The following is a 72,089-nucleotide window of genomic DNA, read 5'->3' on the forward strand; positions in this document are numbered from 1 at the left end:
GAACAATATAGATGCAGTGTCAGTAACGAGAATGTTCTTGCACCAGAGAGACCAAGAGCTTTCTAACTTGGGATCAAATATCATCTGCACTCTCCCGCTCAGGACCCAGCACCATCATGCAAAAACCAAGCCCTGGATGAGACCACAGGCAGGTGCTGAGGGCAGCACGCCAGCCCGTGAGGGAGGGCGCCATCTTGGACATGGATCTTCCTGCCTCATAGAGGAGGGCTGACCCCAAACTCTAACCCACAGAATATGTGAGCATAAAAAAATGGTTGGTTTTATGCCACTAAGTTCAGGGTGTTTTCTTACACAACAGTAGTAACCATGAAGGAAAACTGACATGTTGATAATATGTCACCAAATACATGAACTTTGTAGGTCTTTGCACTTACTTAAGTCTCCTGTATGTCATTTCTTAAAAATTATGTAATTTTCCTCATAAAGGGTATTCATAAAATATGTAACGCATCTTTTGTTATATTTATTGCCAAATACTCTAGTTTTTTGCCATTGTCTCTATTATAAATAGCATCTCTATTGATTACATTTTCTAACCATTTGTTGCTTCCAGCAAAATGGGTTAATTTCCTATTTATTTTTAGTTAATTCTTAATTGAGTGTTACTTTTTATTCTTTATTTGTTTGAGTTTTCTAAGTAAATTTTTTTTGTTTTCTAAATGTCCCATCATATGATCTGAAAAATGATGACAGTTTTCTTTCTTTCTTCCAATTCTTATAACTTTTATTTCTTTTTCTTGTATTACTGCATTGGCTCAGATCTCCATCCAGTACAGTGTGGATTTCTTTCTGCTGTATCATTTGGTTTTTATTTGTCTCGCTTTTTATTTGTCTCCTTTCTTCTTCCTGTCTATTTTCTATTGGATTTATCAAGTTTTCTTGAGTTCCTCTTTTTTTTCCTCTCCTGGTTGGGAAGTTAGTTCCTATTTCTAGCTTATTTTAACATGCATTCTTAAAAAGCATATTTTTTTTTAAAAAAAGCTCTAAATGTTAACTTCTGTTTTATATCCCCTCTGGGTAGGCTCAACACTCCAGAATATTCTGTCTGGATTGCTCTGAATCAAACTGCTCTGAACGATAAGTCTTCAAGAGTAGCTTCAGCCTTTTCCAGTCCAGGAGATTCTGGTTTCTGGGATTTTCCAAGCAGTAATGCTGGAGAAGACAAATAAGACACCAGGGAGATATTGTGTGTGATTTATTCTCTAATGCTGATTCTACCCAGATCATTGATCAGCAGTATCTGGCAGCTGCCTCTTCTTCCTACTTAATGGTCACAATATCTTCAGAAACGTGGTTAGCAGGGATTACCCTCTGCTGGGTTGCCACTGAACTCCCAGTTTCAAATGGCCTCTAGCAAAAAGTCCACAATACACTCCCCAATCTTCTACTAAAGCCCTGGGGAGTGTGAGAAAGAATGTTGCCATTCTCCTTTGCTACACTCAACAAACACAACTCACACTCACCGAGAGTTGCATCCAGGTGAATATTTATTTATTTGAATATTTATTGCCAAAACAGAAACTGGAATTCTAATTTTAAAAACAGGGTGCAGCTTGGCTCTTCTCTCCACGAAGTCTGGTTGACTTGAGTTTCCTAATTTTACACCTTTAAATTTTGTAGCTAAGCTAAATGCCTTTCTCTCCTTTTGCACAGGTTTCCCCATCAAATCTTCCTGCAATTCATTCTTCCCACTCAAAATTAAATTTGGTTAAAATTTCTATTATTTCCTGGAACAAAATCATTCCCTTAGAATGCCTTCATTCCCAATTCCTTCCCATATTCTACATTATTTTGTGTCTATTATTTTAGTTCCACCTTGTTTGTAAGTTTCTCCAAATTCGTCATTTTTAAACAAATTGAGTTTGCATCACCCATTGTTCTTCAGGGGTTCCATTCTCTTCTCAGTGGATATACCCTTTAGTAATTCTGTCAGAGAGCCCTTGGCCTGAAAACATATTAGACTGAAAATGTTATTATTTCACTCTCATTCTTGAATAATAAGGTAGCTGAGTATAGAATTCTAGACTGACAATTATTTTCCCTTCATGTTATTTACTGGCATTTATTATTACTGATGGGAAATCTGTTTTCAGTCAAATTGTCATTCCTTTGTAAGGGATGTGTTATTTTTCTCTAAGGTTTGTTTTTCTTTATCTTTGATATTCCATAGTTTCATGATGATGAGTCTAAATGTGGAGTTGTTTTTATTTTTCCTGTTCAGGACATTGTGTGCTTCTTCAACTTAGAGACTTATGTCTTTCTTAAATTCTAAAAATTCTCAGCTTTTATTTCTTCAAATAGTTCACCTTCCTCTGCATTCTTTCCTTTTGAAGAAAGCTTTGTGGCATCAATCATTTCTGAGCCAGCTGAATATCCTGCAGACATATGTTGAAAGTTTTCATTCTGTCTTCCATGCTGCTTAATATCTCCTTCATGTTTTCCTTCTCTTTAGCTCTCTGTGCTAAGGTGACTTCTTCAGATTTATCCTCCAATTCATTAATGCTCTCTTCAGTGACATCTAGCTTGTTGTGTGCCCATCCATTGAGTTTTTGTTATAATAACCATATTTCATATTCCTAGAATTTCTACTCATTCCTCTCTAAGTCTTCCTGCCCTTGTTTCATTGCCTCCCCTCTCTTTTGAGATTTCGAGCATATGTATGTTGACACCTCTTCCAGGTTGCTCTGACATTGGTGTTTCCTGGGAGGTCCTTTATCCCAGTTGCTGCATCTCATTACCCTCATGTGGTAATTTGTTTCTTCAAATGATGCAGACTATTTGGCTGTGAAATCAACTTCAGTCTGAGCTGCTTGTACCTGCAGTCCTGCATCTACACTCGGATGTGGGGACATCCTTCAGGGCTCCCTGGGTTTTGCCATTTCTGGACCAAGTTCACATGTGAATTTCTCAGCTCAAGGTTTCTGTACCTCAAAGGGGTGTGATTCAGACCCTACGTGTGCAAGTGGCCCAGAACTCTGCTGCCTCTTTTTCCACCCATGACCTGGAGCGAGGAGCATGCTTCTGAGCCATTTCCCCAGTCGGATGTGCAGAATTTTCTTACCCCTGCTCACGGATGGGGCAGCCTTCCTTGGCTCCCTGATGAATGTCAAATCCCAGCTCTGTGCTGAGTGTGGGGATGCGGCAGGGGAGGGGAGTCACCTGTGATCTCATCTCCTTCCTTCTTGCAGGTGGAGGCAGAGTTCTGAGAGCCCCACAGGCCACTAAATTTCCATCCTGGTTCTCAGCTATGGCTTTGAGTTCCCTTTTTCTGGCACTGACAAATTATCAGCCTGCCTCTGAATTTCCAACTGTTTTGTTATTTTATTGAGCATTTTTATGTGTTTGGAGCAGGGCCATCACGTGAGGGGCAAGTCTCCCCTATCAGCTCCATCCACCATGTCATGTTGACCAGAAGTCTGAGATCATGGGGCAGAATTGGCATTTTCTATTAATAAAATAATCAAGTCCAGCTTGATACAAAAACTCAAGGATGCTGTCCTAGTGCCAGCAGTTCACTCTGCTAGCCTGAGAGTGCTGCTATGCTCCCTGGACTGTGAGGAATGGGCAGTCTCTGCATCTCCTTTGAGTCCCAGTGTCCAGCACCCGCTGGGCCCAGCCTAAGCGCTCAAACATTTGGCAGCTGTTGTTTGCTTCTGCTCACAGGCACCTCCTCTAATTCTCATAACTTCCTGAAGGAGGTTTGCTTTTAACTCCTGTGTAAAAATGCCGAGACTGAGACCCAGTGAGATTAAGTCACTTGCCCAAGGTCACTCAGCTAGAAAACCACAAAGCTGGAAATACTACCTGAGATCTGTCTGAGTCCAGAGTCCATGTTTTTGACCACTGTTGCACTCTGGAGCCTTCTAAACGTTTTCTGAATGAATGAGCGTAGAAGAGGAAAGTGAGACTCTGCATGGCCTCAGTGGTAAAATGAGATTGATGGGTAGAAGATAACTGGAAACTGATTTTGACTTATATGAGGAATTTTTATACCAATTAAAACATCTAAATAGGGCTCCTGAACAGTGATGAGTCCCCAGGCAGTAGGAGAGTTCAGATATTGACTGGATGACCTGGCAGGGCTGTTTCCAGAGGGAATTTCAGCAATTAGCCCAGCTGAGCCATTACACTGGACGGCTGTAGGTCCTTTCCGACCCCTGGATTCTGAGACTCTGGGACGCCAGCAAAAGCTGTTTTCACATGTATTCAGAGCCTGCCATTCACTGGACTATAATGTCTCGTTTGATCTAATTGATGACCCAAATAGCTTTAAGTAGCTCTCAGAGGGTGGCCCAGCCATTGTGCTGGGTATCCAGTTCCTGAGCTGTGTACACTGGTGTGTTTTCTCTACAGTGGGCACTGCCTGGCGGGGTAGTCAGGATAAAGGAGACCTTTGGCAGGAGGGCCCCAGTCTGTCCCCACGTGACAGTCTCACGACCTTGCCAGGGAGCAGGGGGGAGAAGAATTGAGAAGGAGAGGAAGAAATAGAAGAAAGGAGAGAAGGGGTGGGTGGGGTGGGGGCCAGGAAGGAAAGAGAGAGCCTTTTGAAAGTGTTTCCAGCCATTGATTTTGGTTCCCTTCCGCCATCACCACTGCAGAGAGGAGCTCATTATGCACGTGCTGACTCAGGGGCTCGGCCGACAGGATTGATGCCCAATTACCCCCAGTCCAAGGAGAGCGATTAGCTCCCTGCTCTGTGGACCACAAGGCAGGACGTGCCAGTCACCCAGGGCAAGTGGGGCAAAGCCTGGAGCCTGAATGTCCCCCGGGCTCATTGATGAGCAGGGTTGCTAGTTCCGGCTCTGGCAGTTTCTTTCAGCCACAGTTGACCAGGCCTCCCCGCGCCCCATCCTGTGCTGGCTCGGTCTCATCGCGGCTCTCCATGCGGTACCTTCACTCCAACAGCCCTGCCTTCCCAAGGGCCCCGGCTTCTACCCCTCCCCCACCACCCCAAGGGGCCCCGACACCGGGAATGCTCTCCTCCTGCCCTCTCAGGACCCCATCTCTGTGGCCCCTGCACTCTGGACGCCCTGACCCCCCAAGTGGGCGATGCATAAAGAACAAGCAAAAAGCAATAACAACAACTGACAGGTAACAGCACCAAAATGCTTTGCCAGTTCCTTCCAGGCCTCTTTTGCTGATACCCATAAAGGACTTTGAAGGAGAAAGAACTAGAATTATTAACAAATATGTGTTGCTGCTGTTGATTTTACTGTAATCCTCCTCTCCTCTGAACAGTTCGAAAGCACCTGCTTTGACCCTGGAACCCTCCAAGATCCTGCCCTTGGGAGGCCCGTGGAGACCCAGGAACACCTGCTCCGTGCCCGTCCTCTTGGCACAGATGTGCTCTCACACAGGAAGGTGGACCTGCCGCGAGAGGGAGGCGAGCGGTGATGCCACGGTTTTCTTAGGAAGGCTCTCCTTCCTGAAACCAGCACAAGGACTGAGGCTTCCAGGATTAACATTTCAAGGAGGATATTGCTGCTGATAAATAAATGGCAAGCAATAGGATATATTGGAGCATATGAGGAAGCCATCTGGTATAAAACTAATTCGACCTGACCTTGTTTTTCCAAAAGGGGCCTGTGGCCTCTGAACATTCATTGATATCTGCTTTAAGCAATTAATATGTCCCAAAGACAAGAACAAATGCCCTTAAGATATGGACGTAACTTCCCCCACATTGACATTTCCTTAAGGATAAGCATTTCTCCCTAGGCTAGGATTTGATTGCTGCACTCACCCTGTGACCACCCAACTTGAGACAACAGACCTGCTACTTGCCATGCCCATGGAGACAGCAGACCTGCTACCTGCTGTGTCCATCAGTCACTGTGCCAACAGGGCAATCTGACAGGGCAATCTCATGACTACTGTAAAAGGGACATTGCAATCATATGTGATACATGCTCTTTGATGGTATATAACCACTCTGTACACCCCACTTCTTTGGTGCCCTTCCTTCCTTGGGGAAGGAAGGCCCTGGGCTATATGGTCCTCAAATTTGGCTCATAATAAACTCACCCCAAATTTGATTTATAGATTGATTATGGATTATTTGCATCAACACTACCATCTGAATGTCTGTGTCCCCCGAAAGTTCATAAATTAAAACGTAACTCCCAAGGTGATGATGTTTGGAGGTGGGGCCTCTGGGAGATGATTTGTCATGAATGTGGAGCCCCCATGAACGGGATTGGTCCCTTATAAAAGAGACTCCACAGACTCCCTCGTCCATCCACCGTGTGAGAACACAGTGAGAAGATGGCCGTCTACGAACCAGGAAGTGGGTCCTCCTCAGACACCGAATCTGCCTGGATCTTGTGCTTCCAGCCACCAGAACTGTGAGAAATACATGTCTGCTGTTGACAGGTCCCCAGTGTGTGGTTTTGTTACAGCAGCCCGAGTGGATGAAGACAGATATGGAGCGCTGACAGAATTTTCATGCGATCACCGCTCACCTTCAGGTCCGGGGCATCCTCCAGAGGCTGTCCACAGCTACTTCAGTATTACTGATGCAAAATGACCAATGACCACTCTACAGATAGCAGAAATAAGGGGAGTTTACTTGAGCCAGAGTGAGGATTATAACCCAGGAAGTTCTGGAGAAGCCTGGTTTTCAGTACAGTCATATCTTTTTAGAACAAAGAACATACATTAAGCACACCCAGGATGCATTTTTATCAAAATTTCAAAGAGGTATTCAATTGCAAATTAGCAGGTCAACGTGACCGTGATGTCAAGAAAGGGATTACTCCAGGCGTTTCCAACAGGGCGTTGGGTGTTACCAACAGAGCGTTACCAATAGGGCACAGGAGGGCAAGTATGCATTCTTATCTTAAGACAGTGTAGTCTTTAATGGTTAAGCAGATGTACAATGTATGTTCGATAGGCCATAAGTCAGGGTTTTTAGTTCAAGCCAAATCAGTTTTGAACCCAAATAGTTAGCCCATATACCTCAATATGTGAGAATCTCTTGTCAGTATTGAACATTTCCTTCTCCTCATGGAGCCTGAGATCTCAGCACTGAAACCAGCTTCTCTGTGTCATGCTGACCCAAAGGCCAGCACAGAGTAGAAAGAAGGAATTCGGGCGTGAAGCGGATGCACAGGATTCCAAAGATGGAGCACTCTCATCATCCTTTTATCTTATACCAAAGCGGTACATCTGATCTGAGGGCAAGGGGAGAACCGAAGTCTTGACAGAAATCATTTCTGGGCCTCAGGTTTTCCTGAAGAAAGAGGCCCGGGTTGCCCAAGGTACATCAGGAGGCCCCTGGGTCAGGGTCAGTGTCCCCTTGGCCTTTCCCAGGGCTGGCTCGGCTCCTGGGATGTGGCAGGCACTCACAGAGCCGTGGCCTGCTGGTCCGTGGAGCAGCCAGAGCCATGAGGCCACACGGCGTGTTGTTTGGCTCACTTCCTCGTTAGAAGAGCTGGGTCGATGTTGAAATTACTGGAAGTTGAACCCTCCGAGCCTTGGCAGGCCGTCTGGGGAGGAGCCCTGTAGGTGCTTGTTTTCCATGTTGTGTGTGCCCATTGACAAGAGATTTTCACATATTGAGGTATATGGGGTAACTATTTGGGATCAAAACTCATTTGGCTTGAACTAAAAAGCCCGACTTATGGCCTAACATACATTGTACATCTGCTTAACCACTAAAGTAAAGAATACACTCTCTTAAGACAAGAGTGCATATTTCTCCTCCTGCACCCTATTGGTAACGCCTGGATTAGCCCCTTTCCTGACATCATAGTCACACTGACCTGTTAATTTGCAATTGAATACCTCTTTGAAACTTTGATGAAAATGTATCCTGGGTGTGTTTAATGTATATTCTTTGTTCTAAAAAGATATAAGACTGGACTGTAAACCATGCTTCTCAGGAACACTTTCTAAGGCCTTCCCGGGTTATAATCCTCACTCTGGCTCAAGTAAACTCATCTTATTTCTCTTATCTATAGAATGGTTATTGGTTATTTTGCGTCGACACCATCAAGAGCGTTTCCACGGATTCTTTCCCTTGCAAAATACATTTTTATTTCTCCCAGGAAGACACGATATTGTGAACTACTCACAAAGCGTTACTGGGCAGAGCTCTGTGTCTTCCTAGGTGGGGCTCATTTCTAATTCTCCACAGGCCTCACCCAAGCTCTCCAGGCAGAGGCTAAGCAGCTGGTATTGACGGAAACTGCTTGTTACGGTTGCAAATGGGCTCCCCTGAGCCCGCCACTGTTTTCTCAGTGGCTCTGAAGGCCCAGCAGCATTTTTACTCTTCGGCCCTGCGGCCTGGCCTCAACTTTCCCTGATTTCTGCTGTTTGACTTGGAGGAGGGCCAGGCATAACCTCGGAGCCTCTCTCCGATGTTGTCGTTGGTGTCCAGCCACAGAGCCACTTTCTAGATAAAAACTCTGGAGCACAGAGCCAGGACGTGGAAGAAAGGCCCAGGTCAGGTCACTTCGCACGTAAGCAAGGATCTCTGGGCTCTCCCAGCCTTCAACCCCGGCAGGCCTTCCCCGGGCCAACGCCCCCTTCCAGCCACTGTGTAGGCTAGACCCCAACCAGAACAACACGCGGGGGGGGCAACTAGAGGAAGGAGCCCTGGGTGCCCAGTTCCTCAGTTTCAGAGTTGGCATCAGTTGGGGGTTATCCTCGATGACCACTGCTTGGTTTGGGTTCAAATAACAGTTCTCAAGTTATCGTGTTGTGTAAAGACAATAACCATCAGTGTAGCCATGGAGCAAGTTAGAGCGGCTGTTCCTAAATAGGAAAGTCGAGTCCTGGGAGTGTCAGCAGCTACCCAAAGCGCAGTCTTCACTCCCTCCCCGCCTCTCTACGCATAGACTGCTCGGATTTTGAAAATGCTGTCACACAGTCACTCAGTTAACATCCATTTGAGCACCACCTCCATGCCAGGCTCTGGGTAGTGCTGGGATGCAGACAGACACAAGCACTGGGGGCCCTGGCTCTGTGCCAAATGCCCCTCAGGGGTGACAGCATCTGATCCCAGATGGGGAAACTGAGGCACACATGCATGAGTGGTGACATGATTTGAATCCATCTGCACACTTCAGCACTATGCTTTACTGCCTTCAGACCCCTGTGAGGTTTGGGGCCACTGGATTCTACCCTATAAAGCAAAAACAGCTGAGAAAGTGTCAGTGTTTCGTTCACGCCCACGATAGTCTGAGTGTCTTCAGTGTTCTAGGCTGCACCCCGGCCTCTCACACCACTGCCCAGACCCCAAGCCGCATGCTCATTAACCTAAGGCATGGAACATTAGGAGAGTCTTCTCTATTCCAGCAGGATTGTGCCAGCGAGGGGAGGAGACTGTCTTCCCGGGGAGGAGATCCAGTTCCAAGTGTCATCACTCCGTCATTTTCCTTTCTGGCACAAACATAAGAGGGTTCCCTGAGACTCTGCCCTGCTCTCCAGGGACCCTGATGGCGATAATCTCCCTTGGGGTCTCCTCTTGGCTTCAGGCCGGTCCCACAGCTCATTTTCCCTTTGGAAAGCTCGCAAGAGAAAGAACACATTCCCACACAGTCAGACTAGGGTGCACAGACACTTGTTTTTAAGTCGGTTCCAAGTATTAGCAGCTCAAAGGAGTTTTTCATCTTAAATGACTTTATTTGGTGTCAAAGACAAAAACATTATTATTCACTTATTGCTTTAAGGAAAAGAATGTCTCTTTTTAAAATACAGTTCAGTGACGTTTTATTCATAATCTTGAGGTACTTTTTAAAAATATTCCCTTCCTTTCATCCTCAACAAAAAGACCTTGTCAAAAGGCTCTTGGTGATTTGTAACCTGCTAGTCTCCACTTTAATATTTGCAGCTGTTAGCTTAGAAACATTCTCCAGTTGTTCACGTTGGTGAAATCTTGCTTCCCAGAAGGATGGAGCTTCTCAGAACAGCGTGGCTTCGGGTTGAAAGGACAAAATAAACAAAGTAGAGATCGAGTATTTCCTTTTAGGAACTTGAGAGCTCTGTGTAGAACCGACCTTCGTGGACAGGTCAGAGCAGCGATGGTCGTAACTGCCATGTGGCTAAATGTGCCCCCCCCCCCCACTCAGCTTTCTCAGACCCAGGAGCCGCTCAGCTGGCTGAACTTCGCAGACTCAGCTCTTGCCTGACAGCCCAGTCCTCAGCTCTGCAGTTCTCTTTCTCATCAGACAAAACGCTCATCCCTCCAGGCAGCTGACTTGAGTTAAATTTGGGTGGTCGGTGAACTTGCTGAATGCCTACATTTGGGCATTCATTCAGACCAGGGTTGTGGTAGGCTGACTCGTGACCCTTCCCCTGTCCACATCCCCATCCCTGGAGCCTGTGAACGCTTCCTCGTAGACAAAAGGGACTTTGCAGGTGTGATCAAATCAAGGACTTTGAGATGGAGAGATTATCCTGGATTATCCGGTGGCCCTAAATGGCACCACAGGGGTCCTTGTAAGAGGGAGGCAGAAGGAGACTAGACTGCAGAAGAGGAGGTGATGGGACCACGCAGACAGAGACAGGAGTGATGCGGCCACAAGCCAGGGAAGGCGGCAGCCACCAGAAGCTGGAGGAGGCAGGAGGGGAGCCTCAGTCAGAAGCCGCCCTACAAACACTGGACCTCAGCCCAGCGAGGCTCATCTGGGCTTCTGGCCTCCAGGACTGTAAGGGAATAAAGCTGTGTTGTTCTAAGCCACCGAGCCTGTGGTAATCTGTTACAGCAGCCACAGGAAACTAATACAGGTGAATTCTGCGATGGTTGAATCTCCCTGAAATGCAGCGCTTGCTTCTGCAGAGGGGAGTCCTTGGAACGGGAAATTAATCTGCAGACTGTGGAGTGTTCGGCAGAAGGAAGGGCACATGTGTGAGGGAGCGTCTCTCACCCATGTCCAGCAGATGCTGCCTCAGCTTCCTGGTGGGAAGTTGGCCCCCGGCCCCCACAAAGAATTACACCAAAATCACTTTAAACAGATCAGCACTAGCCAGTTTTTAAAGGCGTCCTACTTGATTATTTTTGTATACCAACATTTGGCAAACCAATCCAGCTGATCCTCCGAATCACATGGGGAAGCTCTAAAAAAAAAGCGGATTCCAGAGGCGCTCCATCCCTCCACCCCCACCACCGAGGTTCTGATTTAGAAGGTTTGGACGGAGCCTGTGCATTCTCTGTCTTGGAAAGTGTCAGTTCAGCCAGCCCAGTGGGAGACAGTGCTGCGCCTGCTCCAGTGTTTGTCCACTTCTGAGAGCGTCGCCTCACTCTGTTTCCATAGCTAACCGTACATCTGCTGCTTTCCCGGGTCAGATAATATTTAAGAAACTGTTTATTCACTTCTGAACACCCCACATTTCCAGCACTCAGGAAATGTGTGCTGAACTGGGCCCACCTCCAGAGACCTGAGTTCCTCCAGAGTCAGGTGTTGCAATCTGTTCCAGAGGCTGATAATGGAGGCAGGGAGATCCTTCCTCAGGTTCAACTTAAAGTCCTAATTCTCTAGGTTACTTCTGGCTCATCATCCAACAGGTGTTTACTGAGCACCAATTATGTGCCAGGCACCAGGAATGTAAAAGTGACAACAGATAAAACCCCTGCCCATGGAATCCAAATGTGATCATCCATCCTGTCACCCACCAGTCTCAAAGGCCCCCTAAAGGAGAAGACTGTTGTGTCTCAGACTTCTTCTCTCAAGGATGAGGAAACCTAACCCACCCCTTTCCTCTTTGGTAATCCTCCAGTCCATCCCTAACCCCAGTCCACTTATCAGCCCAGTCCTCTGGCTCCTCTCCAAGTTCCCCTCCTTCCTCCAAGTTTCCCTCACTTCCTCCATTAGAGCAGTGAAATGACGCCATATGATACTATAATAACAGACACATGTGGATACACATTTGTCAAAACCCATGGAGTGAACCCTGTGTAAACCGTGGACCTTGATGATAATGATGTGTGAATGCTGGTTCATCAATTACGACCAATGCACCACTCTGATGGGGATGGCGATAATGGTGGAGGCTGCGCATTTGTGGGGGCAGGGAGTATATGGGAACTCTCTGCTCAGTTTTGCTGAGAACCTAAAACTGCTGTAAAAAATAAAGTCTATTTTTATTTTAATGGCATGGCTTGGTGAAGAGTTAAGATGACTCAGTTCAACACAGACTAGCCCTAAAAGCTCACACTGACCCATGATACCCTAGTCGGCATTAGACTTTTTCTAAAGGCAACGGGAATTTTAAGGCAGAAAAGTGGTGAGATCATCCGTGGGTTTTAGGAAGTTGGTTGAATGGGGATTCATTGAGCTGGCATGGAATCAGGAGCCCCATCAGGACTGTGTGGACACAGCCCCCTCCTGCCTCATGGCTCCCAAATCACCTATCTTAGCAACATGCGGGACCAGCAGAATTCCTTCACAGACCTGAGGAAAGCTCCAGTCTACCTTCTCTTCTCACTGAAGTTTGCCATAACACATTCTAGACATCTTCCTTTTCCAAGCGGAGGAAGCAGCTTACCAGAGCTGGGTTATTACCATGGATGAGTTCCACCCATGAGTTAGTGAGCTCTAGCGAGAGGTCTTCAGGTCAGAGCTGGCATGCATGACAATAGCACCCATTTATGACTGTTAGATACTTGTCATCCCCTTATGAATGAGTGGTAGACCCCAAGCACATTTCATTAGGCATCCCAAATGGCCTCCTACCACTGTTGGTCTTTCTCCTGGCACACTCTGGCCCACTCAAAGCTCTGTCTCCACCATTTTTCATTTACTCTTTAAGTTTTTCCTTCCCAACCAATTTATTTGTTTAGGCCCCGATGAATCTTCTTCTATTGATTCTCATTTATTTCTTCCAAGGAATCAGAAGGCTTAATGTCAATTTCAATTTCCAAAGCTGGTAGCAGTTGAGAAAAGTGCTTTCTTCAGATCAATACTTCCTCTTGACTTGACATTGAGCTATTAATAATTACTTGGTGTATGATTTTACTGGAAAAAAAAATAGGAGCCAATAGAACTACTATACGTGGATACAAAAGCAGCTGGCTTTCTCTGAGAGGTTTTATGGAGAGGCCACAAATGCTCGAAAGAAGCAGAAAGATACTCTAGTTCACTGCATCCCCATTATCCACTAAGCTTATTTAGGTCCCTTTGGCAAGAATCCCCTCACTGATTTGTTCTGCCAACTGTGGAGAACACCTCATTTTCCTCTCCGTGATTCAAATGGATGACTTTGCTGGGCACTTCAGCAATTTACTCAGGACTATAGGTTATTTACAGTTGCTAATTGACTTGGAGTCCCTTCTTATTAGGCCAAAAAGGTTTTCGAGTGATTCCACTCTAAATGTGAAATTCAGCTATCCCACCAGCAGCTGCCCCAGGTCCCTCTACAGTTGCTCCTCCGTTGGAGCCCCTCCCTCCTCAGATTTGTCCCCAGAACTCCCTTCCTAGCCTTGGGGACACCACACGTTCCTCTCCAGGCAGAGCAGAGGGTGACAGTGGCCTGCTCCCCTGCCTCCCACCCTAGCCCTCCATTGTCCACACCACCACCACATGAAGTTGGAGAAGATTCTCCCTAAGGGTTTAGAACAACAACTAAAGGGGATTACAAGGCAGAAGAGGGAGATTTTTCAACAGAGCAAGATGGCACTGCCTCCACAGTTCCCAGGGGAAGAGCGCCCAAAAAAGGCCAAGATCTCTGCAGGCTTCAACCTGTCCCTCAAGTGCAATGCTGTCCTGGCAGCATCGGGTTCTCGCCCCAGCAACACCTGTCTCTCTGCTAGTCTGCCTTCAGAATACGTCCTGAGGGTGACCGAAGAACAGGCTAGGCTGTGTGGGCTCCCTTCAGCGGCCCCCTCAAGGTCTCCTTATCTTTTTCTTCCAAACATCGAGCTGGTACCAACTGGTGCAATACACATGCACATACACACACACACACACACACACACATGCACACATGCACACACGCACACATGCATACACACTCCCAAATTCAACCTCAATGAGGAGCAACTGAGTCAAATCTAAATGGAGGAATGCAGTCATTTTCCTAAGGACCCCACAATTTACAAGGTCATGATGCGTACGAAGGGGTGCGTGTACTACTGCATCTTGGCCTTAGTGTGTTTGCTCACCCCCACCACCCCAGACCTTTGCAGATTATGCTTCCTTGGCTGCTGAGATTGAGCAATGAGCCCATCTCTGAGACATCTCTCCCTTAAGGACTGCCTTGACCTCACAAAGACCAGGTACGGCTTTAGAACACCCACTTACAAAGGCCTAGGGGGCTGGGCCATCCTCTTCAGCTAGGGGTGTGGGGAGGAAAGTGGGAAACTGGGGGGAATGTGCTTCGTTCTTTCACTTATACGGGACGGCCTGCATTTTAAAAGGAAACTTCGGCGATGGGGAGAGGGGTCAGGGAGAACTTCACTCCTATTCCCCCGACTCTTCACTGTCTCTCCTCCCAAGAACACTGAGTGCTCTGCAAGCCTTTTGGCTGATCAGCTCCACCAGTGCGTTTATGAAGACTTGGCACCCAAACTATGGAAGTTTTCCAGTTCCTGTACTAATCTATGTCATTTATAGTTTTAGCGTCTCCATGGATGTTATTTCCCCCAAATAGTACCCTCTCACTTAACATTTTCTTTTCAACTTCTGTGCAAGCTGTTTCTCTTTTTAAGGAAATACTATCATAAGATAAATTGAAAGATGATAGATAGATAGACAGATAGAGGAATAGATAGATATAAATAGATGACAAATGGATGGATGGATCGTTGGATGGATGGATCTATGGATCAATGGATAGCTAAGATAACAGCTTCTCTGTCCAGATCTAACACATTCCAGCTATTTCCTTATAGCAGGCGCCTAAATCTTCTGGCTGTTTATTAGCTGAAAATGGGCCTCCTGTTTTAATCTTCAGACTCAGCTGTTCAGTCAAGCTGGAGAGGAGATGCTGCATTGACAACTTCATCAGGGATCTCAGGTCTGCACGTTCCAAGGAAAACCCATGTTAGAAGTTATTATGAGCCCACATGGACCCTGGGAAGCAGCAGCAGGAACAGCTGTCTTCTGAGGCCCTGGCTGATGGACCTGAAAATTAGTTGCACCATTGACCTCAAGTAGAAGGCTCTTCACCCACCCTGCCATGAACGTTCCAAGTCACCACATGGCGCTTCCTGTCCTCCCGTGAGCCTCTCCTGTTATGGTCCCCCTGTGGGGAGGTTACAAGCCCAGGAAGCTTTGGAGAACAGAGTGCAAAGATGGATCCAGGGACAGAGGTATGGCCAAGACGCAGCTGTGCTCGTGCTCGTTTCCAACAGACTCCTGCTCACCAGCTAATGTCAGACCTGCACAGCTGTGCTCAGTCATCCCTCTCCTCGGTCCAAAAAGGATTTCAGAGAGATCACTATGGTATAGCCTTTGCTCGTGGTTGGAAGTAAATATATTTTCTCAAGAATCCTCCAGCAGGAAAATCAAAAACCAAAGCAAAGCAAAATAAAGTATCAAAGACCCCAAAGATACTTGTGATGAACTAGCGTCACAAGTTTTACAAACCTGCTATCTTTGTCTGCGATGTCTGTTTTGTCTACCTGTATTTTGAAAGTCTTAAGAAAAGGCTTCACGACTCCAATGCCCTTGATCAATTACGCTGTATCAGCAACCAGAAACTTGCCCCATCTTTTGGAGAGAGAAAGAGATTTTAAGGACACGCCATTTTTCTCTATTTAGGGACATAGCCTACTTATCATAAAAAATAAAATAGGAGATAAATTACTTCGGAAAACTGCAAAACATTAAAAAAGGCAATATCAGAAGTAAAGTCAAATTCCATCCAGTCAACATATTTGAGTAAATAGTGCCTTGAATTTTAAAGCATTTCAAGAATGAGCAGTAGATTCAAATAATGCAGTTTTCTCTCAGAATGAGCATAGCCTATCATAGAAGCTGTGTTTACGCAGGGTCATATTCACAAATATAAATTCCAAGTTTCAGAAAACATGAAATCAAGCCCTTAAATGAAAACAAATGTCCGTGTACGTCCCATGTTATTCAAAGATAGGTAGACATATTTTGAGTGTGAGAGCGGATTTGCTTTGCTTCCCAACTCACAGAACAATTCTGCACTAAGGATTTGAGCAAAAATAACCTTGATTTTTATAGACTTGTATTTTTTTCCAAGGCCTTGGCCCATAATCTTATTAAATGTAACAGTTCAAAATAAGTTTCCCTGGGAAACTTTGAAAAGTGACTCTTAGAAAACCTTGAAAGCTGTGACATTTAAAATATGTATTGTTACTAATTTTCAGTTACCAAAAACGATTATTAACAAAAAATCAGAAATACACAATGCAGAAGAATATAATTTATGAAGTAAATATCCATCCTTCCCACCCTCTTAGAGATAGTCACAATGTTTTGTGTGTATACTTTCAGAGTTTTAAATACATATAGTCGTGTGTGCTTGTGTATATATACATACATACATATATATATACTGATCTGGTTTTTTCTTTAAAAAAATTTGAATTGTACGCTAAGAGACTAGATCTTAATTGTTCCCACCACAGGAAAGAAATGATAGTTATGTAACGTGATAGAGGTGTTAGCTAACACTAAGGTGGTGATCATATTGCAAGATATAAATGTATCACATCAACATGTTGTATACCTTAAACTTACACAATGTTATATGCCAATTTTATTTCAATTTTAAAAAATGAAAAAAAAATTTAATGGTAATATACCATGTATTCAGCAGCTTGCTGTTTTCCTTAAGGATTTATCCAGGCCATCTGTCTCAGGTGGTGGAGTGCAGACGACAATGCTGGGGCAGAGTTGGACTCCGACCCCAAAGGGAACAGAGCAGGTGGGAGACCAGAGGCCTTTGCTGCAGGCGCTGGCCTGAGGATGCGCTTAACAGAGATGCTTCTGGCGGTGATTATGCCCCCGCCCAGCCCAGGCCCTGTTGTCCCCACAGGCGATCACGAAGAGGGTGAAAACCTCCCCCGGTGGGAGCCCAGGAGAGCAGGCCTGCTCCTGGATACCAGTAGAATCAAGCAACTGGGTGCACACTCTTGCCCTCAGCAATCTGGATTGTAAACACCCACAATCGTGGAGATTACTCAACTTTTAAAGTTATGCATTGTTATGCCATTAAAGAAGAGAAGTTGGCCATTTTCCATCCAAGAGGTTGCATAAATTACTTTATTATGGAAAGCAGAAAATTGTAATTTGTTTTCCAGGCTACAAATTGTTCTTAGAAAAGATGTTGCATTTATAACATGCTCCTGTCTGCTGGGGTTTCTGAGCCACCATCGTGGATTAACAAAGGGTCCGCGGCTCTTCGGACTCAGGTAAACCCTGCTTCAGGTTTTCATCAATAGCTTTGCCTCTTTGCCCTTTCATGGCCATCTGTGGGAGCTAACACCTCCTGCTCTAAATGATTGTGATGCCCCTCACTAATGAGGTGGAGGGTATCGATTTTTCTCGCAAAGAAGGCATCTCCTCCAGGATTAGAGAGAACTTCACCTGTGCACGGCAGCCCCTCCCCCGTTTCTCTCAGGCTCTTCCAAACAGAGCCTGGGGAGTGGTGGGCCCACCGACACAGGAGGGAGGCCTACATCGTGTACCCCGAGTTCTCCCATACAAGTACCCCCGGCCATGCTCCTGTTCCTGCCACACGTCTTTCTACATCTTTCAAAACCCAATTGGAGTGACGAGCCTTTTCCATCCCAGCAGGACAAACCGGCACCCCACCCCGATGCCACCACCACCTTTTCGCGCTCTCGATGTGCGAGGGCAGATCTGATCTCAGCCCGGGAACATTTGCGCTGCAGCTCCAGGCTGCGTGCTCTGTGCTACACCGGGAGCTCCCGGGACCACAGCCAGGGCTTACTGGTCTGGTACCCGGACCACAGCGCGCAATTGTGTCGTGTCCTCTGTGCCAGATGTCAGGGCCACAGCTGAAGATGCAGGTGGTAAGAGGGGCTGCAGTGGGCAGCTGCAGCGAGAGAACTTGCAGCCTTCAAAGGGCCTGGGGAGGCACCTAGAACCCCGATTTCTGTGGATGGGACCCAGAAGCAAAAGCTCTGATACAATCGCAACAGTTATCCACACCGCCGTTTTCTTCCTGCCAGCTCAGACTGGGGAGCATGGCACAAGCTAGAGTTCTCGGTCTTTGAGGGAGACTCTGTGATGACTCCCGGCCTCATGGGCAAGTCACAGTCGGGGCCTGTCATTTCTTTGTTTTCTAATGAGAAGTTTGAACCCAGGAACGGCATCTGGCGATTATTGCTACTCAGTCCCTTAAAGTTTTGGAGCCAGACAGGCCAGGGCCCAGCACCAACCCCATTATCTATGAGCTGGGTGAGGTCAGGCAAGTTACTGGCCTTTCTATGCCTTAGACTTCAACTCTGCGTTATGTGCACGTTAGAACCGTGATGATTAAGTTCTGCAATATACATGAGGTGTTTACTTAACCCCTGACCCATAGTTAGTGCTCAACAACATTAGATACTGGTGCTTCTATAACGTTTCTTTCCGTCTAAGAGCCCACCGTGCTGTGAGCAAGACGCGGAGATAAAAAGAGCATGATTTTGCAAGGTCCCGAGTGGTCCTGCTAAGCACGCCCAGGCTGTGAGGGAGCACCGAGGTGTGTCAGCAATCTGCAGACACACGCCTTGGCCACGCATGTCACCTGGGTCATCTGTGCTGGGCTGCTCCGAGGTCATTACTGTTTGCCAGCTCCATCCTCCCAGCACAGCCTGGTGGCTCAGCTCCGAGCTCGCATCCTGGACCTCCTAGGGGTTTGGGTTCATCACAGTGCTCCTAATGCACTGTGAGTCAGGAATACCCTGGGGCCCGCAGAGGGAGATTGCTGTTGGATTCCCCTCCTGTAAGAGGCCCCCTGAGAGAAGTATTTATGAGCAGTCAGCGCAGAGGGCCCTGGAGCTCTCTGAAGTGCTGGAACCGCGGCCACAGCTGGCCCCACACATGACGTGTAGGTGGACTTTGATGAAGCATTTCATCTTCATCCAGTGGAGGTAAAGGTCAAAGCTGGGCCTGAGAATCCAACGGACCAGGGTTTTCCACCTCGGACAGACGATTTGACCTAACATGTTGTTTTCTCATCTCTAACATGGGCTGGTTCCAACCTCCGAGTGTTGTGATGAGAAGTAAGCCAATGTGTGCAAAGCATTCGTACTACGCACGATCCTGCAGTACAGGAAGTAATCAGGAGGTGACGGCTGGGGTACTGTTGTGTGTGGAACACCCACTGCCAGGGTCTGCACTCATCCAGCCCAACAACTCCGAGAGCAGGCACGATCCTCAGTTTGCAGACAAGCAAACTGGGCTCCACAGTTTAATTCATTTATGTATTGCTGGGGACCAGTAGGTGACAAATCTGGACATGGCTCTTCTCTTCATGGCCATGCTGTCAGGGCTCACACCCCTTGTTCTGTGTCATCATTGTCACTTGGCTCCCAGAGTAAAGCAACTTGAGTACTAGAAAGACTTGTGTTTTTTGCTGTTGGTTTCCTCTTTTACTAAGTTACTAATTATATGTGTTTGAAAATCAAATAAACACGTAGGCACGAATTAAGTAGTGTACTATTACCAATTCAACCTTAGTGGCCGTGGGACGGAGTCGCGAGTGTGGTGGAGCAGGAGGCACGGGCCTTTGAAGTAAGTCACCCTGATCTCGTCCCAATTCCGTCTGTTACCAGCTCTGGGCCTTGGAGCAAGTTCCTTCACCTCGTGGCCCTTGAGTGTGCTCACCTATAGAATGGAGAGAACGCAGCACTCGCCTCCCTGACTTCGTAATTCTTGTGAAGTTTGCATGGCATCGATGTCTAGTCCAATTCATCCCAGACAACAACGGTAAATTTCTTTGTTTTTCTTTCTGTTTCTAGTCGCAGGGCAACTTCTCTCCACCGTACATCTGTGTGTGTGTGTGCACGTGTGTGTGCAAAGCAGGTCTTTAGTCTGGCTTCTGCCCACTGTTTTTGGCAGATGCTCGTGGTTTGATGTTAAAAGTCTTTCCGGTACTTTCCGTCACTGTCTGGGGTCACTGACAGGTGTTGCAGCATCTCATGGTGGTGCTAGTTCTCACTCGTTCAAGTTTCCCTCCTGTGGGAGAACTGCCTCACTACCCTCAAGGAAGGCTTTCTCTTCACGCTAATCCTCCATGTTTCCTTTCCTCAATGAGAAATAGAAAGCTCCTGCTGCAGTTCTTTTGCCTTTTGCACAGGGTTTGAATCCACTCTGCCTGGATCCACCCAGCCCTTCAAGGTCAGTGGACCAGAACGTGACGTCATTCCAGCCCCTCCAGCACCACACCAGCTGTTCCTGTTCCTCACGCTCCTTCCCTCATCCATGAGCCGCAGCACCCTCACCCAGTTGTGTGTGAGGGTCCCCAAATACTGCCCCCAGCCCCGACCACATTGGTCACCAAATCCCATCCATTTTCTGCTTCAACATGGCTCAGGTACATGCTTCTTTCTCCACCTGCAAAGCCACCACCCAGGTCCAGGCCCTCAGGGGTCTCCTGTGTCCCTTGTCTCCTCCGGGCCTTCCTCACAGTCGTCAAAGGGTCTTACTCACAGTCAGAGCTGGTGATGCTCCTCGACAGCTTCAGCCCTCAGGCCCCCCGTGACACCTTTAGGCGCCCCCGGCCCAGGGTCGGCTCCTTCTCCAGCCCCTACCCTTCCTCACCATCCCACCAGCCTTGCTGGACTCGTCCAGAGTGCCAGAGAGGAAGATGAAGCATTGTATATCTGTATAAAGTAGGAATTAGAGCTCAAAAAGAGCTTTACCATATGTCATCTCATTTCACCTCGGGGCTGAGGAAGGTGGGGAAAACCAGGACGAATTATTGGGCTTGGGGTTCTGAAGGGGCCCTGGGAAAACCCTGTGTGAAGATTTATGGTGAGTGTACCCTTACTAGAAGGCCCTGCGGCCTGATGCTGGCCTGGGATTGTTATTCTTGGTTGATGGGGTGGGTCGGGGCCTTGTCCCGGCTCACATGCAGTCGGACCATGGTGGACTCAGATTCCAACACAGGTCTTTGATCCCAAGACCATGTGAAGTGAGCTATAACCAGGTTGAAAACCAAAAATCCATAGAGTAGTGGTCTATCCATATAATGGAAAACTATTCTGCCATAAAACAGAAGGAAGTTCTGACATATGCCACAACATGGGTGAACCTGGGGGACATTATGTTAAGTGAAACAAGCCAGATACAAAAGGACAAATACTGTAGGATTCCATTTATAGGAGGTTCCTAGAGTTGTCAGATTCACAGAGACAGAAGGCAGAATGGTGGCTGCCAGAGGCTGGGGAAGGGGGAATGAGGTGTTATTGTTTAATGGGTCCAGAGATTCAGTTTGGGATGATGACAAAGATCTGGAAATGGATACTGGTGATGGTTATACAACATTGTGAATGTGCATAATGCCACTGAATTGTGCACTTAAAAATGGTAAATTTTATGTGTATTTTACCACAAGAAAAAAACAACATGGAGTGCATTGACTTTCCTCTTCAAGTACATTTCTTCCTGCTCTTTGCCTCTTTTGTTCTCAACCATTCTTGGAGAAATTGGCCGCTTTAGAAAACCATGCGGGTGTGGGGCACAGTCCCAGGTGCGCAGAGCTCCGCAAACTGAGTGTTAAAGAAATGCAATAAATCAGAATTGTTTTTCAAAGCTTCATAGTTTGCCTTGCTGGAACTGAAAGCTGCATTAACACACTTGGAACAGGATGCTCCTCGAGGCAGGAGGGACTCTGGAGACCATCAACCCCTCACTGCTGCAGGCAGTTGTGATGGTGTGGGGAACATCTGCGCTGGAGGGGTTCACCCTCCACCAGAGGCAGCACCTGCTCCTGCCCACACAGAGAGGCTCTCCTCACCTTGGCAGCCTCCACTCCCCAGCTCCTTCAAACTCCAGGGCAGACTCGCCCCCTGACCTCCTGGGGAGAGTGCAGCCTGGTCGGTCGGTTGTGCCCGGAGTCCTGGTGGGATTCGGAGAAGGCTCAGCTTACAGGTGCTTCAACCGAATATTTCAGAGAAAATAGCAAAATTAAAAATGTGGCAGGAGAAGAAGTTCAGCAAGAATTTTTACAGTGAGTAGAAGCATTGATTAAAAGCACTAATTTGGAGAATTTCGTAGCTTTCCCAGAATTACGCAACTCCTTATTAGACTGCGCTCTCCAGTTTCATCTGCCTGCCTTTGAAGGCGTGTCGCGAGCCTGGGAAGGATAGAAGGAAAAGTGATTACAGAGAAGGAAAGTGGTAGCAAAGAAGGAAGGTTTGAAGTGCTGAGAGAGTCTGAAGCGAGGAGGGTTTGGGATTCCAGTCAGTGAGCTGGAGCATCTGAAGCACAGCTAGTGAATGGAGCCTGGTGAGCTGTTTCAGGGTCTCTGAAAGTTGAGTGGGGTGCCTTGAAGACGTGGTCTTAAGGAAGGTGAGGTCATGGCCTAGATCCCAGCCAGGTCCACTCCAGACAGGCAAATATTTCTCGAACACCCACAGGTGTGCCCTGCTCAGAAGCAGAAACAGACAAAAGGGCATGAGTGGCTCTGAGTTTCTCATCAGGGCCCCTGGAAAACCAGATCAAACACCAACAGTCTTGAGAAATGTGAGGGGTGAGACGTGGTCATGCTAATAGGAAGGGAAGCGAAAGCACCCACGGGAAACCCCCTATAGCTATTGAAAATGGGCAGGCAGTTTCGTGGAGATGTGTTTTTATATGTGGCAGCTGGTAAGTGTCCTAGAATTCTGCTTGCCCCAGACCAGAGGTTTCTTTCAGGTACATCAAGCTTTGGCAACAAAGGTGAAGCGAGAGACAGCAATGAATTAGAATGATCTTAATAGAGTTGCAGGTAACCTTTCCCCATTAAAAAGCACACACTTGGTGAGTGACAACTTGTTTTCTGTCCCTGCCTTGAACTAAGGGCATTCTCTTTGGACTGTGTGTGGTGGGGGCGAGGGGGTGGCAGGAGCAAGGATGCAGCAGAGGGGGTGCTTCCCAACTGAATGGGGACAAAATGGCATTTTCTCTGCTAAGACAGGCAGCTGAAGGCTCAGGGCAGCCACGATCCCAGACCACCAGTCAGGGATTTGGTAAACGGGCTGGTGACAGTTGACGTTAAGTAATAGAAAGAATAGAAGTTGTAAGAACAGAAGTCATACCACCATGTCTATTACACAAAAGTGACTGGTCAACAAGCCATTATTTTATTTAAAGATGATCTTTTATAGAAAAAGTGACTAAATGCCCTGCAACTCAGGGAAGCATGCTTGAGGAAAGACTAGCTGTAGGTGTCATACCCCAAGACCCTCCTCCCATCACCTGATAACGGCCTCCACAATTATAGACATAGAATGAAGAAGGATTTAGCCAGACCTAGGGAGCAACTGTTCTCAAACTTTTGGGGTTGTGGAAATAAAAGAAACCTTAACTGAACTGGAGTCAGGAAGTCCTATAGGGGGAGCTCTCAAGCCGGATTGTACATTGTCAATTACACCAAAGAGGAAGAGAGGGTGCTTGCATCTTGGACAGGAAGCAGAACTACTTGACTACTGAAGGAAGATTTCTCTCTCTACCCAGCAACAGCCCAGCCAATGAGAAATGCTGCAGCCCAGCCAGTGAGAAGCCATTGCCGTCCTGAACTGTTACTTTCCCCCAATGGATTTTTGTTTAGAACAGCCCCTCTCTACTCCCCCTTTTTCTCTACAAACGCAGCTCCCCTTCTTTGTTTGCTGGATTTGCCTTTGGTTCGCCATAGCATGCACTTCCCAAATTGCAATTCTTTTGGCTATCCCAAATAAACTCATTTTGAGATAAAACAACAGGCAAATTTGCTTTTTAAGTTGACAGGGAGCATTTGAAACCACAGGAGGTCAGCCTCAGCCCCAGACACCCTGATTCCAGACCCAGGAATTTGCATTTTGAAGAAGCCCCCAGATGATTCCGAAGCAGGGGTCTGGGACCACTCATGGAGAAACACTGCTCCATGGTTTTCTGCATCGACCACTCTTGTTCAGGTGGAGCTGCCATGATGGCCGAGTTGCCATGTCAGATCTGCCAGCTCTCGAGTTTGTTACCAAGACCCTGCTTTGGCCAGACTGGATCCAAAGTAGCATTCTTCCCTCTAGGACTGTGTCTGGGCCAATTCTCAATAGGAGTTGTAGTACATGTGGATTTGGTACAAGTTTTAATAATCATCATAAACATAATCGTAAAAAGCTAAACTTTCCACGTGTTTTCCATGGGCCAGACATTGTTCTTGACACAAGAGAAAGGGTTCTTTCAGTTGTAGACTGAAAAGATGAGAGAAAAACTGACTTTGGAGAGTTAAAAAAATAACAAGTAGAGATGCTTTCTATGCCTATCAACGAAAGCCTTTCCCAGCTCTGTTCTAGCCAGCCCCATCAAGGGCCACATCCAGCAGACCCAGTGGGCTCCCACCGCTTTCTGCTCTGTCCTTGCTCTTTAGGGGGCCCCCTTTGGCAGCATAGGCCAGAGGGGGGCTGATTTAAATGTTAACGTGGATTAAAATGCATGTACTTTAGAGGGAAATATTTGCATCTGTGCATTAATCTCCTGCCAAGTTCACAGAAGCTTTCACCTGCTTTATCTCATTCAAGTCCCTGAAGAACATTTATATCATATTTTGCAGGTGAGAAAAGTGACGCTGAAGGTAATTGCCTTGTCTAAAGTTACACAACTAGTTAACCTGAGAACCAGAACCTTAAACCAAAGCTTCTGGCTCCAAGTTCAGGAGCCTTCCACAAGCACATAGCTGAATTTAATTTAAACGCCAGGTCAGTTTGTTTGTCCTGACACCCAGCAATAAAATAAAGCTGGGACTAAGGAGGGCAAATAATTTAAGGTGGAAAAAATTCACACCTCTCATGAAAACCCACCCAGATAACAAGCTGGTTTGGAACAATATAAAAATGAAGACTGGGGTGTTTCTGATGGTGCTTTTCTCCAGAAAGTTCTCGAAATGTGTTTCGTTTCGTTGTTATCCAGCTGTGCGCTGACCAATCAGCCCGCATTTGCCAAGGCAGTAGTAATTTCCAGTAAGTGGATTCCTTTCCACAAAATGACTCTGTAAGTGCTTTAATTGTGTTCTTTGTGTGTTAATAAATTTTAAAAATCAGAACAGGTCATTTATCCTGACTCTTGCTTGATAACTACAGTGCGTAGCATTCTGCTCCTCTCAGATGTCGATTAGGGGAAAATAAAGGCAAAGAAATCCAGGGTGGGGGGCTAGCGAGCCCAAATACCCCGACTGAGGTTCTTAACCACAGCTGAGTGCCAGAGGCATCTCCCTGGTCCCTGCACACAGCCCTGGCTAAAATGGCTTTTTGAAGCTTTAACAAGCTCAGGGCATTGAGAGGAAATGGACGCTCCAGGAGAGCAGCTCCCCAGGGAGCACAGACACTCAGAGCCCGTGCAGGCTCAGGGCCTCCGAACAGGCAGCAGCGTGGACACTAACCAGGAGTCGCATGCTGTCTTCCTGGGGAAACACAGGATGCGGGGCCAAGGAGGTGACAGGGAGAACATTCCTGCAGGCAAACCCTCCCGCTGAGCCCGGATTTCCTGGGAGCAGCTGGCTCTTTTCTTCACGGCGGACGACATTTACAGCAAGCAGGTTGCTGCTGCCTCCGCTCAGGAGGCACCGTGGCTGCTGGGGGTTAAGTGGGAGTCAGTGACGCCGGCAGCTCCGGCTTTGCTCAGCTCACACCCTGGAAGGCTCTTGGCCAGGCACACCTGCACTGGAGCCCACAGCTCTGGGGCAGGGTCGAGGGCAGGGAAGCCGTCTCACTCAGCTCTGGCTGCTACAGCAAAAGACCACAGACGGGTGGCTTATGGACAACAGACGTTTATTTCTCACAGTCAGGAGGCTAAAGGTCCAAGATCAAGGTGCCGGCCGGTTTGGTTCCTGGTGAGAGCTTTCTTCCTGGTTTGCAAGGAGAGACAGGAGAGACAGAGAGAGGGAGAGAGGAGGTGGGGCACTAGCCCTCTCGGGCCTCTTCCTATCAGGGCCCCAATCCCATGATTCACGCTCCACCTTCCCGACCTAATCACCTCCCAAAGGCCCCACCTCCAAATACCATCACATTGAGGTAACAATTCCGACACGAATTCTGAGGGGAAACAAACATGCAGTCCGGAACAGGAGCTCTCGACCAGCTTCCAGACATGTGATGTGCATCAGAATCTCCCTCGGAGGTGGATAAAAAGACACCCCTGGGCCCACCCGCGGTTCTGCTTCCCCTAGACACGAGGCGGGCCCAGGCCCCTCGGCTGAGGAGCCCTGTGTTAGCATTCACCTTGTGACATGGCCTCAGGAGGGCTGGGGACTGTCAGCACAGTGTTAGGTCGTTAGCCAAAAGTGGGAAAGAGCCTAAGCTGAGACGGAGTCTAAGAGACAGTGAGAAGGCAGGGAGAGAAGCAGGAGAGACAATCTTCTACCAAGCCAAAGACGATCTTCTACCAAAGCCAATGTTGGGGCTTAAGACCATTGATCGTCCCCTCAGTTACAGAGCTCTCGGGGTATCCCACACTTCCATGCACTGCCTCATTTAATCCTCACCACAACCCCCTGAGATAAGGAATTACAATCACTAATGCATTTACAGATGGGGAAACTAAGGCACAGAGGGGTTGAGTAACTTGCCCATGTCACAAAACTGATAAATGGTGTTACTGAGATAGAACTTCAGATGTCTATCTCAGATCCATGCCTGGACCCACCAGACCAGGGGAAATACAGCAGATGCTGGCGGCTTTGGGAGAGGAAAGAGACAAGGCTGATCCCAGGGCAGCTCAAGGAAGCAGCCCAGAGGAGGGCGGGCATGTTTCTGAAGCCTGGAGATGGGTGGGAAGGTGGGAAGGTGGGAAGAAAAACCACCTCCTGATCATAGCAGTTGGCGCACCAAGAAGCTCAGAGTGGGCCCAGTACACACGGTTGCTCTGCTCTTGACATGTTTCCCTGGGATTTCTTGTGAAGCTTGGCCTCAGCAACTTGTGCGAGGAATGAAGCACACTCCACTACAAAGACACAAGGAGCAGGATGAAGGCCACGTCAGGTATCAAAGCCTTCAACACAGGTTTCAGAACCCAAAAGGTCAGACAAATCACATATGTCATGAGCATACGGCATTTGTTTACCAACTGTGGGGTGCCAGCACAGTAAATATCACACTTTATATGGTCATTGGTTTCCGAAATTTCCAGCTAAACTGCCCCACCCCCAGCTGCTCAAACGAAGTTTCCAAATCAAGTTTTAAAAATAGCTGCTTTTCCAACAATTTAAGTTAACATCCTGGGCATTCATCCTGGGCGTTCCCAGACGGCTGGGCAGGCTGGTGCCGAGCATGGGCAGGACCCGTGGGAGGCAAGCCTGGAGGACTTCTTGGACGTGGTGCATCTACGAACTGCTTACTACTCACTTCCTGTGAGGAAGTGAGGATTGAGAGGAGAGTTCAGAAATGATTGTAGCCATGTGACATTGCCCGATGTCCAGCTCCTTGTTGACCAGTTCACGTATCACGTGGTCAGTAGCACGTGGACTGAGCCACCTACACTTTCCGTGTAGTTAACGTTTGTCAACTGTAATCCAAAAGGGCAAAAATCTGAAATTGTTTCATCAAAAGATAATTTTAACTACAATTTATGAAGATCAATTGTGAAAATTGACTTCTGATGAAAGATTGGAGATGAATAAAGCACTACTTGCTTCAATTTGGATAAAACTTAAGAAAGAACAGCCTGTGCTGGCTGAGTTTACTTTATAATCTCCTCTTGGATTCCTGTCAACATATCTCTGAGGGTGTTTTGTCTACTATGCGTGTTATTACAACGAAACATAGCATTTAGGGAGACATTTTCCCCTGTGAGGATGGTGGTTGCTCAATCAGATAAGCAGAAACAATCTCACTTGTCACATTAAAAATATTGAATACTGAATCAACAGTGTTCATTTATTGTATTATACAAAAGTATTATTTTGGAAGGATTTGAAAAAAAGAAAAACTGAACTTGACCGCAGATAGTTTAAGAGACCCTGCCGTAAAGGGAATTCTCCTGGCAGGATGGGAAAGGGGCATGTGTGTGTGTGCGCTCATGTGTGAGTGTGTGTGAGACGGGGTGGTCAAACACAAGGGGAGAGGGATAAAACCGCTCCCTTTCAACAATAAAAACACTATTGTGTCAGGTAATTACGTATTGCATAGTCTCCACGAGAAACAGACACATTTGTCTCTGTTCTGGTCGAAACGAAAATGGACCTTTTCCCTTTCCGGAGCCAGCTCTGCTGCTGGCCAGTCAGCTCAGAGCCAGTGCTCGCGAAGGGCTGTAACCCCAGGGCCAATCCGCGTGGGTCCCCTTCGCCCTCACAATGCAAAAGCCAACTGTTTTAAGGGCACAGACGGCAAAGTCCCGGCCAGCTCCCCGCCCCTTGCCCTCTGTTTCACAACCATCTTCAAGGAAACCTGACCGGAGGGTTCCCGAGCTTCCATGAGACCCTCACCACGGCAGAAAACAACGCGCACAGCCCAGCTCTGGCGAAACGGGGGCCTCCGCCAGCGGACAAAAGCCAACTCGCTTTTCTTTTAGAATCTACTAGTCTGAGGCCAGTGCATCAAACTTTAGTTTTAATTTACTTCTGCCACAAGAGTGACTGACATGGGTTTTTTAGCTTCCTGCCAAAGAATACAATTGCAAACTGAGTCGTTCATACATATGATTAGAGGGCACCTTTGTGAAATTGTCATTTGGAAAATGCCAGTGGTGACGGGCGAGGGGATGGGAAGAGCAGGTCTCCGTGGGCCTGCGAACAACAGCGCTCAGGGGACGCAGAATTGAGAGATTATTCCACCCCTCACGCATCCTTCCTCAGAGTGAGCCGAGGTGCAGACCCGGGGCATGGCCTGGAGAAAGGCACCCAAAGGACCCAAAAAAGGCAAATTCCCATTGTCTGGACCAGACAGGTGTTGGGCAAGGAGAAGAGAAATAGCTTGGAATTTGTCAGTTTGTGATTTTTTCAAACTTCAGATTAATTTGCCCTCTCCGATCTATAAACCATCGACATCGTGTCCTCATCCTCTCTCGGCGTCTCTCTCACTTTCCCCTGGAGCGTGAGTCCGCAGAGGCGACCAGTGGTGATCTGTGGAGCACTCACCGTCTCCCGGATGTGCAGCAGAAACGACTTCCCTCCAAGTGGACGCCTGGCTGGCTCCGCAAGGTTTCACCTGCCTTTCCCGGGGCGTGACCAGAAGGCGGCTTCCTTCGTGATTTGTCTCGTGCAGAAAAGCTTCCTCGGGAACTCCACTGAGAAGCAAATCTGCCAAAGTGAGGCACGATGCCTACGACTCGGTCTTCATTCCATGACAGAAAGGCACTGGCTTCCGACCCTGCCTATAGTCACCACCGACCTCGGCACTCACTTAGCTTTAAATCCTGGAGTGGCAAGACGACACAGCGTTAAGCAAACCTACAATTCCCTGCTCTGAAGGAAGACGTACTGCGGTAGGCGGTCATGTGCTCCCTACAGCACAATCCATAAAACCAGTGGATTCCTCAAAATGGAACGTACTATGAGCTCTCCTTACACGTGCTCTCCAATACAAAGTACATTTCCTAAAGATGCAACTTTTGTTTTTTATTGTATTCAATTCCAAAAGAAAAGGAGCTCTTCTTGGCTAGCTAGGCCAGCTGTCCCAGAGGACAGGTTGGAGAATCCACCTTCCCCCACCCCAAAGCACACACACGCCTCACACACTCACCTGCTCACACCCACATGCTCACCTAGGCATGCATGCTCACACACTCATACCACTCCCACAGTCTTACACACACTCGTGTGCACACTCAGTCATGTGCACATACTTTTGTGTGTGTGTGTGTGTGTGTGTGTGTGTGTGAGGAAGACCGGCCCTGAGCTAACATCTGCCAATCCTCCTTTTACTGAGGAAGACTGGCCCTGGGCTAACATCCGTGTCTGTCATCCTCCACTTTATATGGGACACCGCCACAGCATGGCTTGACATGCAGCGCATTGGTGCATGCCTGGGATCCGAACTGGCGAACCCCAGGCCGCCACAGCGGAGTGTGCGCACCCAACCACCTGCGCCACCAGGCCGGCCCCCTGCACACATTTAATCACACATGTGAGCACACACACCCACTCATGCGCACACACTTGCACGTTTTTTAACCTGGTGACGATTTGCAGGGAGAACAACTGGAACCCTCTTGTCTGACAGCCAAGCACACTCGCTTTCTTCAGAGAGAAGTGTATGTTGGAATTTGTGCTGTTTTCTGACTGAGAGCCCCCCAAAAGTAAAACGCTCTGTACCCCTCGTCCTCATGTCATTTTAAAAGGGGTGACAGGTCAGAGGCCAGGATGGTATCTTCAGACAGGAGCAAATCGAGCCGGAAGGGGAGAGAAGGAGGCACATGTCACAGCACCTGCCGTGGACTGGAACAGCATGAAGGACTCCGTGCTCAGAAGGCCATACATCTCAGAGGTCAGGCACCTGCGTAGTGACTGTGTCTCCTCTTTAAAACACCGCAGAGGAAAGTGATCAAAAGTCACCTCTCCCTGTGAGCATTTTAAAGGCCAGGTGTGGCTACTTCTCTGCCTCCTGCAGTTCCCTCAGCGTGGCCCGGAGAAGGCGCTGAAGCTTCCAGAACACCTTGGGGGCTGCTCTCTGGGGGTTCCCAGCCGGGCCCCCTGGGTCTGCGCATTCCTGCACCGCCTCCCGTAACTGCAGCTGAAGCTGGAAGGAAATGGCAGAGCTCTTGAGAGTCGAGGCAAACCAGTGGCGGAATATTTTGTCACAGATGACCTGAGGGAAGGATGGTGAGCGGTTAGTTCAGGGCAGCAAATCACCCTTGAAAGCTTCCCCAGCAACTAGTTCTTCAACAGACGTTGTGTTTCTCCCACATCCCCCAGGTTCTTCAGGGTGGGGACCACAGAGATCCTTTGAGTCTAAAAAGCACCTTTCCTTCTGGAACTTAAACTGCTCGGCACCATGAATAAACTGCCTCAGAGAGGAGAAGGCTACCTCAGTGTGAGGTAGAAAATTCCATTTCTAGCCTCAGAGCAGATGGGGAAAGTGCTGGGTGACACTTCAGAAAGGACTGAATACATCTCTGAAGAGAAAAGGGAGCAGCAAGTCACAGGCAGTAACGGCTGCATAAGGAGTGGGCCCCTTGGTGGATCTGAGGGCAGCCAGCCTCACTCTGCCACCACACTGCTGAGGCTGGGCTTTACCCACCAGTGGTCACAGTAACAGTGATAACCACCTCACAGGGTTGTCCTGAGGGTCAAATGACCTGTTGGGGAGAAACAGTATGCAAATGTAACAGCACTTTGAGGCTCATGAGAAAGATATATTGGAAGAGAAAGGCTGTAGACAGAAGGCTCTTTTAAGGAGCCCTTGAAATGTTTTATTGTAGGAGCAGAGGTAAAAAGTAAGCCACTCTCTCACAGCCTTTAATTCTAGTAAGGTATGAAATTCACTAATGTTGAAAATCTCTTTAAATTCTCAATTTAAACATGTTGTTTGTCTTACATCTTTCATAGTTTCCTCCCTGTTGAGAGAACTGGACTGGGAGCTGCATAATTAAAGAGCTTTACTTTTCTCTATCACACTTTATATTAGACTCACTTAGCAAACGCCTCAATTTTACAGAGCTACTGTTTCACAGAGGACAAATAACTTTAACTTCTGTTTTCCAGTGCCTGCAGGACTTTTTCAGGGCGAGGATTCATTTGAAAAACAAATTCTCTTATTTTTTGAATTGATAATGTATTTCATGTGCAAAAATTTCAAACGTCCTGAAAGATAGATGGTAATCTTAGTCTCCATCCCACTCCTGACAGCCGGACACGCAGCTCCCAGCTCTGAGAGGCAACTGCTTCCTTGAATATCGTTCTGGAGAGTCTACCCATACATGAGCCTACAAGTGCATTTCCTTTTCCTTTTATGTTACACAAATGGCAGTGCATTACACACACTGTTCTATAGCTGCCATCTCACTTAACCAAATATTGGGCAGAGCCTTCCACATCAATTCTTACAAGATATTCCATTTGTTTTAACAGCTGCACCTCCAATGTATGAATGTATCATAAGTCATTTAACTCGTTTCCTATTGATAGAAATTTAGGTTGTTTACTAACTTTTGCTATTATGAACAACACTACAATAAAAATCTTGCACATATATCATTTTCATTTTGCACACGTGACTAAATTTCCAGAAATGGAAGTTCTGGGCCAAGGGGCAGATGGGTTTTTTGTTTTGATAGATATTGCCAAAATGACCCCATAAAAGTGGTACCGAGTTACTCTCCCAGCAACGTACAATAATAGTGCTTGTTTCCCCCATGCCCTCGCCAACACGTGTTGTCTTTCATTTTTGCCAACTGATAGGTGAAAATGGTTTCATTTGCATTTTTTTTCTTATCAGTCAGGTTGAAAGCTATTTGTGCTTCCTTTTCAGTGAATGGTCAAGTTCATATCCTTTGCCCACATTTCTATCAGACTGTCAGCCTTTTTCATATTAATTTGTAGATGCTCTTTACATCTTAAGGATATTAGCCCCTTGCTTAGGTTGGTTTCCTGGGGAGCAGCCTCTAAAATGGAGGTTTGCATGCAAGGATTTATTGAGGGGTGTGCTCGGGGACCACATCTCCATGGGACTGCAGGAGAAGGTAAACTTCTGGTGCTGAGATGGCTTGCAGAGCGGTTCCTTATTGAGGCCAGCAGGCTGGGCTTTGCATATGGCCCTGCCCCCACTGACCCATCACTAGACGCTGCCCCTGGGATGTGGGGTAGCCATGGCAAAGAAGCTCTGGTGGGACAAAAACAATCCTGGGGACCCACTCTGAGCCTCAGCCTCTGAAGGCTAAGAGCCCCTCTATCCTCTACTCTCCTGATCTGTAAGAGCAACTGCAAATATTTTGCCAATCTTCTCATTTAACTTTTAAATTTGCTCATATTTTTTGTAATTTTGTGATTACCATGTGGGTTTTTTAAGATAATTAAATTTGTCAATTGTTCCTCTTATGGCCTCTGAGCTTTATTCCATACTTAGAAAGGACTTTCTTATTCTGGGATACTTTAAATTCTCCCAGGTTTTTTCTGGTACATTTAGGATTTCACTTTTTTATGCATATGTATTTGAGCCATCTGGAATTTAGTTTGACGTAAGGAGTGAGATAGGAGTTAATTTGTTGTGCCTGGCTACCCAGTTTACTAGCACCAGCCACTATATAACCTAGCTTTCCTCCCACTGGCATGCATGCCACCTCTATCACATACTAAATGCCCATACGTCATTAGGTCTATTTCTGAAATTTTAAAAATTCTATTCCTTTGATCTGTCAATCAGTTTATGCAAGGCAGGGAAAATTTTAAGTTAGGAAAGTAATACATAACCACTGTAGAAAACTTATAAAATATAGAAAAGATGAAGAAAACAAAAATTATCTGTAATACTATCACCCATAAATAATTGCTTTTGATGTTTTGGTATCTATCTTTCCAATTACATACTCTTAACAAAAATGGGATGATATGGTAAATACCGATTTGAAACCTGCATTCTTTTCATTAAACAAATGTTTCATATTTTCTCATATCCTTAAAGAAAGTATAATTTCATTCCTAGGAATTTATTCAAAGGCAGTAATCAGATATGTGCACAAATGAAATTGCTCAGCTAAAGAGCATGAATGTAGAAATGCAGAGAAATTTACAATCACGTTAACAATATAGACACATCTATTTCGCTGAAGTCTCACCTGTTAATTAATAGCACTTTAACAACTATTCTTAATAGTCAAAAATGAAAAATTCCCATCGAGTTTTAATTTGGATGTCTTTGAAGAGCAAGATTAAATAACTTTCCAGGTTCTTTGGCCATTTGGATTTATCTCTTGTAAAGACGTAAAGATACATCCCTTGTGTATTTGTTACGTGCTCTTGTCTGGCCAATTTTGTGTGTGTGTGCCCCTTGCCTCTTAATGGATCTGTAAGAGCCCTTTATATATTAAAGATAGTAACCTCAGTCTCTCATTATGCAGCAAAGGGCAGGTGTTAGTGTTTCCACTTTGTGGGATGAGGTCACAAGGTAGTCGATGCTCTAGTGAAAATCATCTTGTTCCCACAGCTGAAGAAGAATGATTTTATTACAGACCCACCGAGGGTGTGAGTCCACATTAAGTTAAAGAGGCTGGGATGGGAGGCCTCCAAAGTCCACATCCCTGCTGGTCTTCCAACCCAGGCTTTTGTCTGGCCTGGTCCAGGACCACCAGACTAACAGCACAACTGTCCAGGTCTCCTGAGATCAGCCCTCCGTTATGGCATGACACAGCCCCAAGCTCTGGCCTGCTCTCATCCAAGTCCATATCACCAGGTCTGCATCAGGTCACAGTGGCCTCTCAGGCTGGAGGGCTGGAGGGAGAAACAGGCTACAGGGAGGTGAGACTAGGGAGTGGGTTGGACAGGAGAATAAAGAAGCCGGAAAGCATGCACGAGGCAAGAGCATAGATTAGCGGTCACACCAACCAGGGGTGGTGGAAGTGAGTCCAGCTTCTCTGCCAGGACCTCTTCCTGGTTGTAATCAACACTTGTGAGCCCAAATCCACACCCACCTGAGAGCCTCATGTGAGGACCGAGAGCAGACAACTTCTGCCCAAAGAAGAGGGATGTTTCCCCACTGATGGAGTATCAGCCCTGCATGTGGGATCTCCCTAACTCTAGATCCTATCTGAAAGCCTGGACCCAGCATCCATTCCTACTTATCGCTGATCTCCTGGACTTGGGCCACATGTTTCTTTCTCCCTCTATTGACCACCGCTGGCCCCAACCCCACGCCTGTCCAGACTGTAGTGTCTGTCTAGCCTCTCTGGTTTGGCCACTTTCTCAGGACTGCTTTGTACTCTTTTCAGTCTTATCCTTGGTGGATAGGCCTCTGGGTGCTCATTCTGAGTGTGTGTGTGTGTGTGTGTGTGTGTAGATGCAGAAACTAGACCCAGAGAGAACGGCTATCCAAGCCCCCATAGCTGGAGGGAGACCAGTAAGGGGCTTTGCTGGGAACTCCATCCATTAGACCCCAGTGCGGTCACTCGGCCAACAACCCCATGGGGTGGACAACACAGAACAAATGATCACCCCATCTCCACCATCCCTGACCTTACCGAACACATGGAGCCTAGGTGCCACAGAGGGGTGACCTTCGGCTACATTAACAGGATGCTACAGCACTGGCAGGCAGAGGCAGCCAGAACGAACACGGCCTCCTCCAGCCTGTGCGGCAGCCATTGCTCACCTGCAAGTTGCTGTTGACTCGCTGCGCTCCACACTTGTTGACTCGCAAATCACACTTTGAAAAACAGTCAAAGAAATTGCAGTCCTCATCTCCCGTGCAATTCTGCTCAAGGATTTCCCTCATTTTAGGTTCAAAAAAGGCCATGTCCACATCGATAGCCACCACCTGTAACCCAAGCAGCACAGGGTTATCCAAAGGACCCCCGGGGGCTTAGCACCGAGGGAGCCTGTGCAGCGCCTCGGGTTCCCATGTGAGGGTGCAGGTGGTGCAGAAAGCAGGGATCCCAGAGCTCTGCCAGCCAGGAGGAGCCCAGGCCGTGCCAGGAGGTGCTTGTTTTATCTACACAAGCAACTGGCATCGGTTATATTGCAAGAGTTTAACTGCTAAAAGGACCTTTGCTGTCACTAGCGAAAGCCTACAATTTGGGACTATAACTAGAAGTGTCACTTTTCATTTTAAATCTTTTTTCAGCTTTAAAAGCAGAATCTCTGAAATGTCTTAAAAATGAATTGACTCTCCCTCCGTTGCTTTACCACTGTGGTCTCTGACCTTCAAGAGTCAGGAATATAAAAGCCGCGAAATACAGAGAATCTGTCCCCATGACTATATGCAACGAAAGTAAACCACACTCAAAGGGCAGGTCTGTGGGCGTGATGGTGAAGAGGAGTGGACGGTTCCTAAGTTGTCTGTGTATGGCGTGTCTCTTACCTGAGTCAACTGGCTTCCAACCGGCTGGTCGGATTGAAACGTGGGGGCAAATGGCAGCGTCAAAGTTCTCGAAGTAGGGTTGATATGTGTGGACCCTGATCCAACAGCATCAAATACTAAATCCCATTGTCAGCATGAGAACGCGCTGACTCCCTGGAATTTCAGATTTATCTTCCTGGCTTCAAACCAAATAAGCTTCAAAACCAGAATAAGAGTAACATCTAAATTATGCAGATATTCCACCACCACCTGAATTAAAAAAAAGATAAGCTCAACCCTGAGAAAACCTGGAGTCTGCCCAAATCAAGCAGTTTATAGCTTCAAGGTATTATAAAGCTACTAGAAGATTTGATGAATTTGATGGAGTCTGTGGCATTTCACAAGCCTTCACAGGTCGGTATCAAAATATCACCCTTCCTTCCCCCTTGGGTAGCATCTCAAAATAGGGTTCATTTGTCCGTGTTCATCTCCTCATCAGTTCTATGCGATGTTGAGAGGCACGTTCCTGGGTTTTGGTTTTGTTTTTCATTCAGGATTGATGCCAGAAGGCAGTCAAGTTTCTTGGGGATTAGTCAGTAAAACAGAGGAGCAAAAAAATTTTATTTCAAAATATGTGGAGAATAATGAAAATAAAGAACAGGGAACTTTTCCCTATTTAGGAGCTTTGCCTAATGACTAACTCAAGCACAGCAAACAGAAATTATCCTTTTAATCAATTTTTCCTAACTCATTATTTAGCCAAAAGTAATAGCTCATTTCATTATTTATACTGATTAAAACACTAAAAATGTATGAGGCTATGCTAAAGAATCTATTGTCTTTAAAATTTATTATTGGGGCAACAAGATCCTTCTCTTCTTTCTATAGCTTCTGGCAATCTCCCCAGCTTCCCCTGGGCCCCTAGATGGAATTTCAGCCCCTTGCAACTTCTCTCTCCCATTTCTAATTGTTCCCTTCTCATTTCCCAGGGAGAGCCAGATTTATTTTTTTAATTTTTCATGTATGGAACAGAATGGCTACAGCTATTGTAAGCATGACTCCATGCACCTAAAATAAGAACAGTAACAACACAACAGAAATCCTGCATGAGTGTTCTTAAATAGTATCAGGAGAATCATAACATTCTTCCTGCGTGAAATTACCTAACTTGTATCATTATCTTCCAACTTCATCCTGGCATCCGACTAGAAAGGATGGATGAGAATTATTTCACTCTCCACTGAAAAGTGCGGCTCTAGAGGAGGAAACAGCACCTATTTGGAAGGAGCACTTCCTGGCAACAGTTTGGGAGCACGAATTAATGATGTTTCCTACATCAATGGTTGTTCGATTGCAACCACTGGATAAATTCTCAAGACCTGCAGGTGGGGACCTGGAAAAAGTGAATGACTGCGCCTCGTCACTTCTTCCATGTCACCTGAAGGACACTGCCTCCTTCCACCAGGGCAACACCTCAATAGGGGCCAAAGGGAGGACCCACCTGCTGGTCCCTTAGCTTGCCAGTGCTCAAACTTGACTGCGCACCAGAATCACCTGGGGGCTTGTTTTTAAAACACAGATCACCAAGTCCCACCCCAGAGTTTCAGTAGGTCTGGGGTGGCGTCGGAGAATTTGTATTTCTAACAAGTCCTCTGGTGATGCTGATACTGCTGGTTTTCACTTAAAAGTTGTAAAATCATAAACTTCTTGAACCTCAGCTTCTCTAAGGAAGGTCAATAACGCCAGGGTTAGCCAAGTGGAATCCTCCCCATTCTCACCCGAGCAAGCACTCAGGCAGAGGTGAGGGCCCATGTGCTCTGGCGCCAGTCCACACAGCACCTTTTGGGGGTAGGTCAGAGTGTGATCATTATCTCATTGAACAAATATTTCGTGCCTATCGTGCGAAAGATGCTGGAAGGCACAACTCAGGTGGACCATGCAAGCCAGGATGTCCACGTTGCCCTCTCCCCGGGGAAGACCCATTGGCCCCACCTCCTTTCTAAAGCTTTTCTTTCCTAGGCCCAGCCCATAACGCCCTCAACTTTTACCACACCTGTTGAGTTTCACTCACTGACACTCCATAATACTGGCTGCATGAATAAATGAGTGATCAAAGGATGAGAAGAACCAGCCCTGTAACTGCCCAAAGCCAGCAGTTGTGTGTGGACCTCCACACCTCCTCTCCCAAAGCCTCAGGGCAGCTGCATCCCCAGGACTTCTCTGAGGAGGAGAACAATGGCTCTTCATGGCCATTACACAATCTTCCCGTTCACGAAGTAGGGAAGCCTGGGCCAGGATCTCAGCTCTAAGAAGTAAGCTGGATTGGGCCGGCCCTGTGGCTTGGTGGTTAAGTGCGCGCGCTGCGATGCTGGTGGCCCGGGTTCGGATCCCGGGTGCGCATCGAGGCACCACTTCTCCGTTCATCCTGAGGCCGAGTCCCGCATACAGCAACTAGAAGGATGTGCAGCTACGACATACAACTATCCACTGGGGCTTTGGGGGGAAAAAATAAAATAAATAAAATCTTTAAAAAAAAAAAAAAAAAGAAGTAAGCTGGATTAATCTAGGGTGTCCCTCCCCTTCACAACTCATCTGGAGGGGTCTCGTGGAGCTCAGGGTATTGCAGACCCTCCTCCAGAGCCCGCTGCCCAGCATGCAGATCCTCCTGGAACTTCCCAGAACCTTCTGGAACCTGCCAGCTCTTTCCCTTCCACACTTCAAGCCACCTCTGGCTTATCAGCCCCTCTGGGGCAGTCAGGGACAGGGTATTGGGACAAAGTTTGCGCAAGGTGCTACAATGCCCTTCACAGTGACAAAGTCTTGACTGGGCAAGGGATTTACACTGTTGGCAAATTTAGTTTTCCAGATTTCAGGCTGTTTTATGAAGGCATTCCTATGCCACCTGCCATGCAAGCCCATGGCTGGCAGTAGTAGTACCTTCTTTTTGTCCCTTTATGTTTTAACAAGGATGAAGAGCATTGTTCTGCCATGAGCCAGCCCCTACAATGACCAGTCCCCTGAGGTGGCGGGAGTTAAGCTGGCCTGGCTGTTCACCTTCAGCACTTGCAGTGTAAGAGTTGATGTGTTGCAGTAGGGGGAGTGACCCCAGACAATGACACAGCCACATCTGTGACACCCCAGGCACCCAGACCACTGGAGCATTAATCTGACACTGGGGTTTAGCCTAGCTGGGGGGAAGCAGGAGGGGATTATCTTACAATAAAACACAGAGGTCCCTCCTGCTGCTTCTCCACCTCGTGTCGTGTAATTCCTCATACGCCCGCACTACCCAGAGAAGGAGATAAAATTCCCCTGCCCTCTACAGAGCAGTGCAGAGGCAGACATTCCCACCTGGGCAGGACTTTACCTTGCGGAAGGCGGCAAAACTCCAGTGGACCCTCGAGAAGTCTTACCCACGGAAGGGAAAGTAACTACAACTTGTCCAGGAAGAAAGTATTAGAAAAAGTTGCACATCATCATAGAGCGTTGGCAGTGTGAAAACAGCGTCCCCCAACTGGGACATTGTACAAATGCCCCCAAACGCCATCCCTCCCCATGGTCCTCTGTGGCTCCTCATCTCCTGAAGACTGTCTCTGCACTCAGCAAGAGCTTCTCCCAAATGAGCTCTAAGGAGCCGCTGAGCTGCTTTAGAGGAACCAGACAGCCCTGAGGAAGGACAGACCTCGCCTCGCTGGCCTTTTGCCTCCTGCCGGAGGGGCCATTCATTACAGTTCCCATTCCTGGGGTGGTGTAACGGGCAGACGCTCTTTAAGCTCCCTCATTAACACCCTGAAAGGAGGTGGTTTGGCAGGTCGGAGTTGTCCAGGCTAGAAACTTGCACAACGTTACAAACAGCGTTGTAAAACAGCGTTTTCCCAGGATTTCAGAAATCCTCTCATTTACGACCACCCGGACCCAAAAGTCCTGTCCTCCACCTGAGAAATGCGCCCTCCCAGAGCCACTCACCGTGAAGTCACTCCTGATGGCAAAGTTTTCCGGCTTGACGTCGCAGAGGTGGAGGCGGTGGGAGAAGTCGTTGTCGAAATGGCTCACCATGTCCAGGAAGCTGAGCGCTATGTCGCTGACGGCCTTGGCCTGGCCCCGGCCACCAGGGGAGGCACCGGCCGCCCCGTCCAGGGGGAAGAGAGCCGTATGGCGGGGGCTGCCGGCCGCCAGGTACTCCACGGCGTAGAAGTGGCCGCAGGAGCCCAGCACGGGCAGGGCGTGGCGGCTCAGGTCCTGCAGCAGGCTGAAGAGGACGAACTCCTCCTGCTGGAGCAGCGCCCACAGGCTGGCCAGCTGGCCGCGCCGGCGCGGGCCGCGCCTCCCCGGCCACAGCGCGCCCAGGCTGCTGGCGGGCAGCTCCAGGCCCAGCGCGCTCCTCACCTCGCCGGCCACCAGCAGCAGGAGTTCGGCCTCCGTGAAGTCCTGGCCGCCCTCCTCGGCCGGGCCCTCCAGCAGGCTGAGCGGCCGGAAGCTGGCGAAGGCCTCCTCCTTGGACTTGAGGACGACGGGCCGGCCGCGCCAGTCGGCCTGCAGCACCTTCTTGCCGCGCTCGTAGTACAGGCAGCGCCGGTAGCGCAGCCGCCCCGCCGCGCACAGGTCCTCGCACAGGTCTCCCACCAGCGCGCCGCCCTCGTAGTCCCGGCACTGGAAGGAAGGGGACAGCCGGTTACAACACGCGAGGGGCAGGCAGAGGGGACAGGGCTGGGCCCTGCGCTCAGGACGCTTCTAATCAGCTGCAGAGAGAAACGTCAAGAACTGGGAACCACACCGGCTCGCAGGGTCAGTGAGTAATGAAGTGAAGACCTAAAAGAGTGTCTCAGATTTATTGTAACTCAGTCGGGCCCAGGACCAGGCCTCCAGGATCAGGACACCCGGAGGCGAGAAGCAGGTCTTGCGCCCGCCAGCTGTGTGATGCCTGGAACGCCCTTTTGCCACGTGCGTTTCAGTGTCTTCACCTGTCAGAGAAAGGGCTGGGCCAGGCCAGGAGTTCTCAACTCTGGCCATGGGTTAGGGTTCCCCCGGGGGGCTTTAACCCCAGCCAAGAACAGCTGAGTCAGATCTCAGGAGGTGGGGCCCCAGGGACCACAGTAATCACCTTTCCACACACACTGCTGCGGCTGTAAGGCCAGCAGGCTCTGGGAGGATTATAGGGTTCAGAGAACCCATCACAGGGAACAGGAGATGGGACAGGCCTCATGGTTGGTAGTGCCAGCATGACAAGAGAGCAGAACGCACCAGGGACGCCTTTCAGAAAAGAGGAACCCCACAGAATAGATTCTGGAAGCATAGGGAGTGTCTGGTTCCTGTAGGTGGTAAGGAAGGCATCCAGGAGTCCTCAGACAGGGCATTTCTCCTAAACTTCTGGGGCTCTTGGGATGGGTGCCACATGAGGGGACCTGGTGACCCCCCACCACACTACAAACGTACCTAAGAAGAGAGTCCAGCCAGGCCGTCTGCAGGACCAGCTAGAGAGGGGAGGGGGTGAGGTTAGTGTGGAACAGAGTAAAAGGGAGAATTATTATTCTTTCTCTTTTATCTCTTTCAGGAAACCCAAACCTCTAGACCCATTTTTATTAGGGGTTCAGCATATTTTGTAACTCCACCCGTTTCCTCCACAAATGAATCTTCCTTCCACATCAGCAAATGCAGGCCTCTCTTCCTTCCTAGAACTTCCACAGCACCTGAGACAAGAGACATAAGATCTAGTTCTCATAAGGTAATAAGACAAATGGAAAACCACAAGTGTTTCTTTCACTCCACCTTGTTTATTACATAGTGCCTTGAATGGCCAGCTGGGGCAATGGTCAGTGCACTGTGGTGCAGAGAATAAAGGGTTGGATCAAGAGCCAGAAAGCTTGGATCTGGCCCTGGCTGTGCTGTGACATCCTGAGCAGACCACCTGACTGCTCTGAGCCACAAATTCCTCCCCTGAATCACAACTAATTGGCCTCCTTTGCACAGTTTTTGGACAGTTTCAGTGAGAAAAGCGTGTGGAAGCCATTGGATTTACTCAAGTGCGAGACATCATGATCTGCCCTTAAATGACTCAGGTGCTGTTCAGAGACTCGGCTTGTTTCATGCTGGTCAGCCTCATAAACCCCAAGTAGATTATGAGCAGCTCCCTAAAGTCGGAAAGTGCACCTCCAATGCCTGGATATATGAATAATTCCAAAATCCAAAAAACTCTGAAAACTACAATTTTTGTTTTTTGCTGAGGAAGATTTTGTATGTGGGTCACCACCACAGCATGGCTGATAAGTGGTGTAGGTCTGTGCCTGGCGTCCGAACCCACAAACCCAGGCCACCGAAGCAGAGCATGCTGAACTTAACCACTATGCCACTGGGCCAGCCCCTGAAAACTACAAGTTTTTCACGACTTACTTGGCCTCATGTGGTATCAAACCCAACTGAAAAGATGTGAGGCTATTTATAGTCTGAATGTATTCAACTTGGTGTGAATTTGCATACATTTTGCTGCAGAATTATTAATTTGTTTGATTACTGGTGCTGCCTCATACACAAAATATAAGGCATATGCTCCATATTATCTAACACCCAAAAAAGTATGAATTCCAAAACATGGCTGGCCCCAAAATGTTAGATAAGGGATTGTGGGCCTTTTAAATACTCTAGGTTAATCGTTCAAAGCGTATTACCAAAGTGCTTATTGAAAAGATATACTCCCAGTTCTTAAAACAAGTATCTGGATTTTCAGGACCATTTCAGGCAGTAACTGGACAATGGCCCAAAAGACCAAAGCCAAGCCATCTGACCTGACCTGACCCCTCTGGCTTCCTGCTGAGGGGTCTCCTACAAGCCACTTCTCCTTTGCAGGCTTTCAGTCTCAGTATATTGTACTGGGTGGCCGGGGTGTCACACTGGCCAAGCACAAAGACACGAGCGATGGAGACCTGTAGATCAAGTCGTGAACCTGAGCCTGGGGCTCGGGAATGCCATCCTGTTTGCTGGGGCTGGCTTTACCTTTGGAAAACAAACAGCCATAATGAAGCTGTATTAAACACCCATGAACTGTTTTAAATACACTTGATGCTGTGTTCATCTTACAATTTAACTTAACAAAATTTTGGTAAAATGCTATCTTTTTACTTTCAATCCTGGTACCTCTTTCCAAGGCTGGGAATCATGAAATGAGCGTCAAAAGGATCAGGACCCTTTGAGGCACTCTCTCTCTTTGCCTAGAACTGCTTCCACACTGCCCCTCATAAGAAAATAGCAGCAGATTCAAGCTCCTCTGACACCTTTCGGGATAATCTTGGAGGTAAGGTGGGGATGAAAGGGTTAAGTGGTTGAGACAACCAGGAGTAAAAAGACGTGAATGATAGAAATCATATGAGGTGTTCATTTTACATGTTGCATTTTTTTCCTACTTCATCTGGTATTTATATAGCTTCATATCTCTATAATAAACCTGATAAGAAAATGCAACAATATTTTTCTTGCCTTATAAAGCCCAAAACTCCTTTAAGTATGATATCCAAACTGGTTTGATTCAATTCTACAAATGTTTTTAGAATGTTGGCACATTTGTAATTTAATTAAAAGTGCCTTTGTATGACGTGAGAACAGAGTTGAAAAAGAAAGAAAAGCAGGTGATAGATCCTGGTCTGGTGGGAGGAGGGGAAAATCCCTCCGTGCTGAGAAAGGGAGCAGCAGCTGGGAGAGGAGGCCCAGGAGGGCAGTGCGGAAGGTAAGTCGGGAGCCGTGGGCCCTGGCCTGTCCGCTGCACTGTGAGCGGGGAGCACGGAGGGCGCAACTATGACTGCCCAGGGCCTTTTCTCTCCTCCTCTGGAACTGCGGCCGAAACGGCCACTGGCCATGCGAGGCACCTGGGGGCCAAGGGGCCCACTCCATGCCACCAGGAGTGGGAATGGCCATGGGCAGGGCCTTGTTGCTTCAGCCACACTTGGCCACCTTCAGATTAACAACGTCATTTTCTGAACTGAACCCAGCTGTAGGTGAGCTGAGCCACGATCCAACTACAGTTACCAGGAGTTCACAGAACAGAGGTGGCTGCCTTCGAAACTCACAAATGACAGCAGGGTGTGACACGTGCCAGATAGGAACACAGCCAGGCTTGGCTTCGGGCCAGACTGGGTTTGCCTCCGGGCTCTGCCCCTCACTAGCTGTGTGCAGCTTGTTTCCAAGTCTGTAACGTGGGATGAGGCTACCGTGTCACGGGAGACCTGTGAAGGTCAACCAAGGCCACAGGTGTGAGGACCTGGGTGTCTCAGTGAACACTAGTTGTTCCCTCCGCCCTCTCCAGCCCTGCTCATTAGGAGGCAGCAGGCGAGGGGAGCTTCTTCCCTCTTCCTGGAGAGATGCGTCTGAGCTACTTTTGAAAGACAAATTGCAAGTCTGCCTAGCAGACAAGGAGGGAGAGGGTAGTTCTGTCGCAGGGAATAACCTCCACAAAGACCCAGAGTTGCAAAGCAGTGCAGTGTGTTCAGAGAACCAGACACAGGCCAGGGGAGTGGAGACCAAAGTCAGGGCTAGCACCTGGCGGTGACGGACTGGGGCGTCCTATCAGAATTGCCATGTCCCATGTCTCTACCTGACAAAAATGTTTCCCACCCTCAAGGGTCCAATCGACCTTCCCCAGAGGCCACCTACCTGCCAGTGGGGATTCTTGTCTCCCTCCTCTGCCCCAGCTCTCACTAAACAATCCACATGAGTCACCTGTGCCACCCCCCACTCCTGGTGGCTCCCACAGCAGTGTTGTCTACAAAATTGCGTCTACAAAATCAAATTGAAATCTATATGAGATTTGCCTCTGCAAATTTGAAAGGCAATTCCAAACAGGAGTTGCAACACATTTTGAACAATGGTATAATCATCGAAGTTGGCATACAGCCTATCGATTTTGGAGGGGAACGTTAATTTGGGGGCTGTTTTTTTCTTTTTTTTTTTTTTTTTGTGAGGAAGATCAGCCCTGAGCTAACATCCGTGCCAATCCTCCTCTTTTTGCTGAGGAAGACCAGCTCTGAGCTAACATCTATTGCCAATCCTCCTCCTTTTTTTCCCCCCAAAGCCCCAGTGGATAGTTGTATGTCTTAGTTGCACATCCTTCTAGTTGCTGTATGTGGGAGGCAGCCTCAGCATGGCCAGAGAAGTGGTGCATCGGTGCACGCCCAGGATCCGAACCTGGGCCGCCAGCAGTGGAGCGCACGCACTTAACCGCTAAGTCACAGGGTGGGCTGTTTTCCTGACGATCAGCACACTGAGGTATAAGTGTGCCCCCCGTAAGGCTGGCAGCTTGTGGGGCCGAAGTGTGTCCCATCAGAAGGGCAGGGAATGGAGCCAGGTGTCCAGAACCCCGGCTGGGCCTGCCAGCTGCCCCAGGGGAGTCAGGTTTAGGACCTAATGCTCAGTGCCCCAGTTACCTCGCCTGTCATAGGAGATAATTTACATTAAACTATACTTAGTGCGCTAAAAAGTACCTACAAGTGTAGCTCTTATAGACCTGCTCTTTGTTATCCTTTACGATGAAGTATTTTTGGCATTTCAGTTCCTCTCTTCTTACGTAGAATGTAAAATTCATCCACTGTGGCTATTCTGGTCATCAGTGTTAGATGAGTCTACAGGATCTTTTTAGTGGTCTAAAGTGTTTTAGTTGATCTTTCTAGTTAGTAGTCTGTGCCTACTAAACATAGAGAAAGACTTAATCTAGCATTTAAAAAACATAGAATTTAGGGGCCAGCCCCATGGCCTAGTGGGGGCCTAGAGAATTAGAACTTAATTCAGCGCTTAATTCAGAACATAATTCAGGGTTTGGTTCCCGGGCGAGGATCTATACCACTTGTTAGCGGCCATGCTATGGCAGCGACCCACATACAAAATAGAGGAAGATTGGCAACGGATGTTAGCTCAGGGCGAATCTTCCCCTCAGAAAAAAACAAAAACAAAAACAGTGAACTTAAAGTACAAATTACCAGTTTACAAGCTAATTAAAAATTGGCATTGCAGTAGAGACAATAGTGAAATTATTTTATTAGCAGCGTGTCCTATTGAAATAGCTATATTTTTAGCTCAATAAAAGTGGTTTATTTACTTTAACTCCATTTTTAAAATCAGACTTTAGCAGACTTTTCTCTGAATATGGGGAGGACCTACCTGCCAGCTTGAAGATAGGTAAATTTCCATACCCAAATGTATGTGCATACAAAATCTACAGGTATCAGATTTTAAAATAAACTTTAAAAAAAAGTTAATAACGTCTCATTGTAGTTAACTAGCATTTTTAAATTAATTACCCTCACAGTGGCTTCCTGTTTCTTATAGATTGTGTACCCATGTAGAAACACACATTCCCAGCCTCCCCAGTTCTTGTAGGAAGCGTTCCTAGTGGTTGTTGCTTAGAATCTCTCCAGCTTGTATCATGGTTCTCAGGCAAAAACAAAACCTGTCCACTCAAGTCTAGGAAACTGTTGACAGGGTCTCAGAGGTCATGCCTAAGGTCTGGGTTTTCTTTTGTGTGTTTGTTTTTGTTTTTAAGGAGCATTAAGTTCCTATGTGGTTAGCAACATTCATATCACACGATGGAATTCCTTCCCCGAGCAGTTACCCTGTGCATTGCAGAATCTCAGAGCAATTAGCCAGTCCACCACACAACCCCTCTTGACCGCTGGATGGCTTAGAAGTTACACATTACGAACATGCCTGAAGCACTCAGGAAAATAGAGTCGTTCACGGCTATAAAATCTTTCTGGGTGTGTGCCCTGGATGCTCTGGTCCCATTAAGGCCTTGGGTTTCTATTACAGCAAAGAAATATAAGCCTGCCCTATTAAAAATGAATCCCTAATGCAGGCAACTGAATTAAATCTCATCAAGACCTAACTAGTCAAAAGGGAGTTAAGCTTTCTGAATAACAGTCTGTAGGAATATTTTTAAGATGCTTTGAACATGCTATGCTATGGAAGGGTTAAGCAGAACCAGTTATTACTTAGGGTTTTCATTATTGAAGAAGCCACTTACTGTCAAGGGTCTCTACGATCAGACTGCACAGGGTCGCATGCTGACCCCACAACATACTAACTGCGTGAATCAGGGCAAGTTATTTGACCTCTCTGGGGCTCGGTTTTGTCATCTGCAAATTGGGGAGAGTAGAAGCACGTACCTCATAGAGGTTGTTGAGGGGATTAAATGAAATAACGCGTGTAGCACTCCCGAGCACAGTGCCTGCCCAGAGTGAGCATCAACAGGCACCCGCAGCACACGTATCTGTGCCGCGTGAAGTGCTCTGCCTGCAGAACACACGCCAGGCTTATAAACTATCAAGCACGGCGTCACACTCGTCAGCCTGGCGAGCCTCCTGACACAGTTCCCTGGAAAAGCAGGGCTCTGGAAACCTCACAGTGAAGTCGACGAGGGTGTTTGGATGTCTGGATTACGGGATGTCCTGAAAAGCTACAGTAAAACCCAAAGCACAGAGGCCCAGGGCTTGACTCTTTAGAACAACTCCAGCTGGCTCTTCCAGGGCCGTGTGGAGTGTGGTGGGCTCCCTCCGGAGGTGGGGTGGGCCTTGGGGGTACCAGCAGGCCTGACTCCCAGGTCCCAACCAGCTCCCCGGCTTTCTCTGCAGACTCCCCTGCGGGCCAGCAATGCCGCCCGGCCCGCCGTGCTGGAGGGAACACCAGCAGGAGTTCACCACCACTCCGTTGGCCCTGCCAGGGAGACGGAGGGCTCCCTTTGGCTCAGCTGTAGTATTCCTTCTGTGCTCTGGTGTTGAGACTGAAAGCTAATGAGAGTCTGGAGGCCAGTCAGAAAAATAACAGCCAGTTTTATTATTAAGGATAAAAGCTGGGCAGAATGAATTGAAAGTGCTTGGGGAGCCGAGAGACAGAAGCTCAATTCAGCTCGCATCCTGGGAGGCCACAGTGCCCGCCTCTGCGCGGCAGCCAGGGCCCAGCAGAGTCTGGGTTGCGGAGACTGGGGTCGTATTCAAACCTCGTTCTAGTTTAGAGTGTAAAAGTGAGCCAGGGGGCTGGGTGGGACTCACATCAACAGATCCAGGATGGAGAAGGTAGACAGAGAGAGACGGGCAAGTCCTGAGCACGTGTGAGAAACAACGGCCTCAAACAGGCTTCCAAATGATGCTCCCCCCAAAAATCAGTTCACCGAGACCACTTCAGACAAACTTTAGGAAGACAGACAGACGTGATATCTCAAATTATTCTTTTGGCAATAGGACAGGTTGAGAGCCTTCAGAAGCAGAACCAATCACTTCAGCTTTGTCAGACTAAAAACCAACCCCACACCGCTGCCAAGGAGATATATGGGTAGAGTCTCTAATCAGAGTTGGTTTTAATTTATGAGCTGGAATGCTGGGAAAGTTTTGATTAGCAATTACTTAAATTATATTAGGCTATTTAATTTCCATTAGGCCTTTTCCCACTTAACCAAAGGTAAATGAAAAATGGCGTTCGTTTTTTATTTTAATCTAAAAGATTATTACATTATTTTTACAAACAGGTATTCTACCCTAGCCAAATTATTAATTTTTGTTCACTGTAATTAGTCAATCAGTCACCCCAAAACAGAGGGGAAAAGAATCTTTATAAGTGAAAGGAATTTTTAGAGGAGGTACTGAGAAAATCAATGAGCTCTTGCAACTTAAAGAAAACTTGATAGAACTTCATTGTAACCATGGATAGATGATGATAGATGATAGATAGTAGATAGACGATTGATCGATAGGATGGAGGGAATCAAAGATGAGTGTCTCTTGCATTATGATCAATTCATGATGACATGTCAGACTCAATTAGGGAATATGACTCGTTTTAGCTTGTATGCTTCTCCCATTATTTCTTTAATTTTTCAATCTCGCTTTTAAAAAAACTAATCATTTACTTTAAAACTTTTATGCTCTCACGTTTTGAAAACATACAGTCTCAAAAGGCCCACCCATATGTAAGCAATTGGACTGAAAACTTCCCATAGGTTCCTTGAAGATTTCTTAGAAAATAGATCACTTTTCACACCAAACGCTTAGATGGTCACTGTTTTAGGAAGTGAATAGTCACTTAAATCAATGTAACAGTAGTTGCCGCGATCTTCCCCTTTCTTGGCTTTCCTTTAGTGGATTCCTGCCTTTATTCAAGTCTCCTAATGCGCATAATTTCCCGAACCAAACACAAAGACTAAGGAGCAGCCACGTTTGGAATCAACTAATGAGCATCTGGGCCCATAGCGCGCAGCAGCCTGCAAGCCCAGGCGTTCCTTTTTGTCCCTAACTGCCCGGCCCAGCGAGGAGCACTCAGGCCCTCCCCTGTTAGGACACTGCTGTCATCATCCCAGGACAGGGGTCCGCGGGGGTCTCGACCGCCTCCGCGGCGAGCTCGGCTCCCCTGAGCGCGCTCTGCCTTGGGTCGCACAGACCGCGCCCGCCGGACAGCCGCGGCTTTGGGGCGCAGAGTGGCAGGGGCCCGACTAGCCTTCTGCATCGGGCTCAGCGAGGTGCAGCCCAGGTTGGAATCACAGAACTGCGGCAGAGAGAGAGAACTGGGACCCCAGAGGCAGAGGTATGGTCCCCGCCGGCCCGGAGCCCCCCACCCGCTCGCGTCCTGGCCCAGCGCCCCGAGCCCGGCCGCCCGACGCGAGACGCGGGCGCCGAGGGGGGCTGCCCGGAGACTCGGAGCAGACCGGCAAACTTTCTTGAGGAGCGCGGGCTCAGGGGGCGGCGAGAGGGCAGTCGGGCAGAAAGAATATCTTGGGACAAAGGACCAATTTTGGCGAAATGGGGAGAGACACCCCCGCGCACCCACAGGGAACTCCCAGGCAGAGTCCGCATTCAGGAGACCGGGTCGTGCGCGTCGGGCATTCCACGCACCGTGTCCGGACCCCCCCACCGTGGGTGCCACGGCCGCGCCCGAGTCCCGGGCTCCTAGGGCCCGCGGAGGGTGTCCCGCTCCAGGTCCCCCGGGGCGCGCGGCGCGGGGCAGTGCGGCAGCGGGACCTACCAGCGCGGCCAGGATGCGCCGGCTCTTCTCGTCGGTGCAGCGCTCGGAGAGGACGCCCGGGTGCGCACGGAACAGCAGCGCAGCCGCCAGCACCCAGCCCGCGGTCCACGCGGCGCAGGCCAGCAGCGCGCCCCGCCCGCACCGCCCGCACCTCCCGCACCGCCCGCGCCGCCGGGGCCGACCCCGCGCGCCCGCCGCCCGCGCCATGGCCAGCCGGGCCCTGCCGCGCCCCGCGCTCGCTCCGCGCTCGCTCCGCGCTGGTGTGGCGGCTCCGCGCTCTGCTGGGCTCGGCGGGGAGGGGGCGCGGGGGAGGGGCAGCGCGAGGGGAGGGCAGGCTCGGCAGCCGGATTGCGGGCGCCCGGCGGGTCCCGGTTCGGCGGGGCGGGGGGGGCTAGGGAGGTGGTCCAGCGGCTGCATCCCGCGCGCCCGCCCAGCACCGGGGAAGGGGGTGTCGGCTCGCCGCTCCCGCGTCGGCGCGCTGGACGCCGTGCTCCCCACGCCGCACCCGCCACCTTTTCCACTTTTTCTTCTTTTGCATCTTTTTTCCCAGAAGACCAGCTCCCCTCTTAAACAATCCGCGTAGATTCAAACTCCCCCCGGGTTTAGACTCCTGGCTTCTCTGTCAACACATCTTTAGGATCTCGCCCCTTCTCTGGGCGGCCGCTCAGTGCCCCGCACTTTGTCTTTTTACAGACCCCCCTCCCCCATTAGACCCCTGGTTGCTCTCGGCTGCAGCTCTGTCTCCCCCACCCCACATTTACCTCTCTACCAGATGCCCCCCTCCTCTGGGTCTGCCCCAACTTCTGGGTGAGATCCCGAGCGTTCATGGAGTCGGGGGTTGGGGGGGGAGCCGGGACAGCCTGGGGACGTCGTGGCGACCCCCTCCCGCCCTTCCCAGGCAGCCGCCTGAATCCACCCGCCGGCTCCCAGGCTGCCAAAAACTCCAGGGAGTCCTTTGCAGGGGTAAAAAGCGCCGCACTCTTGAAGCGTTTCCGCTTACCCCTGGCCGGGAGAAAGCGCTCGCTAAGTGTGTCTCGATCTGTATTTGGGTGTGTTTGTAACATCACCTGGGGGAGCACGCTTCAACGTTCAAATCGCAGTCCTCATGTAAAGCAGGCGGGCGCCTCGGCCAACAGCGCTGTCCCGGTTGTCGCCAGCTCTCCCCTCCCCACGCCGGCTGCTCCTCCGCCCCCTAAAAGCCCTTCTCCCCTGGAGAGTCCTCGGTGAGTGGTGCGCCAGGAGGGGAACTGTCACAGCTGAAGTCCTCTGAAAGCTGCCCCGCCCCGTGGCTCATGCATTCACTCAACGAAAGCTTATTCAACTGCTGTTACGTGCCAGCCAATCGCGGCTCGCCCTCCCGCCTGCGCTGCGCCTGAATTTCGCAGATCTATTCCAGAGTACAGGATTAGCGGGAGTTACTCTCATTCTGATAATGCATTCTCTAATTATCCCCCCGGGAACTGGCTTCTTAGCCTTGTGTCTTCTGCAACTCGCCGGTTCACGTTTTATGGCTCAGTGGTAGAAGTCTCCAGGAATTATAAAACATCCACTTAACAAATGCTCAGCCCTAAGGAGCACTTTGGGTACACCGCAAATATTCCCTAATGCAATAGGGATCGGGACTGTTGGGATTTGGGGATCACTCAGGCAACAGCAGTAATGCCTGTTGGAAGTCCTTCTGTCTGACCAGCTCTCCCCCAGGGCATACCCAACCAGAAGCACTACTGGGAATGTTCTCCTAGGCTGGCTGTATCAAAACTTGGCCGCCTTATTACAAAATAGTCGTGAAGCACAGAAGGCGTCCTAGGACACTGCTTTAAAATCTTGACTTGGTGTAAAGTTGATTCCCTTTCCCCAGAATTGGGGGGTCAGGGTGGGCAGGAATAGGAAGGAGAATGAGATAAAAGTATGAACATAATCATTTAAAACGTAGGAATAAAAACCACAGGGGGAGAGCAGAACTTAAAATAAAAATGAACATTAGGATTTGCAAGGTAGGTTTTACTTCTGTAAGTTTTAAAAATATGTTAAAAATCACACTTCTTTTGGCATTTTATAAAGAAAAGTAAACAGAAGACTATAATCTCACAGTAAAGAGATTAAACAGAAATTGTTTTAATACAGCCTTGTCTTGATACAGAAATTATAGTATTCTCTGGAGCTAAAATAAAATTCTTAGAATGCAGGGCTGCCATCCTGTCGTGCCCTGGAGAGGTGGACGGGGCTGAAGTCCACCAGAGCTCAGCCCACCAAGCCCTTCTCCTGGGGGGCCCTGTCAGGGGGAACTTTTTAAATTACCTGTCCAAAGGGGGCTTTTGGGGTATTCACGTGAAGGTGACTTACAGGCCAGCTGTACCGTTGGTACTGAAGATACTCCCCTAGAGCAGCAAAAAAATAAACAAATAATTACATTAACAACAGAATGTGAAGCTTTGGCTTAAGGACCAAGAAAAAACAAGTTTGGTCTCATCTTCCAGGAGCCCTGCTTGCTGCACTTTGGTGCCACCAGCACCATTCTGCTATTCTGCTGTGTAATTCAGAATGACTGGCAGCCTTCGTGGGGCCTGGCAGGGGGCCTGCAGGTCCAGATCAAGGGAAGGGGCAGAGCTGGGGGAGTGGCTTGGCCCAGTGCCGGCTCCACATCGAGTTGATTTGAATAGGCTTTGACTCCTTTAAAAAGTTGTATGAAATCCAAGAACTGCTTTTCCTCCTCCCTCTCCCAAACTCTGGAAACTGAAGTCGTAGTATTAGAAATGGCTGAGTACAACGATCCCTCCATTCGTGCTTAATTCACACAGAAGTTCACAAGGAAGCTTTCCTTTGTCTTGAAGGAGATGGAAATTTAGCTCTGTATAACCACATGGCGCAGAAATCCTGGGTGCAGATGAAAGGCACCCGTGTTCTAGGTCCAGGACCAATGCACCATCCCAGCTCAGGCAGCCACCACCACAAGCAGGGGGAACATCTATGTAACCAGGTTGGTTTGTTTCATTCAGCACTTAGACTAGCCTGTATTTCTTCATTTGTTTCTTCCACTAGACTAGAGGCCACCTGAGGGTAAGGACTGTGTCTTATTTTATGTTGTAATAGCAGCACCTAATCTGGCACCTGATACGAAGGATGTCCTTAAATATCTGCTGGAGAAATGAGTGGAATATGTATTCTAGCACATCCTCTGAAAGATCAGAAAACTTTGAGCATCCTGTGAAATTTTTCTTGAGACAGTGCTTGTATAATATAAATATTTCTTTCTGATTTCCTGAGGCTAAATTGAGTGATCCAGACACATCACAGGATGAAGAATATGTTTGAACATATCCTTTGGGTTCTGAACTCATCTATTGACAGTTGAACTTTTTTCTGAGAGCAGACTGAATATTTTGCTTATAGGTCTTTACTGGAATAAAAAGTAAAATTCCATAGTTTTGACTCTGATTATACTAAATAAGTAGGGTTATTAGTGCTCAATTCTGCTACATTTTACATACATAGAGCTTATAAAAAGTTTTTTTCTTCCTAAAAGGACTTTGACAACAATAAATATCCCTATGTTTGTGTCGTACTTGATATATTCCCATACATTATCCCAGCGACCTGGCGGGGGGGATTGAGCAAATGGCATTATCTCATACTTCATAGCCAAGGGCATGGCCTTTGTTATATAATCTGTTAGTGGGAGTGACAGGGTGAGAGGCCCACTCACCTGCTTCTAGGTTTGATGTTCTAATTCCTATTTTGATGTGAGAATTGTCCACTCTAGAAGTGAGAGTGTAAAATGTTCTATACATGTCACAACCATTTATTGAAGTATCCTGCCTCAGGCCAAGAAAGTTTCAAACATTTGTCAGCTTTACCAGTCATTTGCAGAAGTTATCATCAGAACAAGATTTTAACTCATGCTTAGCTTTGCTTCCATCTCTGTTGCTCATCCAGCAGTGGCTACCACATCTGCACGAGGGTGGAAGTCCAGAAAAGAGGAGGCCGCCTTTCAGAAGAGGGCGCGTTTCTGATCATCTGTTGGGTCATGGGGTGAGGGAGGGCAAGCCTGAAGAAAATAAGAGGTAGCCGAACTTCCCTCCCCACTCAAAAAAAAAGTCTCTCCTCAAACACATTCCCCCTTTCTGAAGAAAGGTTGCCTATACCACCATTTGGGTTTACTTTATCCAGGTAGTCGTCTTAACTTTTGCCTCAAGTGACATCAGCCCTAATTTTTGGATGAGCATTTTGTTTGGAGAGGAAGGAGAAGTTACTTCGCAGTCCAGGCCCAGCCTGCGTGGGGGATCCAGGTGCAGGTCTCTCTGGGCGTCCTTTACAACCAGAGGCCAGAGTTCCAAGAGGTGAGGACACAGGGGCTCAGAATGGAAAAAGAAAGCATGGCTTCTTTGGCAATTTTACCAAGAGTCCCAAAATCATCTAGTTTATAAAGCTCAATAACTGTTTTACTCTGATTCAGAAGAATTAAGAATTCTTGAAGGATATAGGCAAAGATGAAGTGTCAAGATATTCTTTACAACAAAATTTATAACAGGAACAAGTTGGAAGTAACCTAAATGTGTGTAATAGGGATTGGTTCAATAAACTTGAGTCATCCATACCTGGAAAAATGTATACTGTCATTAAAAATTGTGACGTGAAGTCTGCGCCGATAGGAAAGGTATCATGGGAGACGTCATTTTTCTTTGCCCTGCACCATTCCCTTCTCATAGCATACCCCATGTTTCCTTGGGAAATCACATCCTCTCATGCTCAGTCCCTGTGGTTTGTCCCCACCGACAGTGGGGTGGGCTTGCAAGAAAGCTTGCTGAGGAGAGCATCACTTTCTCCAAGCATGGGTCTGGTTTGGGGCTGCCCAAGCCCCAACGGGCCAAGAGGCCAACGAGACCCAAGAGGACTCAGTTCTCAGGCTTTGTTGGAACAATTGGGAAAAGGAAGGCTTCTTTCCCATGGGCTGCCAGGGTCTGCAGATGCAGTGCCAGGGGCCACCACAGGGAGAATCTGCTGGAGAACAAGTCCAGCCTCCAGGAGGGAGGGGCATAGAGAGCAGGATTCCTGAGGACGTCATTGGAGCACCTGACTTTTCAGTTACCCAGTGGATACATTCCCTGTGTGGCTAAGCCAGCTTGGGGTGGGTTTCTGTCGTTTACAATGGAAAGAGTCTTGACCAGTACCGACATTCAAGGTATGTCACTGAGTGAAAAAGCTGGTTTCAATACATTATATTCCATCTTAGGTTTTTCTTTTAAGTATATCATATATTTATGTATATACACAAAAAGTTCTGGAAAGAGACATCAAAATGTTTACAGTGTTACCTCTAGGTGGAGGAATAATAGGCAATTTTTATTTTATTCTCTTTGCTTATGATAATTCTTTTATTTTAAGACAAGCACGCATTATTTGTGTAATAAAAAAGCATTGTTATTTAAAGAGATGGATTACTGGAAGAGAAGCAGACGTCAGAGGTCTGGCATCTGTAGCTTCTGGTCTCAAGAGCTGCTGTGATGCTGGACGTCTGAGAGATGCAGCCCTTGGCCATCCTGAACCATTTTTGCTCCATCTTCCGTGATCTCCCAGCCTTGTTCATTTTTCTGCAATAATGCTTAACATGGTAGGAGTTCATTTGTTCATTCGTTCTATAAGCACCACTACTTTGGTGTTAAAGATGTAGAGATGAATGAAACAGGGTCTCAGCCCTCCTTCAGTGGGAACAGATACTCTACAGCATGGAATTCTCTGCAGAAGGATATGCTGTATCTCCATTCCTCTCTGTTCCCTGCTGCCACCCATGCCCCCCGAGGGACCCTGCCAGAAGACAGGTCTGCAGCTGCTGTTGCCAAACCTACACTGGTCCCAGGACCACCTGCTAGGTCTTGCACTCCAAAGGTACACAAAGATCCCAAAAGGACTTGAATGGGACACGTTGTAGTGGAGGGGTTGTGGGCCAAGCCATAGGATTATATACTTTTCCTCTTTCATCCCTGTCATCTTCCAGGGGCCAGAGAAAGCCTCTTACCGTCTGCCCAGAAACTCGGGCCAATGGCTCTTGCCCTGCCAATTCTTGCCTGTATGACAAGAGACACAATTTCCTCCTTTCTAAGGGCAGGTGGCCTCCTAGATCAGAGATCCCCCACACCGTGGGTTCTCAGATTGCTGGGTTATAGTCATCATCATTATTTTTTAAACAGATTTATTGAAATATAATTTATATACCATAAAATTTCCTCTGTTTTAAGTATGTAATTCAGTGATGTTTAGTAAATTTACAGAGTTGTGCAACCATCACCACCATCCAGTTTGGGAACATTTCTATCACCCCAGAAAGATCTCTCTTGTCCATTTGCATTCACTCCCTGTTCCTACCCCCAGCTCCAGGCAGCCATTAATCTGTGTCTACAGATTTGTTTTTTTCTGGACATTTCATATAAATAGAATAGTATAATAGGTGTCTTTTGCACCTGGCTTCTTTCACTTAATGTAACGTTTTTGAGGTTCATCTATGTTGCAAATGTATCAATATTTCATTCCTTTTGTATTACTGGATAGTATTCCATTGAATGTATATGTCACATATTGTTTATCTATTCATCAATTGATGGACATTTGAGTTGTTTCCACTTTTTGGCTATTGTGAATAATGCTGTTATGAACATTTATGTACATATCTTTATATGGACATATGTTTCTATTTTTCTTGAATTCCTAGGAACAGAATTGCTGAGTCTTACGGTAAAGTTATGTTTTGCTTAAGAAACTGCCAAACTGTTTTCCCAAGTGTTGCACCATTGTACATTCCCATTAGCAATGTACGAGGATTCCAGTTTCTCCACATCCTCTCCAACACTCGTTAGATTGGTTATAGCCATTGTAGTGCACGTAAAGTGGCATTTCACTGTGATTTTAAAGTGCATTTCCCAAACGAAGAGTTGTCGTTTTTATTTTCAATGGCCGGAAGTGGCCCCACAAGTTCTGTAATCATTCTTTTGTTGTCTTGCAATCAGGTCTTTCTATGATGGAACCACATTTTAGCACCGTTAGTCCAGGTTCTTTCCTCGTTGTGGCGCTGCTTGGTTTGAGGTAGTGGAAAGAGCTTACATGAGAGGTGAGGAAACCATGGCTTGTCGTGGAGCTGTCAATGGAGCTGAAACTCGAGAAAGTGGAGTGCCCGTCTCCTTTGTGGGTACTGTGGGAATTCAGCTCACGGAACACACACGAGCAGTGCTGTCTTTTGGTCTTAGAACACCAATGATATTGGTTAAGGTCTGTGAATTGGAAACGTGCAGGCGCTCAACATTATTTCCAATACTGTTTTGGATGTAATTGCATCTAGAACCACTCACTGCAGTCTTTGCTGTGCTATTTTGCCAATGCCTTTGTTGTTTGTTGAGGTTGGCTAGAAATCTTTGCACAAAATGAATCAATGTGTTCCTCACAGGACTCGCCTTGGGTTTATAAGCCTCTGGGGTTTCCTAACCACCCACAGTTGCACTGCATTGTTTGGGACAAACTCTAGGAAATTTCCAGCCTTTTTTGGCCTCCCTTCTTGTATTTTCTTTTCAACTCAAGACACAGCTGCTTGTTGGGATTTCCCTCCAGCGCAAGAAGAGGGATGGGAGTAACCATGCCGATGCTAATCCTTCTCCCTCTCGCCCTGCACCCTTTCTCCAGCCCACACTTTACACACAGTGCTGTCTTCATGTGAGCACATGTGAAAGATCCATATCAAGCCCATTCTATTCATGTGAAGGCACCTCACAGGGAAAAAATGCTTCATGCCATTTGACCTTGAGACTCATACACAGGGGTCCTTAGGAAAGGAAGACTTTCCAGAATTTGTTATTTCCCTTTTGGCAAATGACATGCAACTGTTTGCAGAGGGCAGTGCTCCACAGTAAAGCATGCCTGAAATAGTCTGCAGCTGTAACTGCTCACCTAACGCAGAACTGAGTCCAGAAGTGGGTCTTTCTCACCAGCAAATCAAAGGAGAAGGCCCTCAACTCTCTGTCTAGGATGTTGGCATCGGGAAAGACTAACGCCTTGGCTGCAGCTACTTTGCCAAATAAACATTCTGAAGATACTAATCGTTCTGGAATTAGATTCTTCTTACCAAGGAATTAGGTGGTTATTAAATGTCAGTATATGAGAAGCCATAGTGTCAAATCACCCCCATATCCCCTCACCCCCATTAATCTTGGCCCTCCAAGCACTGTTGAAAGACAGCAATGGCTTTGTTAGTGAAGAGATTGTATATTCCATGGAAGAGGTTGTGCCACCTCAGCCCTGCTTCCCAGAAAGCGTCGCATGACCTTCTGCAGCCTCAGGTGTCTGTCACCATCTCTGCTCAAATACACTCCCTCTGGGAGCCCTTAAATCCACCAATGACATCATCATCCACCTAGTAACGTCCTAGGCCAGAAACTCAGGACAATCCTTGTTGCTGCTCCTCTCTCACACCCAACACTGGATATTTTTAAACTAGACTTTATTTTTCAGAGCAGTTTTAGGTTCACAGCAAAATTGAGCAGAAAGTACAGAGATTTCCCATACGCCCCCTGCCCGCACACGTACACACAATCTCCCCACTATCAACATCCCCCACAAAGTGGTATATTTGTTACAATTTATAAACCTACATGGACACATCATTATCACCCAGAATTCATAGTTTATATTAGGATTCACTCTTGGTGTTGTACATTCTATGGGTTTGGAAAAATTTATAATGACATGTATCCACCGTTATAGCATAATACAAACTAGTTTCACTGCCCTAAAAATCCTCTGTGCTCCACCTATTCTTCCCTTCCTCCCCCTGACCCCTGGCAACCACTGATCTTTTTACTGTCTCCATAGTTTTGCCTTTTCCAGAATGTCATATAGTTGGAATCATACTGTATGTAGCCTTTTCAGATTGGCTTCTTTCACATAGTAATTTGCATTTAAGTTTCCTCCATGTCTTACATGGCTTGATAACTCATGTCTTTTTGGTTTGATAGCTCATTTTTTTTGTTTGATAGTTCATCTCTTTTTTGCACTGCAAAATATTCCATTGTCTGGATGAACCACAGTTTATTTATCCATTCATCTACTGAAGGACATCTTGGTTGCTTCTAAGTGTTGGCAATCATGAATAAAGCTGCTATAAACATCCGTGTGAGGGTTTTTGTGTGGACATAAGTCCTTTGGGTAAATACCAAGGAGCACTATTGCTGGATCACATGGTAAGAGTATGTTCAGTTTTGTAAGAAACCACCAAACTGTCTTGCAACATGGCTGTACCATCTTGCCTTCCCATCAGCAATGAATGAGAGTTCCTGTGCTCCACGCTCTCGCCAGCATTTGGTGTTGTCAATGTTTTAGATTTTGGCCATTCTGATAGGTGTGTGGTGGTATCTCATTGTTGTTTTACTTTGCATTTCCTCGATGACATATGAGTGGATTTTTCAGTGGGCATTGTGAGCATGTGCTTAGGGCACAAGAGCAGCACAAAACCTCAAAATATTTGTTGAAAGTTCTTAAAATAAATTTATTTTTGATATATCATGAAAAGCAAAGAAATAATTATCATGGGGAAAGCTAAATTTGTTACACTTCTATGTATTCAATTTATGGTTGAGAATTGTTTTTATGCTTAGTTATGGGGGAGTGCCAGAATCCTTTCTTTGGGGTGCTTTGGGCCACTAAATGTCTTAACCGGCCCTCTCGGCCCTCACATCCAGTTAACAAGTCCTGTCCAGGCCTCTATGACAATGTCCCTCCCCCTCCTGATCTATGAGTTATTTTCTTGGACAAGGAAGCTGACTGCCATGCTCCAGCTCAAGAGTCATTTGATTGCTCTGTGAAACACTCCCTGCTGGTGCCATTCCCGCCCTCTCCTGCAAAAGCCACTCCTGTGCTCTCCATCTGCACTCAGTGTCTGTTGCTGTGGACCCCCTGGGTCCTCCTTCATTACTGGTGGCCCCTACTCATCCTTCAAGACCCACCTCCAATCCTACCTCCTCAGGCTCTCACCTGACCCCCCTCCCCTCTCCCCACCCATCACTGTCTGAACACCTTCCCACAGTGCTTAGCTGGTTATGTGTGTGTGTTTTACAATCTGGTTCTCCCACTGGACTTCTTGAGGGAAAAGCAGTGTCTCATTCATTGTGACTTCCTCGGCATCCAGCCCGCTGCTCTGAGCAGGTCCTCAGATATCAGTGGAAAGAGGGTCCTGCCAGCTCCTCTCATTTATCCCAACCTTGAGATTCAAAATCAGTAGAAAGTCCTTCAGAAGAATACTTTACAGACAGGAAACTTGTGCAACCAGCAAACGTTAGCCATTGATGATTAAGTAGCTAGTAACTAAAGTTGTTTTCTTTTTTGCAGTTACTGATTGTAGCTTTTAGTTGTTCCCCCGCCCATTGTTAACGGTGCTGCTTAGGCAATACGCTGTCTGACTCCCACTAGGTTCCTATAGATAACATTTCCTTGAAGGCTGGGTCACCGTGGTAATGGATGTTTGAGCTGTTTTTCAGGAGTTAGAGCCCCTTGTCCACTTCGGGTGTGTTGAGACGACCAACCCATCAACTGGGCCCTCGCAGATGTCCGATAAGCGACCTTTTGATGTCAAGAGGCTAAAAACTGGACCCTTGGGTTGTGCCAACGCCGTCATTTTGTGAACATGCATCCTACGAAGAGGCATGAAGTCCGACTATGCTTGTGCAGATCATCAGTTACCTCACCTCCAATCATCTATCTCCACATTTCAGACCACATTGCCCCCTACCCTATAAATATCCCTGAGTCCCTATTTTCAGGGAGGCAGATTTGAGATTCATTCTCCCATTTCCACACTTGGCTGCCTTGTGATTAAACCCTCTCTCTCTGTAATCTCATCGTCTCGGTGATTGGCTTTCTGGGCAGCAGGCAAAAACGGACCTGGTGCGGTAACACTTGGGGAAGACAGCATCCCAAAAGACGATTAAAGGAAATGAAGTAGCTTGGGGAAAAGTTGGCTAAAGAATTACCACATTGTTTCTACAATGTCTCTGTGGATCCTTCTGCTGCAAACATACACAGAAATGAGAAACATTCTCATTTCTTAAGGCCTCCTCCTCGGATCTCACCACTAGCTATGATTTTTACAGAACCAAATAGAACTTTATACAAGGCAGGAAAGGGAGCCACAACATGACTTCCTAAATCTTTATGCACTTGGATAAATTTTCTAGATAATTTTGTCACTGAAACAATGAGCAAAGGACAAAAATAGTTAAGGATAAACTATGAAAGTGGCTCATAAATAGATTAATGGTGTTATATATTTTTCTTTGTCAATATTAATTTTTAATAATAAAACAAGTGCCTGAAAGATATATAATTTCCCATTAGAAAACATGATTTTTTTATTGTGATAAAATATGCATAACATAAAATTTACCATTTCAACCATTTAATACCTTTTTAACTAGTGGTATTAATTATATTCACAGTGTTACGCAACCATCACCACTACCCATCTCCAGAACTTTTTATCTTCCTAAACTGAAACTCTGTACCTATTAAACAACAACTTCCCATTCTTCCCTCTCCCCAACCCCTGGGAACCACCATTCAACATTCTGTCTCTATGAGTGCGACTATTCCAGGTACCTCATGCGCAGAATCATACAGTATTTATCCTTCTGTGTCCGGCTTATTTCACTTAGCAAATGTCCTGAATGTTCATCAATATTGTAGCGTGTGTCAGAATTTCCTTCCCTTTTAAGGCTGAATAATATTCTGTTGTGTGGATATACCACATTTTGCTTATCCACTCATCTGTCGATAGACATTTGGGTTGATTCCACCTTTTGGCTATTGTGAATAATGCTGCTATAAACGTGGATGTACAAATATCTGTTTGAGTCCCTGCTAGAAAACATGATTCTTAATAAAGGGAAATGTCAAATGATAATGAAAGAGAGCCTTCTGTTAAATCACGGCTGCCTCCCTGAAATCAGAAAACGGATTCTCTATGAAGCATGGATTATAGCTGTTCTGATTACAACTAACATATACCAGCAATATTTTTAAAAAGTTACAAAAACTATGTTTTACATGCTTGCCAAGGTACAAGATTACTCAGGAAGAAAATCTCATACGACAAATACCAGTCAATGCAAGTTATCAAGTAACTCTAGCCCAAAAACAAACAAAGTTGCCTTTCATCCATGCAGACCACTAAACTCAACCCCTCTTCACCTAATTCCCCACTACCAGCCTTCCCCCAGCACTCTCGTGTCTCCAGTCTCACTGCCAAGTTCTTTGTATTCTGTAGTGTAATTTTTTCCCTTATTCACTCACTTCTGCCAAATGCACTTACCCCTTTTTCTTTTCCAGATTGCTGTTTTAATGGAAAACAGTTGCTTAGTTGCCTATAAGCTGTACACGCCTCTTCCCATCACTCTTGTCTTAGATTGCAAATTCCAGGAGGGCAGGGAAGGTACCAGTTTATTTGCTTTGAGCTGGGAAGTTTTCCTGTGTTTCCCGCTCCTCTCAGCATGAGTGGGTGTGATGAGGGGAACCAGGGCCCATGGCGGGGGTCTCTGAGCAGGCCCTGGCCCCCCATGGGTTTGTTGCCTCTACTCCATCAGAGGGTGAACACCTCATCAGCGTAGTGAATTAGCTTGTCTGGTTATGGCACAATCAGAAAGCAGATTTCTGGGTGGGTTTTTTCCCACAACATATAGTGTTCTCAGTATTCCTGGCTCCTGACACTTTTGGCAACTCGCACAGCTTAGTCGCTTTCAGCACTAAACAATAGGCTCTTTTCTAGGTAGTCAAGACTCTAGTCCTGTTTAACATTAGAACTCCAGAGTTTATTTACAAATTATCTCCTTTCCTGGCTCAGGTCAGCCTCAGACCAGGACATTTGCGCTGGGAAGGGGGTGCATCTCTTTTCTCTTATTTCTTAGTCTCCCTCCTCCCCTACTTGCAAATAATAATGGTTAGATTTCCTCCCTTACACTCCTCATGTCTTTATTTTTTTGAACCTCAAGTCCATGTTGTTCAGAAGTAGTAGTAGTAGGCACCAGGTCTTTTTCCTACATTATTTTTTTTTCTTGTAACTAAATCAAATATTTTATTTGTATAACTGAAGAAAATGTGCAACTGGTATCGGGAGCTTTAAGGATTTCTGCTATAATACAGGCCTTACTGATACCCATCCCTTAAAGTGCCTGATAATAATTCAAGTGCCAAAAAGCAGGATTGCATTTGAACATCAAGAAGACAAAAATCATGACTAAAGAAAAACTACACGACTTTAGTGTAGGCAATGAAGACATTGAAATTGTTAAACATTTTCTTTACCTGGGTTCAGTCATTAATTTAAATGGAGACTGTAGCCAAGAAACCAAGAGAAGACTGAGACTTGGAAGGGCAGAAATGAAAGAATTGGGAAAGATCATCAAGAGTAAGGAAGTGTCATTAGAGACTAAGGCCAAGGTTATCTGCACTCTCATATTCCCAATTACTAGGTACAGGTGCGAAAGCTGGGCAGTGAAGAAGGCTGACAGAAAAAAAATTGATTCATCTGAAATATGATGTTGGAGGAGAGCTCTATGGATATCCTGGACTGCCAGAAAGATGACAAGTGGGTCCTAGAGCAAATTAAGCCTGAACTATCACTGGAGGCAAAAATGGTAAAACTGAGGCCGTCCTACTTTGGGAACATGATAAGAAGGCAGGATTCTTTGGAAAAGACAATAATGCTGGGAAAATTAGAAGGCAGCAAGAAAAGAAGAAGACCAAATATGAGTCTACAGGAGCTGAGTAGGGCTGTCGAGGACAGGACATCACGGACATCACTCATTCATAGGATCACCAAGAGTCAGAGCAGACTTGATGGCCGGTAATGACAACAACAAATTCTAACTGCTATTAGCTTATAGTTTTATTGTTAAATTAACATACAGTAGAATTGACTTTTGTGTGAGCATGTGTATCGTTCTGTGAGTTTTAACACGTGTAGATTCGTGTAACCACCATCGCAATCAGGATACAGAATAGTTCCATCGTCCAAAAGCCTCTCTCATGCTGCCCTTTTATATCCACCTCTCCCTCCACCCCATCCCCAGGTGACCACGGATGTTTCCCATCTCTAGAGTTTTGTCCTTTTGAGAATGTCATAGAAATGCAGTCACACATTTTTGAGCTAGCATCTTTCACTCAACATAATGCTTTTGAGATTCGTGAAAGTTACTGCATGTATCAATAATTCATTCCTTTTTATTATTGAGTCATATTCCATTGTATGAATGAACCACAGTTTGTTTATGCATTCACTTGTTGAAGAACATTTGAGTTGTTTCCAGTATTGGGTGAATATGAATAGAGCTGCTATGAATATTCATGTAGAGGTTTTGTGTGAACATACATTTTAATATCTCTTGGAATTTCATACCTAGGAATGGGATTGTTTAACTTTATAAGAAACTGCCAAACTGTCTTCCAAAGTGGCTGCACCATTTTATGTCCCCACCAGCAGTGCTGAGAGTTCCAGTTGCTCTGTGTCATCACTAGGACTTGCTCTTGGAAGTATTCTTTTATTCTAGACATTCTAACAGAGAATAAATTCCCTGCCTTCCTGGAATTTATGTCTAAGATAACATTGATGTGAAGGGGCATATAAGGCTTATGGACAGCACACTGAGGTTTTAATTTGTGTTTCCCTAGTATCTAATACTGAACATCTTCTTACATGCTTACTTGCCATCCATATATCCTCTTTAGTGAAGTGTCTGTTCAAGTCCTTTGCCCATTTTTAAATTGAGTTTTCTTATTGTTGAAGTTGAGAGTTCTGTACGTATTCTGGATAATAGTCTGGGTATGTGGTGTGTAAATATTTTCTCCCAGTAAGGGGCTTATCCTTTCATTCTCCAACAGCTGATTTCACTCTTTGAACTAATTTTTGAATAAAGCCTGAGAATGAGGCTTTTTCTGCATATAGACATCCAATTTGTTAAAAAAAAAAATCCCATTTCATTGAACTGCTTTTCTACTGTTGTCACAAATTCACTGGGCCATATTTACATGGGTCTATTTCTAGACTCTATTCTGTTCCATTGGTCTGTGTGCTTATCCATGTGCCAATATATACCATTATGATTACTGTTGTCTTATAGTAAGTCATGAAACAGGGCAATGTGATTTTTCTTCTTTTTCAAAATTGTCTTGACTCTTCTAACTCTTTTGCCTTTCCATACAGATTTTAAAATGAGATTGTCTATATCTGCAAAATAATCCTACTGGGATCTTGTTTGGAATTGCATTAAATCTGCAGATCATTTTGGGAAGAATTGACACCTTTACTATTTTGAGTCTTCCAATCCATGAACACAACGTATTTCACCATTTATCTGGGCATTCTTTGATTTCTTTCATCACATTTTTAGTTTGCAGCATACAGAGTCTGTATTTTCAGCATACAGATCCTATTGGTTCCAGATGCTGTTGTTTCTACCTTTAAAAGGAATAATTCTATCGATTTCCTGTTTATGATGATTTATTTTGTACGTTTTTTATAAATATCCTTTATCAAGTCAAGGTGATTTTTTTTAATCACGAATGGATGCTGAATTTTATCAAATGCTTTTTTCTGCATCTATTGATATGATCATATAGTTTATCTCATTTGGTCTCTTAATGTAGAAAATAAAATGTATAGATATGCAAATATTAAAGAATCTTTGAACTCTTATGAATCCAACTTGATTATAGCCTGTTATCTTTTTTTTTTTCCTTGGTGAGGAAGATCAGCCCTGAGCTAACATCTATGCCAATCCTTCTCTTTTTGTTGAGGAAGACTGGCCCTGGGCTAACATCTGTGCCCATCTTCCTCCACTTTATATGGGACGCCGCCACAGCATGGCCTGACAAGTGGTGCATCAGAACCCAGGCCGCCAGCAGCAGAGCGTGCGCACTTAACCGCTACAACATGGGGCCGGCCCCCCTGTTATCTTTTATACACAAGTGGATTCAGTTTGTTAATATTCTATAACTTTTCATCTATATTCCTGAGTAAAATAGGACTCTAATTTCCTTTTTATATACTGTTTTTATCTAATATTGGTGTCAAAATCACACCGGCCTCATAGAAGTACTCGGAGAGCATTTCCTCTGGAAGAGGTTGTGTAAGATCGGAATGATCTGTGTCTTGAAAATTAGGTAGAAGTCTTCTGTAAAATCTGTCAAACTTGGTGTTCTCTTTTGGGAAGTTATTTTTTGTGTGTGAGGAAGGTCAGCCCGGAGCTAACACGCATGCCAATCCTCCTCTTTTTGCTGAGGAAGACTGGCCCTGGGCTAACATCCGTGCCCATCTTCCTCCACTTTATGTGGGACACTGCCACAGCACAGCCTGGCAAGCAGTGCATCGGTGCGCGCCCGGGATCTGAACCCAGGCCACCAGCAGCAGAGCGCGCACACTTAACCGCTATGCCACGGGCGGCCCCGGAAGATTTTCAATTACTCTTACATTTCTGTAATAGTCACAGGACCACTTGGGCTTTCTATTTCTTCTCGAGTCACATGTAGTAAGTTATAGTTTCTAATATTTCTTCTATCTAGTCATGTCCTCTTTTTCATTTATAACGTAATTTATTTGTAACTGCTCTTCTTTTTCTTTAAGCAATCTGCCAGAAGTTTTAAAGGACCAACTTGTGGTTTGATCAGCCTTCTTATAGGTTTGTTTTCTATCTGGCAATATAGGTCATGATCTCCTTTTTTTGACTTTTTGGAGCTCTCTTGTTATTTTTCTAACTTCTTAAGTTTGAAACTTAGCTCATTAATTTTTTACCTTCTTCTTTTTAAAAGATATAAGTATTTAAGGCAATAAATATATAAATATTTATATAAATATATAATATATATATAAAGGCCCTGAAGCATCCTGTTCACTCTACCCACAACCTTGCTGGGATAAATCCCACTCAGTTATGTTATATAATTCTTTTTATATCTTGGTAGATTCAGTTGGCTGGTATATTGAGGATTTTTGTCTTAATATTTGTCAAAATATTTGTCAAAATATTTTTGTCTTGATGTATCACCAATATATATTACCAATATATCAAGGTATATTGGTCTGTAGTTTTCTCTTCTTGTGATCTTTGTCTGGTTTTGGTATCAGGTAATACTGGCTTCATAGAATGACAGTGGAAGTATTTCCTCCTCTTCTGTTTTTTGGGAGAGCTATGAAGGATTGGCATTAATTTTTGTTTTAACATATGTTTGAAATCACCGATGAAGCCAGCTGGGCCTGGGTTTTTCTTTATGGGAAGTTTTAAAATTACTAATTCAATCTCTTTACTTGTTATAGGTATAATCACATCTTCTATTTCTTCTACAGTCATTTTCAGTGGTTTCTGTCTGCCTAGGAACTTATCCACTTAATCTAGGTTATCTAATTTGTTGGTATACAATTGTTCATAGTATTCCCTTATCATCCTTTTTATTTCTGTAGAGTTGGTAGTGGTGTCCCCTCTTTTATTCCTGATTTTAATAATTTATAACATTTCTCTTTTTATCTTGGTCAGTCTAGCTAAAGATTTGTTGATTTTACTGATCTTTCTAAAGAACCAACTTTTACTTTTGTTAATTCTCTATTGTTATTCTATTCTTTATTTCACTTATTATGCTCTAATCTCTATTATTTCCTTTCTTCTGCTTGCTTTGGATTTTGTTTACTTTTCTTCTTATTTCTTAAGTTAGAAGATTAGATCATTGATTTGAGATCTTTCTTCTTTTTTAATATAGGCATATACACTATAAATTTCTCTCTAATCACTGCTTTAGTTGCATACCATAAGTTTTATCATGTTGTGTGTTTTTTTAATTCATCTCAAAGTATTTTCTAACTCTCTTATGATTTCTTCTTTGGCCAACTGATTACTAAGGAGTGTGTTATTTAATTTCCACGTATTTGTGAATTTCCCAAATTATCTTCATTTATTGATTTCCTATCTCATTCCGTTGTGGTCAGAGAACATATTTTGTATCATTTCAGTCCTTTTAAATTTACTGAGGCTTGCTTTAGGGTCTAACATGTTATATCCTGGAGAATGTCGCATATGTAATTGAGAAGAATATGTTTTCCACTGTTGTTGGTGGGAGTGTTCTATATATGTCTGTTTGGTGTAGTTGTTTTTTAGTGATGTTCAAGTCTTATATTTCTGTATTGATCTTCTGTCTAGCTGTTCATCCATTACTGAAAGTGGAGTATTCAAGTCTACAACTATTACTATTGAATAGTCTATTTCTCCCTTCAATTCTGTCAGTTTTTCCTTCGTATTTTGGGGCTTTATTGTTAGGTACACATATGTTTATAATTGTAATGTCTTCCTGATCATTTACCTTCTTATCATTATAAAATGTCCTTGTTTGTCTCTAGTAAAAATTTAGTCTTAAAATCTATTTCATCTTATATTAGTATAGCCACTCCATCTCTCTTGTGGGCATTGTTTGCTTGGTATATATTTTTCAATTATCTTACTTTCAACCTATTTATGTCTTTGAATCTAAAATGTATCTCTTGTAGACAGCATATAGTTTGATGATATTTATATATCCATTCTGCCAACCTCTGCCTTTTGATTAGTTAGTTCATTTACCTCAGTCCTTGGACTTCCCATTTCTCTTTACACTGACTCTCTGGTGATTTCATCCATTCTTCTGGCTTTCAATAATGTCTATGTGCTGATAACTTACCTAATTTGTATCACCAACCTTGACCTGTGACCTGAACTCGTGGCCTGTTTATCTGTCTGCAGCAGGATAACTAATAGGCATCTCAAACCTAACCTGTCAAAAACCGAGCTCCTAATAGTCCCTAACTATTCCTTCTGCATGTCTCTCGAACTTAGTTAACAGCAACTTCATTCTTGCCAGTGCTCAGGCTAAAATCTTTGGTATCATCCTTGACTTCTGTCTTTCTCTTACCCCTAAATCTAATCGATCATCAAATCCTGTTGGCTCTACTTCAACATATATCCAAGATTCAGTCATTTACCACCACCCTATTGCCACCCCTAGGTACATCCACATCTGTACCTGCAACAACCTAACTGTTCACCCAACCTCTCCCTTGCCCTCCTGCAGTTCAGTCTCAAGAACAGATGGTCCTCTGCTCAGGACCCTCCCATGGCTTTCCATCTCGCTTACACTAAAAGCTAAAGCCTTACCATATTCTACACAATTGGCCCTTAGTGTCTTCTCTGATCCCCATCTCCTGATTCTCTTACCTTCATTCTCTCCATGGTGGCCCCACTGGCCTCTTGCTGTTCTTTGGAGACACCAGGCACACCTCCACCTCAGGGTCTTTGCACTTGCTGCTCCCATTCATGAGTGCAGGGATTTTTTTGTTTTTGTTTTTTCATTGCTGTATCCAGTGACCAGATTAGTGTTTGGCACATGGGAGACACCTGGTAATATTTGTTGAGTAAATGAATGAATTGACTCCTCACTCAGCATGGCTTTGGTGCTGCCCTAATTTTAGTCCCATGGACACTTACATAATTGGTCTTTGGCAATGATTATTGCAAGGCAATGACTGGGCGAGGCAAGAACAGAACTTAAATTGCTTTTCCATGTACTTATCCTCCCACTGCCACCACCAGCCACTCTCTCATCCCACTCCACTCCCACACCAGCCTTCAGTCTCCCAGGGGATTCTCATTTGTTTGCTGTTCTTTGATCCCACATTCTTCTCTATAATCCAAGGCTGATTTGTAGAAAGAGAGGCAGAAGCCCACGCTAAGTCTCGATTTTAGCAAGAACTGGAAACCCTCCTCCACTTGCTAGCTGGTGTTTCAGGACCTTACAGTTGTGGAACAGGAGATAGAAGAGAGGTGAGAAATATTGCCATCGGTTGTGCACTGCAAAACTCCACGAGGTGACTTTCACGTGTATATGGCAGCCTTGGGAGGGAAAGGTCTTACTTGATGAGGACAGATGTAATTTGACATTGGGGCCCTTGAGATATGGCATATTTCAAATGCTAATTTCTTTCCTCAAGAGATGCTTTTATGAGCTCTTCAGAGATAACTCTCCCAGGGCTGGGGGTCTCTTACCTACAATTCCCTTGATTGTCTGAGACTTCCTCTGGCTGCTTACACTTCATTCTCTGCCCCTGTTCTTGGAGCCCCTCCTCCATGTTTCTCTTGGGTAGATTCTCTCTCAAGATGATCCAATCTGGTTCCCTTCTGCAGAGTCCACATCTGGCCCACAGAAAACTCTGGAGACAGACCATTCCCATCCCAGCCACTTCCTCTAGTTTTCCCAGGGCGACCAGTGGCCATAGTCACTCAACCGTAGGCTTTTCCAGCATAAATCAAACACTCATGTCAGTAGACTCAAGTCAAGCTTTTCAAGTGGCTCAAGGTTTTTCAAGCATATCCTCTTCTCCCCAGTGGGGAGCAGAGAGCAAACATTCGGCACCCCAACCTCTTACTCCAAGGAGCTTCTCATCAACTGCCTCTTCAGCCTCTCTGAATGGTCTTGGCTTTACTTGTAGCCCAGAGTTGGATAGAGGAGAAGGGCTAATCCTGGCAGGACCACTGTGGACACCTCCTGTGCAAGTCCTGCTTGGCTAGTGTAGCCCCTCATACTAGGATGTCAGAATATCTGGACCTGTTGTATTGTTCTCATCTTAGAGCTTTCCTTCACAACTCCAAACCTACAGGAAGAGTCACATTGAACATCTGGTCACACACATAAAACAAGACAGTTATCAACAAAAGGAGGAAGGGAGGGAGGAATGGAAAAGAAAAGCTGAGCATTTCTATTGATGTGAGCAAAGTGAAAACGAAGCCGAAGGCCATGTTGGAACTCACTGTGCAGGAACATGAGACCTCTGGTGGTCATCACGTACACAGCAAAGTTGGACTTTCAAGATGGGTCTTTGATCTGAGTTTGTTCATTTCCCGGGAGACCTTTCCATTAATACCTCACATCTGTTATGAGGCTGAATAACGACCCCACACACAAAAAAGATGCCCACATCCTAATCTCTGGAACCTGTGATATGTCACCCTATACGGTAAAGGGGACTTTGCAGGTGAGATTAAGGGAACGATCTTGAGATGCAGAGATCGTCCTGGATTGTCCTGTGGCCCAACGCAATCACAAGAGTCCTTGTTAAAGGGAGGTAAGAGAAAAAGGGGATGTGATGGTAGAACCAGGCGCTGTGATACACCTTGAAGAAGGAGGAAGGGGACCCATGAGCCAAGGAGTACAGGTGGCCTCTAGAACCTGGAAAAGGCAAGGATGGAGATTCTCACCTGAAGCCCCCAGAAGGGACCAACCCTACTGACACCTTGATTTTAGACTTATGAACCAAAGACCAATAGAAGAATGAATTGCTGTTGTTTTAGGTCACTAAGTTTGTGTTAGTTACAATAGCCACAGGAAACTAATACACATATCTTTTACTGAAGGAAGGAATACTCTCCAGCTATTCCAGGCAGTTAGAGAACGTAACGTACAGTTATGATACTCCTTAAATGCAGGTGCTAAATGCAAATGGGTTTTCAGCTGTCTCCTGTAGATTTTCAACAGACAGAGGGAAAACTGGAGCACTTCACCATTGTGGGCTAATTTAAGGATGAGTTCCTCACATCCATAAAACCAAGTTCCAGTTTCTTTTCTTTCTTTTTAGAACCACAATAAATAATGACACCTGAATTGTGAGTGACAACTGTTTACAGTTTGAAAATCTGCTAAATAATCCATGAGCAGATTATGTCTTTGCACTCAATTCTTCATTTATCTTGCCTATGTTCACCCAACAGGAAACAAATGTTTAAGGAGAATAAAACTTTGTGCAGGGTTCCCGGCAGCATTTAACAACTGAACCCCATCTGTTCAATAAAAGTTTTAATAGGAAATTTGTTGTCTTTGATTGTATTGAGGAAATTCTTTAATCCACCAAACTGAAAGAGAAGTTCATATTAATGTTGCCCTGTGTCCCAGGTCTTAGCAGACTTTGATTACAAAAAAAGGACACACTTCTTCTCTTATTGTGGCACAACCCCCCAGTCTTCTG

The 72,089-nt window shown here is 46.3% G+C and overlaps 1 protein-coding gene across 1 annotated transcript; it reads right to left on the minus strand.

Moving 5' to 3' along the window:
- Positions 1 to 30,640: 30,640 nt before the first annotated feature.
- On the minus strand, positions 30,641 to 50,239 carry DIPK1C (divergent protein kinase domain 1C). Its single transcript, XM_014781298.2, has 4 exons — positions 50,033 to 50,239; positions 40,013 to 40,696; positions 35,360 to 35,524; positions 30,641 to 30,865 (listed from the first exon to the last, which is right to left on the minus strand). Exons 1-4 carry the CDS (start codon positions 50,237 to 50,239, stop codon positions 30,647 to 30,649), a joined length of 1,275 nt encoding a protein of 424 aa, XP_014636784.2. The 3' UTR covers positions 30,641 to 30,646.
- Between the last annotated feature and the right edge of the window lie 21,850 nt (positions 50,240 to 72,089).

The sequence above is a fragment of the Ceratotherium simum genome, chromosome 14 (genome assembly GCF_057802395.1).
Source record: "Ceratotherium simum simum isolate JZ-2026a chromosome 14, ASM5780239v1, whole genome shotgun sequence".
NCBI classification, from domain to species: Eukaryota; Metazoa; Chordata; class Mammalia; order Perissodactyla; family Rhinocerotidae; genus Ceratotherium; species Ceratotherium simum.

What these genes read in the sequence shown, in the direction of transcription:
- DIPK1C (XM_014781298.2), bottom strand. Translation starts at nt 50,239, where the DNA reads ATGGCGCGGGCGGCGGGCGCGCGGGGTCGGCCCCGGCGGCGCGGGCGG. An exon ending in CCATCAGGAGTGACTTCACG is followed by an intron (nt 35,525 to 40,012) that starts GTGAGTGGCTCT and finishes CTTGGGTTACAG; the next exon opens with GTGGTGGCTATCGATGTGGA. An exon ending in GAGTCAACAGCAACTTGCAG is followed by an intron (nt 30,866 to 35,359) that starts GTGAGCAATGGC and finishes TCCTTCCCTCAG; the next exon opens with GTCATCTGTGACAAAATATT.